Source organism: Prinia subflava, chromosome 9 (genome assembly GCF_021018805.1).
Source record: "Prinia subflava isolate CZ2003 ecotype Zambia chromosome 9, Cam_Psub_1.2, whole genome shotgun sequence".
In the NCBI taxonomy this organism is placed as follows: Eukaryota; Metazoa; Chordata; class Aves; order Passeriformes; family Cisticolidae; genus Prinia; species Prinia subflava.
The window spans coordinates 10,033,803-10,104,594 of NC_086255.1; the positions used below are offsets into that span (position 1 = coordinate 10,033,803).

The 70,792-nt window shown below is 46.1% G+C and overlaps 1 protein-coding gene across 7 annotated transcripts; it reads left to right on the forward strand.

Annotated features, from left to right (window-relative positions):
- Window positions 1–9,290: 9,290 nt before the first annotated feature.
- Window positions 9,291–39,821, forward strand: XPNPEP1 (X-prolyl aminopeptidase 1). 7 transcript variants are annotated; one of them, XM_063405350.1, is made up of 21 exons: window positions 9,291–9,353; window positions 10,948–11,043; window positions 13,399–13,529; window positions 19,049–19,112; window positions 20,789–20,893; window positions 21,164–21,256; window positions 21,946–22,089; window positions 22,452–22,547; window positions 24,774–24,855; window positions 25,796–26,006; window positions 28,689–28,778; window positions 30,070–30,120; window positions 31,214–31,272; window positions 31,949–32,026; window positions 32,539–32,610; window positions 34,229–34,289; window positions 35,127–35,196; window positions 36,357–36,530; window positions 37,377–37,453; window positions 38,138–38,236; window positions 39,274–39,821. In XM_063405350.1, the coding sequence occupies exons 3-21, from the start codon at window positions 13,413–13,415 to the stop codon at window positions 39,400–39,402; spliced, it is 1,872 nt and encodes a 623-aa protein (XP_063261420.1). In that variant the 5' UTR covers window positions 9,291–9,353; window positions 10,948–11,043; window positions 13,399–13,412; the 3' UTR covers window positions 39,403–39,821. The 7 variants fall into 7 exon arrangements, with proteins under 7 accessions (XP_063261420.1, XP_063261416.1, XP_063261422.1 ...); XM_063405346.1 differs by having other exon boundaries at window positions 9,293–9,353; window positions 13,405–13,529; XM_063405349.1 differs by lacking the exon at window positions 9,291–9,353 and adding an exon at window positions 9,361–9,383 and having other exon boundaries at window positions 13,405–13,529.
- Window positions 39,822–70,792: the final 30,971 nt, after the last annotated feature.

Sequence of the window (70,792 nt, forward strand, 5' to 3'; positions counted from 1 at the left end):
CATCAGCACAAAGTGTTTTCTCCCATCCTTGCAAATGCTCAGCTGGCAGTACTGATGAGAATATAGGAGCAGTGTATGTGGAGAGATGGGCAAGGGACCAATGACTGTCATAAGATCATATAATATCTCTAGCTGGAAAGGACCCATGAGGATCATTGAGTCCAATTCTCTGCTCCTCACAGTACTACCTACAAATAAACCATATGACTGAGAGCATCCTCTGGATGCTCCTTGAACTCTGGCAGAGTTGGTGCAATGACCATTTCCCCAGGGAGTCTGTTCCAGACATCAACACCCTCTCAGTGAAGAACCTTTTCCTCATGTCCAATCTGAACCTTTTCCCCTTACAGAGCTTCATTCTATATTCTCCTATCCTGTCACTGAGAGAGATCAGCACCTGCCCATCTCCTGCCTGCTGTGAAGAGGCTGGAGCCTGCAATGAAGGCACCCTTCACTCTGCTCTTCTCCAAGCTGAACAAACCAAGATATCTCAGCCGCTCCTTTCAGTCTTGCCCTTGAGGCCTTTCACCATCTTAGCTGAACTGTTCTGAACACACTCTTACAGTTTGATGTCCTTCTTGTATTGAGGAGCCCCAAACTGCACAGAGTACCCTACAGCAGTGCAGAATGGGACAATCTCCTCCCCTGACAAGCTGGTGATGCTGTGCCTGACACCTGCTGCTTTTGACTGACAGGAACTGTTGACTCATATTTAATTTGCCATCGACCCAAAGCCCCAGATCCCATCCTGTGAGGCTGCTCCTCAGCCTCTCCTTCCCAAGCATGTGCATATAACCAGATCTGCTCAATCCCAGGTGATGTTTGTACTGAGGTACGTGTGCCCTGATCAGCATGGGTTGTCATGACACAAATGTTACAAATTAAGTCTGAATCACTGGTGCTAGGTATTTAAAGAAACCTTTTAGCAGCGACAAGACTTTAGTGCCAAAGGAACCCTTTATGAGGAATGTTTTCAGTCAATGAAAATGCAGGTTGAGGATGCAAATTGAGCCAGTGCAGAATCAGGAACCGTGGAAATTTCTCAGCAGCTCAGCCAGTGCCCTGTCACACCTCCTTCCTGTGGTTCCATTCATGAGGACAGAGCAAAGCACTCATCCTTTTCCTGTATGTCACATCCATGAGTATCTCGTGCAGACTCAACACCATTCTCACTTTTCCATGATATGGCTCATATTTCTTCAAAGGGACAGAATTCATGACCCACAATGCAAACAATGGGAAGGCTTGTACAAGAATAACTCAGGATACAGCTCATTTCAAGCGTGGTGAGGGATGCAAACAGGAACACAAAAGAAGCAGCAGATCTTTCCTCCTTTATGAGTGAAGCTCAGGTTCTGCAGCCAGAAAGCACTGCCTGTGATACAGCAATTGGGATGTGGGAGGAGGCAAAGGTCTGTTTGTTTAAACAGATTTTATAATGTAAAAATGGCTCTTGTTATTTTCCACAGTTGCCAGCTGAAGGATGGTGGTTGCAGGTGACAGGAGCTGCTGGAGACCTGGTCACACTGCTGTGCACTGAATTCCTTTCTGCAGGGCCAAAGGCTGAAATCACTCAAGAGCAGAGCACAGCCTAGACCCACAGCTCTTTTAGAAATGACCCCAAGCACGACCCATGTGGGTAATGCTGATGATAAAAGAATCAGTGCAGGGCACAAAACTTGCAGGCAAGGAGCATCCCTGGATATGCATGATCTTTCTTCAGAGGTCCTTTTCATTACCTCCTTTGCTTTCTCTGGCTCCTGCTTTCTCTTCTCCTACAGAGTTTTGAGTAAACATTCCCTGTATGGAATTGCTAAGAGTCAAGCAGCCAATCTGACAGAGATGCCCCAGCCCCCAGGCCTCTCTGGAGTGCCTCATATTTCATGTTTCATTTGGGGAAAAAGAAAAAAAATCAGCCCAGGTTTTCTCACTCCTAATCTAAAGTTTTGGGTTAACAGACAAAATCAACTAATCAAATATAATGAGCCTTTATTTTAAGGAAAACAGCTAATTTGAAAAGCCCAGTTCTGCAGTTAGATCTCAGGACAGCAGTGTCTAAAGAATTGAAACATCATAGATGGGGCCTCAGATGGTCCCAAATCTCTCACAGATATTGGCTACAGATCACTGTCCCTTGGGCGTGAGAGTTCAGGAAAGTGGGCAGACACCAAAGGAAAGCACCTAAGCCTCCCAGTTTGGTGTAATGCACAGGGCATGGCCAGAACCCAGGCATGTGCCCAGGTGCTGATTGCAGCTTGGGAATGCCCCATGGCAACTGCTCCCACAAGGCCAGGCACAGAACCTGGCCTGCATTTTTAAGGTTTAAAGTTTCTACGCTGAACACATGTGGAATGTTTAATCCCAACTTTTCTCTGCTTTGTGCTGTTATCTGAGACAGACAGTAACCCAATACTTTGTGTCTGGACTCCTGCACTCACTGGAATAAACATCTGTTTCTTGTACTGTGATTCATTTAATATATTATACAGCTTGGGACACCAAATTATTTCAACACATTCAGGCTCAAGGGATTTTTCAGCAGGTGAGTGGGCCTCGCTCACAAAGGCAGTGACTTTGGGTGGGAATTGGGGCTTGTAAAATGTGGCCCTTTTATACATTTGTAAAACTAAATGTCTATTACCCTGCAAATATTAATTAGAAATAAAATCCACTGGCAATCTCAGATGCTAAACTGGGGTTAACACTGGGAGAAGTTCCACCATCCCAAGCCATGGCAGGAACTCACAGGAGGGCTCTCATTTGCCTCCCAAGCAGACAGGATCTAGCAGACACCTGGCTTCATTAGTTTTATTGCTGGAGCAGATAAGGAAACCTTGTGTAACAAAAGTATTTCCCAGGTGTCAGGCCAAAACACAGGCAGGTCACTGCCTCTGTTAATGTTTGTGTTAGTGAGGACTTTGAGGAAGAATGGCATTACAGGAACTGGATAAAGTCTCTGTTGTGCAATAGGCATGATTTTAAAATTTTAATATGGAATATATCCTTAAATATATGCAATTCATCAGGATATACTTCCTAAGCAGAATGGAGTTTTATGCAGGCTGAGCAAATGATCAAGCATGTAACAGCAGTGCTGCACCAGTGACCACTGTGGTCTCTTCTGCATACATTAGGCCTAGATTTTCCCATCTCTTTTCCTGCTAAAATGGAGGAGGGAAAACTAAGGAGTGCTGGAAATAGCCACAAGGCTCAAATCTGGGCCATTTTCAGAGGCAAGTGCAGGTGACGGGGGATGTGTGTGCACTGTTTGGTGTTGGGATGCAGCCAGGCACAGAACGCAGCAAACATTTCGTTTTCACCCGTGTCGTTAAGGGTTTACAGGCAAAGCCTGAACATCTGGTATTTAACTTAAAAGAGCAGATGTGGAAGTGCTCAGCTATCTACCTGGCCTACTGCTGCCTCCCTTTCCTTTCCAAATGCGGCTGCTGGGAACCACCCAACCATGATCAACTTCCAGTGCTGGCCAGATAAATTATCCTCCCAAGAAAAACGAAGATAAGATCTCTAGATAGGCTTGTTTCTTCTCTCCCTGCTATCTTTTCCCCCAAACACAACATTTGTTGTTGCAGTTTCTAGTTTCACTGTTTCCAAACATACAAAATTTATTTTAAACATGATCCAAGAAGACTCATGTCACATGTTTGAAACCTTCACTTAACTGAGAGCTGAGAGCTGAAAATACAAACAACTTTTTGCTGTTCTCAAGCCCTTCCTTGTTTTGGCACATTACAGAACTGCTGTTATACGCTACCAAAACACCAGCATTAATTGTTGTTACATAATTTTCTGGTGGAAATAGGAAGGAAACTGGACTTACAATATTTGCTGTCTCCCACATGGACACAGGTGTGCCCCTGAGCTGGGAGGATGTGACCCTACCCAGCCAGCACTGAGATGTGAGCATGGCCAAACTCACTTGGGTTGTTGTGAGTAAAACAACTTTCACGTGACAATTTGCAGGACAGTCCCTGGAAACACAAACACAAGAGGCTGGGTTATTGTCCAGGCAATCCCAGCAGTCACACACAGACGGGAGGGACTGCTCAGTCATGTGTGCAACCTTGTAAAAATGTGTTTTGGACCTGTGTTGGCAGGGAGGAAGTGATCCCACGCTTCACATCCTAGCCCCTGTGTGTCTCCTGCTGTTTCCCAGCTTGGAAACAGTGCTGAGGCTGTGGAACTGTGGGGCCAAGGCAAAGGAAGAGCCCAGTGGTGCTGGTGGCACCAGCCTCTGTGTCAGGGAAAAGGGGCTGAGAGCACCCTTTCATCTCTTCAGTGGCCAGGAGATGTCCCAAGCCACTGGCAGACACTACTGGCATCCCCTGTCCTTGGTGAGAGCTGTGTAGATGCTCAGCCCCCTGCTACAAATCCCCAGTTTCTACTGCTCTTTCCCACAACAATCTGCATTACTTTGAGGGGGAAAAAATGTCCCAGTTACAGACTGGTTGCTGGGTCACCTTCTGACACCACAATCTCACCAAGGTGCCAAGCAGCATCTGCCATTTTGCTGTGGGATGCTCGAGATGGGCAGGGGTCATTTTTGGTGATTAAATTGCAAAGCAGGAGTCTAAATTTCACAGGTGGCCAAAAGAAGAAGGTGAAGGAAATGAAAGTTACAACCACAATAAAGGTATTGTGATATAGGAGGGTTGATAAGATAAAGCAAGTTCTTTTATGGCTTATTTCCTGGCCTTGATCACATGATACAGACCAAGATTGCAACACTTAATGGCTCTGTCATTTGGTGAGGTTGGTGTCTGGGAATTTTGGTTGCTACTCCTCAGGTCTTTCTCCCTCACCCCTCTCTTTTGTTATCTGATGCAAAAGCAGCATTATAAGGACATAAAAGTGGCCCAATTAGGAAAATATAACCCAAAGTAAGGTAGATTGAAGTGCTTCCATAAAACATCTTTGCATCAGAATTTTCACCCTTTTATTTGAGGTCAAACAATACCTTAGAAATGACAGTTTCATATCTTTAAACATTTCAGAACAAATATCATAGACAGCTCTGCCTGATACATTAATTATTAAAGATTTTACATTATCTACATTGGCAAGTTCATTAGGACCACTTCAAAGCTTCCCCGAGACCCAAAATGCACAGGAAGCAAGCATCAAACATTTTGCCTTAACCGGAAGGTTCACTCTGCTTTCTCTTATTTAACTTATTAGTCATATATTATTCAAATGAAATAAATAGTGCTGCCTCCTCTGCTCAGCCAGGCAGAGCCTTCAGCAGCAATCCACTGGCTCATTCAGCCCGGGCATGCACCAAGCCCCCGTGCAATCCAGACCCCCTCAGGCTCATCCAGGGGTTTAACCCTGCTCCTGCTGGCTCAGGTGATGCTGGATGCTTGCAGTGTTCAGCTCCCTGCACACAGGCAGGACAGCAGCTCACATGGCACAGTCACACCTCCACCTGGGACATGGCTGTTCAGAGGAACTTGTCACCGGCACAGGCAGGAGAGCTCTGCAAAATGCTTTCTGATTTGAAAATTTCTTTTCTCACAAGATCATGACTCTTCTGGAATGAGGTTCCTATGCAGCATACCCATCAGTTTGTCATTATTAATTCTATCATGAAGGAAAGCAAATTAATCTAAATTTTAGTGCTCAATGAGTCAGAACCAGTTAGAAGTCACCTCTGGGCACAGAAAGCTTAACAATGTGGCTCTGCAATACCAGGCACTCAGTAACAACCTAGAAGCTCTTCCAGACATCAATATTTTCTCTTCTGTTTTCTGCTTCCTTTAGCACATTTTTGGGAGATGGGAATGCAGACTTTTTTTACCTTTATTAAATAAAAAACTTGATGAGGAAGACAGAATGGGGGCACATTTTAGCCACCAGACAATTCAGTAAGGTGTTTTTGAGTGGTGGCTTAATTAATTTTAAATTACATAGAGACATCAATATCACATTGATAGTCTGTCCACAGTGATGCTTGTTATTTCTGTGCTGAGCTGGGTCCAAAGTAGAGAAAGTGAATCCAATTCAATCCTCCTGGCTTGTTCTCATCCCATGCTGGGGTTGTAGGATAGCTAAAGGAGGGAGGACAGACCTGCTTTCACACTGTAGTTGTTTTCCTTGGACTGGCTGTGGACAGGCAGAATGGCATCTCTAGACCTGGAGCAACTGGGGGAAGGTCTGTGAAAATGCTGAACTTTCCCCTTCCCTGTCCTCCCCCTGGTACACTGGGATCTGCCAGCAGCTTGGTTATTTCATACTGTGCACGCTCCCCAAGTCACACTCCCACATAGGAGAACTGTTTTCTTTCCTCCCTGTATTTGATTGCCACTGCTCCCACGGTCCATCAGCTAGCCCAAAGTGATAAAATAATAATTTGCTGGCAAAAAATAATCAAACAATTTCACTGGCACAGGCTGATTACCTTGTGTTTAGCCACTGTCCTAAATTCAAACAAACGGAAAATGCTGCAGAATAGGAGAGGACAAGGCATCCCCACTTGGGGAGCTGGAAAGGCACACGACAAACATTTGAAATGTTTCAGACTGATCCTTCTCCCTTCCCTGGGCTGGTGCACAGCTCCAGCAGGTGCAGCTCTCCACAACCCTCTAATAAGAGCCCCTGCCAAACTCAAATCTAACCCCAAATTATTATTATTACTGTTATTGTGAGTCAGAGGAGGCTGAAAGGACCATTTCACAACCCTGATTGGATTCAGCTGCAGAGTTCACCATTGGCAAGTGATCTCCGTGATCATCGTGCCAATGTTGCAGTGCTTTTAGAATGTCCTGACACGTGCTTTAGTGTGAGCATCGCTGGATTCTGGCTGGTTTCCAAGAAATGAATCTCCTCAGCAAATATTCTGCAGGGTGAGCATAATGTGGTCTGTAACACAAATGCAAAACAAGGCTGTAGTTTACCCCGAGGGGGACACTGATGTGTGATGAACTAAATGGGCCTTTTTGGCCCAGACTGCCAGGATTATACGAGTCCCTTGTGGGCAAGACTGGAAGATAAGGTGAGAATAATCGGGAAATAGCAATTAGCTTCACCCAAGGCGGTTAATGAGGAAAGAAATTTTCCTGTTATAACAGGAGTGCTGGTCACCAGGCTCTCCCTCTCCTCTCTCCTGTCCCTCCTCAGGGACAGTCTGCAATCCCAGCCCCATCCAATGACCCTTCCCAATGCTGGTTGCAGGGCAGACCTTTTATTCTCTTCTGTTGCATTACAAGATTTGCTGTGCTGTGTTGTACCCTACATTGTATTCCAGGGATCTGCAGTGTGGAGAACACCACAGTTGGTGGCCAAGCCTGACTGCAGGGGAGCTGGAATCGCTGAGCCTGGAGAACAGCCTGAGAGAAAAAGGAGCCAGACCCTTTCCAGATGTGCACAGCAAAAGGTCACAGGGCAAGCTGCAATGAGGAAAGGCTGCTTGGGTATCAGAAATAAACCTTTTTGCCCCAAGGTGGTCAGCACTAGCACCAGCTGCCCAGGGTGGCTGTGCTTCTCCTTTCTTGTAGATACTCAAAAGCCAGCAGGACAGTCCCTACACAACCTGCTCTGGCTTTGAAGCTGGCCTGGTTTTAGCAGAGGGTTGGACTGGAGACCTCCAAAAGCCCAGTGCTGCAGGCAAACCCCTCTTGCCTGGACACAGTCACAAAGCAGAGCTTTTCTTTTGTTGTAGCCTATCTTGGTGGTGATCTTCTCATGTCTGCATTTCTGTAACATGTTGCCTTCTGTTTCTGTCAGTAGGGTTCACTTATAGCCCACCTACGAAAATCTGCCAGGGCAGAGCAGGGCAATGGAAGGTATTTCCATTAGGAAACACACATGGCAAATGACCAGATTTTCACAGAACCGTAGAATAGTTAGGGTTGGAAGGGATCTTAAAGATCATCTACTGTCAACCACGGGCACTGGACCAGGTTGCTCAAAGTCCCATCCAGCCTGGCCTCGAGTATTTCCAAGGCTGGAGCATCCACAACTTCTCTGGGCAACCTGTTTCAGTGCCCCACCACCTCCACAGCACAGAACTAGTTCATAATATGTGATTTCAACCTGTCCACCGCTGTGGTGCTGGGGGAGCAGGTGTGAGCGCCCAGCCCGTCCTGCCCCGGCCCCTTCTCCGCCCGCCCTCGGGGCTCGCACACTCCGCGGCCCGGAGCTCGCCGGGCGGCCTCAGCCGCTCCTCCACGAGGGAGTTTCGGAAGTTCAAGAGCGAAGCGGATCGCGGAGGCGAGCGCAGGCCGAGGCGTGGGACAGGCGCCTCGCTCCGCTCCGGTCCCTCCCCGCCGGCTGCAGCGCACTCCGGTGCCCCGGGCTCCACAGCGCCTTCCCCTCACCGGGACACGGCTGCGGACACCGCCGGCGGGACAGCGCCGGGCGGGACGGGACGGGCAGGACATGCAGGGCTCAGCCGGGCAACCACGCCGGGCAGCGCGGCGGCGGCGGTGCCGAGCCCGATGGCAGTGCCGATCCGGGTGGCAGTGCCGATCCGGGTGGCAGTGCCGATACCGGTGGCAGTGCCGATACCGGTGGCAGTGCCGATACCGGTGGCAGTGCCGATCCGGGTGGCAGTGCCGATCCGGGTGGCAGTGCCGATACCGGTGGCAGTGCCGATCCCGGTGGCAGTGCCGATACCGGTGGCAGTGCCGATCCCGGTGGCAGTGCCGATACCGGTGGCAGTGCCGATCCCGGTGGCAGTGCCGATACCGGTGGCAGTGCCGATCCCGGTAGCGGTGCCGATCCCGGTAGCGGTGCCGATCCCGGTGGTAGTGCCGATACCGGCGGCGGTGCCGATCCCGATAGCAGTGCCGATACCGGTGGCAGTGCCGATCCGGGTGGCAGTGCCGATCCCGGTGGCAGTGCCGATCCCGGTGGTAGTGCCGATACCGGTGGCAGTGCCGATACCGGTGGTAGTGCCGATACCGGCGGCAGTGCCGATCCCGGTGGCAGTGCCGATACCGGCGGCAGTGCCGATACCGGTGGCAGTGCCGATACCGGTGGCAGTGCCGATACCGGCGGCAGTGCCGATCCCGGTGGCAGTGCCGATACCGGCGGCAGTGCCGATACCGGCGGCAGTGCCGATACCGGCGGCGGTGCCGATCCGGGTGGCGGTGCCGATCCGGGTGGCGGTGCCGATCCGGGTGGCGGTGCCGATCCGGGTGGCAGTGCCGATCCCGGTGGTAGTGCCGATACCGCCGGCGGTGCCGATACCGCCGGCGGTGCCTATACCGGCGGCAGTGCCGATCCCGGTAGCGCTACCGCCCGCGCGCCCCGTGACGTCAGCAGTGACACCATGGGGGCGGCCCCGGCGGCCCACGTGGGCGCTGACGTCACGGCGGCGGGCGGGCCGGCGGCAGGTGAGGCGCGGCGAGCGCGGGCAGCCGCGGGTGGGTGCCCCGGGCTGATGGCACAGAGCGGGGTCTGTGCCCGGGGCCCGGCCCGGCCCGGCCCGGGCTCGGCTTTGCCCTGCAGCCGGTCCCCGGCGGGTCTCCGGGCCCAGCCCGGACGCCCAGGCCCTGCAGGGGATCCAGCACTGACAGCCGGGCCCAGCCGGGGTGGCCAGGCCCAGGCGGCTCCGGCAGTCCTGTGGAGGGCTGGGGGAGGCTTTTAGCCCAGGTGGGCAGGAACATCTCACTTACGAGGAGATACGGTGGGAGCTGGGCCTGTTCTGTCTGAGAGAACAGAGAGGACTGAGAGGGGATCTCATCGATGCATGTAAATGGTTTAAAGGATGGTGCCAGGCCCTTAGAGGTGGTGCCAGCGACAGGACGAGGAACAATGGCCATAAACTAAAACACAAGAAGTTCCACTTCAGCATGGAAGAACTTCTTTACATTGAGGGTAGCAGAGCACTGAACAGGCTGCCCACGGATGCCTTGGTGTCTCCTTCCCTGGAGATACTCAAAACCTACCTGGATGTGTTCCTGTGTTACCTGCCTCAGGTGACCCTGCCTTGGCAGGGGTGTTGGACAGGACCAGGGGTCCTTTTCAACCCTAACAATTCCATTCTCTTTGGTGAGTTAGAGGTGCTGCAGGTACTGTGGAGAGGGGACAAGCCTGTGCCTCAGTGGATGGCTGCCTGGGCAGTGGGTGCTTGGGCTGCCCTGTGTGCAGCCAGCCCAGGCCAGAGAAGCCTGGCTTTGAGGTGATGCTGCTGCCTCCCGACTATTCAAGCCAATGCGCTTATTTTGAACAAGACTATTCATAAAGGAGAAAGCGGAGAGGAAATTATCACAAGGATGAGCATATCTGAAGAAAACATGACATAAACACTCAGGGTGGTCTAACCCAGCAGCCACAGGCAGACCCAGCTGCAGCCAGGCCTGGCCTTGCCTCCCTTCCCCACCGTGGCACTGGCACACACCCTGACACCGTGGGCCTGGTGGCCCTGGCCATTGGGGCACTGAGGCTTGCAGCAGCCCGTTGCTGTTGGGAGGCAGGAGGATGTGTCTGGTTCCTCTGGCAGCATTTTCGTGGTTGCTCTTTTCCCGTGTGTCTGATAGAGATGCTGTCCAGGCAGGATCTGGTCTGGGCTCTTGGAGAACTGCCTCCTGCAGTCTGGGTGAGGTGTAGATAATGTATGTCTAGACGGTGACAGATTTTAGGATCCAACTCTGACTTTTGTCATGCTACAGTGGTAGTTTGCATGTTACTTCTGCTCTGCCTTAATTTCCTCATATGTATTATGGGGAGTGGCCCCTGACAGAGTGACTGAGAAAACAAATTGGCATAAACCAGCACACACTTGCAAGATTTAATCATAAATCTTGACAAGCAAATGCCTGACCCTTGATGTTCCCTGTTCCCTCATGGTTCACCCTCAGTGCATCTCTAATCTTACCACCAAGAACGTAGTGTTAATGCATTTTCAGCTCATTGCTGGGGGATGAGAATGTTTTATGGGAGGGCAAAGTTTGTTAGCTGCTTCAGTTTTGCCCTTTGCTTTCTCAGGCACAGTGGAGCTTATGAAGGCTGAGCAAAGAGCTGGATGGTATTTTGTGTGAGCAGAGACAAGTGGCATCCAGACGTGGGGAACTGCACAGACAGGTAACAAGGGAGCCTGATACCTTTGAAAAAGGGCAGGAAATGGAACTGGTTCTTGCTCTGCTACAGCCACTACCTCAGTTTCAGCTGTGTTTTGTTTTAATCACTGGACTGATTAAATAACAATATAAATAATGATACAGAAGCTGTTTTAACTTTGTAGAGGCTTGTAATTATGGCCAAGGGAGAGAAGTCACCTGTTAAGACTTACAGGGGTGACCAGAGTAAATGGCTACCAACTATCTCTGAGAAAACAGCTTCTATTTCTCTGGAAACTGAAGACAGTTTTTACTGTAAAGTCTGTGGAGGATATTTTGAAAGCCATTTCTTATAATGTGGGGGTTATCCAAAATAGAAGTCCTTCTTAATATGGGTTTTGTTGCTAATCTACCTTAGTTGTGTTTTTAATATCACAAGCAAATCTTTCAACAGTGAGAGTACTTTTTAAAGGGTTTTTTTTTTTTTGTCCTTGAGAGAATCTCATCTTGCTAAGAAAACCATGGCTTGTCAGCAAGGAGCTTTATTAAAAGGCAAAGCCTTGTCATGCCTTGCCTATTTATATGAGACTTCTAGACTCCTGGAGACAAAACACAGGCCAAGAAAGGAAGCTGTGTCCTTATGAGTTTGTAGAAGGAGATTCTTTTCTGCTGGCTAGTCGCTGTGTTGTTGCTCTCTCCTCTGTGTTTCACTATCTGAACATAAATCAGCAGCAATGTTATAGAGTGTTACAGCAGCTCGCTGTGGAGGACAAACAGAAACAATCACAGTATTATAAAGTTCAGTGTAGCTTGCAAACACTGTGTAAAACAATGAAATTTGTCCTGGAAATAAATCTGAGGTGCAAAGGGACAAGAGACCAGTTTGAGGATGTAGTGTATGCTGCCTTTTGAGCTTGATTTGCTTATGTGGTCTGGATTTTAAAATACAGTGTACGTTAGGGCAGAGTCAGTCTCACACAAATCTGGTGTGCTGTAAATCTCCTGTGATGAGACGTGTGAGGGGTGGTCTTGGGTTTTCTTTACACCTGAGTGTAAGATCTTGGTTCAGTTTGTGATTTGGTCACAGTGCTGCTGTGTGACCTTGGTCAAATCAAACCTTGTGAAAGGGAGGTAGCTTTCCTGCCCTCCTGTTTAGATGGCAAGCATCACAGGGCAGGGACTGTGCCTTATTGTGTTTTGCCATAAGTCTGTAATGTCATCTGGGACTCCTGGTAGCTACTGAAGTGTAAATAGAATAAGTGCCTGGATAAGCAAAAAATGTTTGAGACTTGCATGCTGTTTGCTTCTCCCTGTTTGTAGACATGGCTGTGAAATGAGCTGTGAAATTAACTGGTCAGAATAAAATACTTTATAGCATAGCCTTCAAGCAGCACATAACCCTCCTTGCCCTGGAAAGTGACAGCATTAAACTTGTAAGAGTTCTTAAAAATGTGAAAGGAGCGGGGAGAAAACTGGGAAAGGGATTATCTCACTTTGGAAGTGCATGAGGAGTGAAGAAAAAGGTGGAGAACCTCTGAAAAAGTTCAGGCTCCTTGATTTCCGTAGTTTTTCTGGCCAGTCATCCTCTGCAGCCATCCCTGGTGCCAGCCAGCAGCAGGGCCTGACGCATCGCTGTGCCGGCTGCGCACAGCGGGCGCTGGCGGGTGAGGGTTTTGGGGGAGCATTGAGAGGCTGGTGTTCACTGCAGTGCCAAAGGGACAGCCACTGCAAAAACAGCCAGGGAGGGTGACTGGCCTGTGCCCTTGTTTCTCCCTCTCTGCTGTGTGCCATCCAGGCTGTGTTCCACCCCTGCCTGACACCAGCTGAGATCTGCAGAGCATTTGCCAAAGGTCTTTAGAGAACATTCCCTAAGCATCCTTAGTTGTCCTCTGGCAGTCACTTGTGAGAGCTCAGTGGGTTCTTCCTCCTGTTACAGTTGTGTTCTTGCTAGGTGAATGTATGCAGTCCTGAGGCCAGTGTGGCCAGTGAATGCTGGTTCTGATCTATGGGTACTTGGCTTCCATGCCAAGGCCTTTCCTGGCTGTCATAGGGTGTGTCTGAGGTACTTTGGTCGTGGTGCTGTCCACATGCAAGAAGGGGTTGACCAGTGCATTAAATTGACGTGTATCACCACAGGACATGCCATCCTTCACCAGGTGAGAAAGATCCTTTCCAGGACAGACCAGCTTGGACTCTCTGGCTTAACCTGATTCCTTGTTCTCAAGGAACATGAATGAAGGTGAAATTCTGGTCTGAGAGGGGTGATGTTGGCACGGTTGTCCTCAAGGAGAGTTTCCAGTGGAGGCAGCTTCCTCCCGTCTGTGCATGTGGGTGACCTGGGATAGCTGGAGAAACACTGAAGTTTCATGCTTTGTTTTAGTTGCAGGTAGGAAGATGAGTCCGAAAATTACGACAGAGCTGCTGAAGCAACTGCGGCAGGTGATGAAGAGTCCCAGATATGTACAGGAGCCTGTCCAAGCCTACATAGTGCCCTCTGGAGATGCCCACCAGGTATGGATGGATGCATTATGGGAATGGTTGTACTTTCCTTCCCTGCAAAAAGTAAAAACCAGGCATAACTAAAATCATCCTTTGTTCACTCGCTTTAATGGTTCTAGCGTAAAAGTCTGGGACACCTGAGAAATATTGTGTTGGAAAATGTTTCTGGGGTCTGTTCAAGAGATTGAGGTTTTTATGTTCTTGTAACAAATCAGAGTGGATGTTCCACCAATAGCTTTTCATCAGATTGTCTTCAGGGAGCTCACACTGCAGAAAAGGGAGCTTGCCAGGGCACTCACTTTGCCCATCCTGGCTGTTGGGAAGAACGGGTTTACTGGGGGAGAAACAGGCCTTACCTGGGCTTTACTTTCCCCAGTAGCACTTCTTGATCAATACATACTTTCAAGCAAGGTAGCAAAGGTTTAGTTGCAGAATTTTCTCTTTGCTAGATCCAGTTCTTGGTGGAATTTGTTGCCTTATGCTAGAGCCCTTCAGATCCCACATGGAGGGGCCTTAGGAGAGGCAGGGAAGGAACAGGCCACATTGACACTTCTCTTTCCATGCTGCTCTGCATCATGTTCTGTGCACTAAAGACAGGAGGCACCCTGGGCCCAGGGTGGTAACCCATGGCAGTAACTGTTGGGTGCTACTTCTACTGTTAAGAATTTTGTAGTCCGTGACATAAATTTTAAATTGCTGAGCTGCTTTTTACCTCTGCTACTTGCTCAAGTACAAGTTTCACTCTTCTGCTTGCTCTGTTAGGAGACCCAAGAGCTGCTGAGGGTTTTTCCCTCCTCAGCCATTTTCAAGAAACAAAAGACCTGAAGTTTTACTGGCTCACACCCAAAGCTCCCTTTTACCCCAGGGTGCACAAGAGCAAAATGCAACTGAATCAGAACCTTTGCCCTTGACTTGGCACTGGGGTGAGCTGGGTCCAGGCTTGCCTGTGCCCTGGGACCATATGTGCAGCATTGTGTTTCCTCCTAGGGAGATCCAAACTTGGGCAGGTAGGGGGAAGGCGTTTTCTGCAGCTGCTATTGTCTGCTGCATTCCTGCCTCAAGCTGCCTCTGTCCATATATAACTCTGGTTTCATTTCACTAGACATTAAATGCTGTCATGTGAGTTGAAGAATGTGACCCTCAGGACTTCTGGGTTTTTCTGTTGCTTTCTTTTCCTTCACAGAGTGCAGTTAAGCAGAGAACCCCATGTTGCTATTTCCTGCCAGGCGAGTTGGTCAGGTTTCTCTGCAGAGGGAATCTATCTGAATAGAAACGATTACCAAAAACTGCTGATTCTGGTGCCTCCTGAATAGCTGGTGCAGGGTTTTTTTCTGGGTTGGAAATTGATGCAGTTTTTGCCAGTGACAGAGACCTGTTGACCCCAGAACAGCCTTACTGATTCCAGGTAAATTGTGATGACCTGTGATTTGAAACTTGGCCATGTTCCAAGCAAGGGTTTGTTTCCTGTGTGCAAACAAGAACTTTACAGCCTTGCAATCAGATTTTGCTCTTAGGCAGCTCCCTCCATGACTCAGAATAATGGGGTTTAATGATATCCAAGTGTTTGGTGGCCTAAGCCATTTCCCACCCACAGCCCAAACAAGCTAAATATTGCTGTCCTTGCCTCTCTCAGCTATTCCTGAGGCTGTCCTGGCATTTGCATCACAGAACTTGTCAACAAATAGAGCTTTCCTTCCTGTGGTGTTGCCACAGGGTTTAAATTGGGGGAAACTTTACTCCCTTCTGGGTTGCAAAGGAACCCCTGGATTGGACTGATGCTGATACGCCTTGATGCTGCAACTTGCTGACTAATTTCTTTTTGTAACACTGGGAATGTTAATGAGCTCTGAGTTCTGTGATGCTTTTAATATTGGTTTTCCTGCGAGGCTAGGTGGCTTAGATTATCATACTGCCAGGGGTCTTGCTACCTGTTGTATCCTTTGTTTTCCATATTTGGTTGTATAAGGAACCAAAAGACTTGCAGAGCTTCTCAAACACAGCTGGCTCTGACTCAGGCTTAACCAAGGCTGCCTTGGGTTTGTGACTCTTGCGCTCAGCCCTGGATGTTGGCTGGCTGCTTTAATTTTTGAAAACTTTGATGCTGGTGATAAGAAGTCGGAGAAACAGACTCTTTCCTTGGAGACTTGGGTGGTCCAGAGGCTGATGAGAAAGGAAGACAGTCCCAGCTAAAAGTGGAATGAAGCCCAAAGAGTCCCACTTCTTTTCATGTGTGCTGGGTGGCTACAGGTGCCCAAGGATCATGAAGGGATGAAAAGCTATGCTTTTAGGAATGAGGCACCTAAACCCTTTGGGTTTGGTTAAAAATGTTGGAGCTTTTGGGACGTTGCAGTGGTAAAAGCAGGATCCATTTTTATGTTGAGTCAATGTGTGTTTACATTAAATCTGGAGTTTGCCCATATGGGACTATTCAGATATTGGAAGAGCTGCTTCTTAATAGGAGGGAATGATGTTTGGATTAGAGCTTGGGTTTGGAGCCAGTCAGAGCTTAACTGCAGCTGGCTTTACCCTCCAGGCCTTGACTCAAAACAAATTTGGTCAGATTTGGCTGGTTGTCTCCATAAAGGAAGCACCTGCCCAGCTTAGGGTGTTTGGGTTGGCAGAGGTGCTGTCTTCTCTCAGGGCTGGCTCCTCTGACACACACTTGTGCTGAGCTGGGGAATCAGCCGAGTTATAAAGCAGGAGATGGCTTGTGCACAGGTTGCTCTGACGTGTTCCACATCTCACCAGTGCAGTTAGGTTTTTGGCACTGAATACCTCCCACCCTCCAGGTACACTGTCATGTTTGTTCTTTAATTTAGACACCAGTGTTGTGGCTCTAAGGGTAGCCAAATGGGCTTTGCATTGCTGATCTTGGTTGACATTAGACTAGAATGAGCTTCACAATGTTTACAGCACAGCCATGCAGGCTCTGGGGATAAGCAGCACTGATGTTTGGGGTTCTTCCTGGCTTAGATGAGGGTTTTTGTGATGTAGCCTCCACCTGTGTGACTGACAGGTGTGGTGAGAAGCAGATGCAAAAGGACTGAGGAGGGCCAGGTTGAAGGCCATCAGAGCTGCAAGAAAAACCCTAGGGAAGTACCTTGCTCTCACTGTGCTGTGGTCTGTGCTCTGTGTGGCATACACAGGTGTTCCCCATGTAATTTTAGCTTGTGCAAAACATGGGCTCATCTTTGCACAGCAGGGGTTGCTGCATGGAACAGAACAGGTGGGTGTGCAAGAATTCAGACTGACAGATGAGTGAACTGTCTTTCCCTGCAGATCCCTGATACTCCCTTTTGAAGCCCTTCTGCTTCATTGTAAACTCTCAAAACACTCCATGGATTTGTCTGTGAATGGGGTAGCATGAGACATGTCCATGCAGTCAAGGTCTTTACTTATTTGGGTCAGCTTTTACCAGATCTAAAACTCATGTACTTCTTTTTCTTTTGTATTTTTTAAAATTGTTTTCATCCATGTCATTGTTCTGTGGTGTTAACCCATGCTATGAATGTGAAGTTGCTTGTCTTCACAAGCAAACCAGCCTGTAGTCTCTCCTGTATTGGTCAAGAGAAATGGAAAAGAAATCACTGCTCTCGTTTGTAGTTAAGTACATCATTTGGGATGTACTTAAGTGATGTGATCCATGATGGGAAATTTCCAGTATCTCCTCTTGGCTTTGGATCCTGGGAGATGATGCCCTACCTTTGAGCTGGGAAGTGTAGGAGAGGGGAGTCATAGCACTCAAGAGGCTGAATAGTCTCTAGGGAGGGTTGAAATGAAGAATCCTCAGGGCCTGCATCACTCTGCCTTCACATTCTGTCCTGTTGCTCTGAGGCAGGCAGTGGAGAGACACTTGATTCTTTTTCCTCATCAGCTTTGTCCACTGCTGATGCCTTTGCCGTTATTTTAAAGGGGCTCAGTGGTGGTAATGTGCTGTGTGGGGCTGAGGGATCCACCCCATCAGCTGGAGCTGTGCTGAGGGCAGTCATTCTTTCCCAAGGAGGATATCCTGACCTCCCTTCTCCCCACAGCTGCTGAACATGTCACAGCCCTGTGGGGCTGGACAGGAAAAAGCACAGGAAACTAACTGGGTCAGAGAGGAGGGCACGCATGGTCTCCATATCTCCCTCCTTTCTGCCAATTTTGGACTAAGTGGAGGATTTCTTTGGAGCATATACCAGGAATCTTCCCTGGCAAGTGGAAGCAAAAGTCACTCAACAAGATCCTCTTTTGGACCATGAGATTTGCTGTCCCAAGGTTCGGTTTCAAAATGTTAGTGGTGAATGGTTTGTTGGCTTCTCCCAGGAAGGGAGAGACATGGCTGTTGTGGAAGGGGTTTGATCATGATGTGATTTGGAGCAGAACTAAAGAGTTGGTCCCAGTTGCTGTGATTTGTACAGCTTGCTCGCTCACTCCTGTGCTTTGAACCCTCTGTGTTCCTTAGAACACTGAGGAGTAACAGATTTGAAGGGAGTATTTTTTAACAATCAGGTGATTTTATCACAGTAGGGACTAAAAGCACCTGAGAATTGGGCTGTGATTTCTTAGCTCGGTTCCCAAGATGTTTCTTTTGCCCCAGCACAGCTGGGGGCAGAGAAACAGGCTTGGATTTCAGACCATTTGTAAGGTACAAATCCAGGGGTTTTGCAGCTCAAACGTCAGTGCTGTCAGGCTGGATTAAGCTGATTTGCTGATTTGCACTAGTTCATTAACAGGCCTACTCAGCAGTTCTGACCTACAAACTTGTCAGAATGGAATCCCATTAAAAAGTCATGTGGGCTATGTGAAATTTCAGTTCTTTTAATTTTGGCAATTCCTGTTAATATCAGGAGTCTGTGCATTCTCGGGCTCTTCTACAACACTCTGAAAAGGTGTGTCCAGAAGCACTGGTTGTGACAGGTTTAGGATGGAGATGGACTAACAGCCTTTGATTCCCTCTCATCCATCAAACCATGGTGGTTTTGGCTGTAGTCTGATTTTGAGTAGGCAAGGAAGAAGTGAAAGGATCAGTATCTATTTATGAAGGGTTCCAAGGGTTAAATTTTTTACAGTCTTAACACCTTGATGATTTTCTTTCAATGTGACTATTGCAGGAAAAAAGTCTCAAAGGAATTTTTACAAATGTCAGTGAGGGAACTTTAGTGGAGATAGTGAATTTTACAGAGTTTATTTGCTGATTACCTCAAGATCGAGGGGTGCTTCTGGTTTCCCTTGCCTTCACATTGCAGCTTCAAAGGCATGATTTTTTTGTTGCCCAAAGGGGAGGCTGAGTGTGAAATAAACGTCTGCAAACTCTGAAGCACTTCAGTGTTTACAGATGTTTGTGGGAGAAAAGTGCTGCAGCTTAAAAAAACCAACCAGTTGAACATAAATACAGTATAATCACAGTGGAGTAGAGCCCAGGATTTTTTAACTCATTTTGTTCTCTCTGTGGTGTCCTTTAGGAGAAAAAGCTTATCAAAGTATTTGTCATCAGCTGATTGGTTTTTTCCCTGCTGCTATAAATAACTGCTGCCTCTTTTGTTTTCTAGAGCGAGTACATTGCACCCTGTGACTGCAGAAGGGCGTTCATCTCTGGATTTGATGGCTCTGCAGGTACCTTTCCAGAACTTGGGTTCTTGCATAATTCTCCTCTAAAGAAATAGTTCCTTTCATGGCGTAGAGGCAGCATGGAAAAGAAAATCTATGCTGCTTGTTTGGACTGTTTTATTCCCATTTCAGCATCTGCAGAATGATATCTTGGCTACCCGCTGGAATTATGTAATATCAGCGGAATAACAAGTTTTCAGAAAATGTTTGACCCCTAAATGAACCTCTCATAAAGTAAAATCCTGTTAACTCTTTCGTGTGGTGCCTGTAACCTGCAGTCATTTCTTTTGATGTGCAGCCAGTATGAACAGGTTTTTACGTTGCCCGTTCGGGCTGCGTGACTAGTGGATGGACTTTAGCTGGCCTTTCTGTTTAAACAGAGCCAGGGCCAGAAACTCTGCATTTGGAAACTGAGCACTGTGGAAAAGTTTGCTTATCTTGCCGAGACAGGATGTTTTCTTGGCTGTAGGATAGGTCTGTGTTTCAAGAGACCTAGTTTTTACCCTAGCTGTACCCTAAGCCTTGCAAATTGCTCTGTGGTTGTTGAAAAGTCACTTTAGTCTACTGAAGTTTTTTTCCCCCCTCTAATTGTATTATCAGTTTAATAATACTGGTACCTATGTTTGGAAGGTCTATTCATCAGTTCCTATGAGCTCTGGGATCTTATTCAGAAGGTGATAAATCCAGGGCTGTGGGCTGCTGTTAATGGCTAACATGAATCCTGTATTAATTTTGCCCCTTCTGCGTGACCTCTTCATAACCTTCCTCTCTAATTTGTGCCCTTGTTATGTACTTGGAAGGTCTGTTCCCAGCCTAATGTGCAGCAGATCAGTGAGGTTTTACACAGGGGATCACTTTGTGTTTCTTGCTTCATCTTTTCAGGCTGAAGAAACTTAAAATGGGGTTTGTGGTAGGGAAATTTGGTAGAAGAAAATGAGTTAATAATTGGAAACTCTGCTCTGCTAATCTGAGCATCAGTTTTTTGTGACAGAGAGTATGGTCAAGATGCAGACTCCAAAGACATGGATTCAGTTTCAGTTTGTGCCATGGTTTGTTTTGTTTTATATTGTCAAGGGCAAGGCAGCTTGAGTGCCTTGCTGGGATGTCACTGCCCCTCAGCTGTCTGCTTGCATCCCTCCATCTGGAGCCAGTGGAATGGGACAGACAATGAAGCCAACAGAAGTTCATGTTTCCTGTTCAGCAATCTCTGCTAAAGCTGTAACATTTGGGAAGGAGGTGCAGCTGACAGCTGGGAGTGATACCCATGTCTGCAGACCTGATATCAGCTGTGTTTTGTGGGTGGCCAGAGCCCAGGCTCCCTCCCCAAAAGAGGATGGGATAGAGTTCAGGGGTGTACAGTATATATTACTGTGACAACAGCCAAGGGTAGACCATGGTCTCTGTTACAGAAGGTTTGGAAGGCCCTGCTTACCCAGTTCCACTGGCTGCCTGAGATTTGCTTGAGTTCATCTGAGGCAATTCGTTAAGGTCCATGCTTGTGGCTACTGTCTCCAGTAGGATTTGGAAGGTCACAGTGCAGGGGAAACAGTGAATATCACTACCAAAACACGAATAACCTTTGAACAGTGCAGAGGTGCCTTTTAGGGAATTAGGGTGAGTTTCAAACACTGTCCCTGCTGTCTGTGCTGTGCCCATCCTGAATCCCCTCTCTGCCTCCTCAGGTACTGTCATAGTCACCGAGCAGCACGCAGCCATGTGGACTGATGGACGCTACTTCCTGCAAGCTGCACAGCAAATGGACAGCAACTGGACCCTCATGAAGATGGGTATGCAGGGGCCTGGGACACTGCTCCACTCACCAGTGGAGAACAGTCACTTCACACAAGCAGCTTGAGCTGTAGGGATGTCCCATCATGCACGGACTTAGGGACATATTGGATACAGGCTTCTGCTTTAGTGTCCTATGACAACTCTTGTCTGTGGGTCTGGACATTCATTAGCAGACATATCTAATGCATTAGCTTGGACTTTTTGCATAGTGTGGGAATGTTTCAGTGTCACTGCTGCTTTGAACTTTTCTTTTTTCATCCTTGAAGGTCTGAAAGATACACCAACTCAGGAGGACTGGCTAGTGAGTGTCCTCCCAGAGGGCTCGAAGGTGGGGGTGGACCCTTTCATTATTCCAGCAGGTTGGTTTTACTTTATAACTCTAGGTTGGGATACTGGATTTTACTTTCTTGCTTTTCTGGCTGAGCTGTTGTGTGATGGTGTGCAACTAGCCACGTTTCAGATTCAGTGGTGGTTAAACTGTTATGCAAAACAAGTTGGATTTAGGTTTAGCCGTGTATCACAAGAGTTCCACAGCAGTTCATTGACTCCAAAGAACAAGGGATGAGAACTGCTTTCTATTCACGCTTCAAAACATGAGGCACAATGCAAAGGTCACTGGAGGCAAGGGGAGATACTTGCTTGTTCAGATGGATTAAGTACCTGTCTCATGGCTGTGTGGAAGTGACTCTCATCTTGTCTAGCTTAGATATAGCATGGTTCTGCACTGGGGAGAGGACACCCATAAGGCAGCTTCTCCTGTGGCTTCTTCCAGAGACTTCTGTCTCCCAGCTGGAGCAGTTCTTCTTCAGCTCAAGCACAAGGCTTCAGGACTGTGAGGTTCTGTACCTGCCATTGGCTACTGTGGCGTGTTTGTGGAATTGTAACTGGAGTAGATTTTGCTGTCTTTCTTAATGGAACGGGAAGAAGGAGAGGCTGGAAGGAGAGGAGAAGACTCTGATTCTTGAGTTGGAGCTTTGTGAACAGAGCTGTTGTTGAATGTATGTGTGTTCCTTAAAGCCACCACTCTTTACTTTCTTCTCTTTGGCAGACCAGTGGAAGAGAATGTCCAAAGCCTTGAGAAGTGCTGGCCATGACCTAGTGCCTGTCAAAGAAAACCTGATTGATACAATCTGGACAGATTGTCCTCAACGCCCCTGCAAGCCTCTCATCACACTTGACCTGAGTTACACAGGTGAGAAGCTTAGCTCCCAGTAGACATGGGTTGTTCCTATCGTCCTATCCCCCTGTTGCTTTTCTCCTACAAAGGAGAGAGAAAAACGGTACCTCAGCACAATGTGGTCACTGTAAATAGGTTAACAAGGTGATCAAACCTTAGCTAATGACCTCTCTGTCCTCAAAACTTCAAATAACCATTTTCTAGAAGTTGGGTGACTTTAAAACAAATCCATGGGCATCTATAGGGCAGCTCATTTGAGATGGTTCATATCAGTTATTAGAAAGGAGTGAGAAGCACAAGCATGATATGTTGGTCTGTGTTTACATCATCATCCTCAGCAAAATTAGGGACTGTAGCTTTTCTATTGTGTTTTGCAGGGGTCAGCTGGAGAGACAAAATTGTAGCACTCCGTTCAAAAATGGCTGAGAGGAAAGTCATGTGGTTTGTGGTAACAGCCTTGGATGAAGTTGCATGTAAGTCTTTGCATCTCCTTCCTCAGTTCTTTCTACAAAATAAATGTTCTTCCTGCCTTGGAAGGGAAGAACCATGCCAGGGTGAGAGCTCTTATGACAGCATGTTCGTTAGACATCAATTAACTTCTTATCAATTGCAGTGGTGATAACAGGTCACAGACAGCAAGCCTGTGTTTCTGCACAGTGCCTCATTACACCAGTGCTGCTCCTGAGTACATTTTTTGGCCCAGGAAATGCAGCAAATCACCACCTTTGAAAAACAGCCCAGGCAAAGGGAGAGGAAGGTCATGTATAAAGCCTGAAGCGGTGTCATGGAAAAAAAAAGACCTGTGAGATTTTCTGGCTGTCAAATATCCTGATGCTGCCTCACCCATTGGAAAGATGGAGACTGTTTTTACTGTGGAGTCTGGCCTACAAACAAAGCAGTGCAACATGTGGCTTTGTATACATAAAGCAAGGGTGGGGTACACTGCATTCACAGTAATCTTCCTAATTGTCACAACTTCTGAAGTCAGTCTCTACCTCTCCAGTGTTCAGCCAATGCTTTGGTTAAAACGAGTATATCAGGGCTCAACTTGTTTTTCCAGATCCTTTCAACCCAGGGTGTCACTAGAGTCCCCTCTGTGTTTGGGGCCCCAGGATGGCTGGGTCTCCACACCCTGGCTCCCAGCCCAGTGTGGAGGAAGGGAGAATGGCCAGAAACAGCAGTGGTTTCCCCAGGACTGCAGTTCCTAGTACTGCATGTCTTTTTTGCAGAAATCATCAGTGCACACGTTAGTGAAGGGGGAATGTAACACTGGCAGGGTGTGAGTGCTGCTAATCCTGTGCCCCATGTCTGATCTGGAAAGGCAGAAATGCAGGTGGTGTTTTCCTCACTCCAGCACTGCCAGCACAATGTCTCTGGCACTGGGTGAAGCCAACTTGATGAAGTCTGTGGGCTGTTCTGGATCTGGGACACTGAGCAAAGAGCTTTTTTTGTGAAAGAAGTACTTCAGAGAATGGTGAATATGACTCCTCCCTGGGGAGGCCTGCATGAGCAGAGACTGTACATCTCACCTTTTCAGGCGCATCTCCAATTAAATTAATGATAAATTGGTGCCCTGAGGTGGTTTCAGATTAAATGTCTACAGCAAAGTGAAGCTTGGTTATGAATCAAGAGTGTTAAGATGAACCAGAGAAGGTCATGAGAGAAACTCATTTTCAGGTGCCTAGTTGATTTCTTATCCTAAAGGGGGAAGGGGAGAAGTTGTTTTAATTTTATCTAATTCAATTAACTGTATTAAACTCCAGACAAGTTTCTGGGAACAGAAGAAGAGCCACAAAGGAAACTGTTGCCTGCTTACTGCATTGGGAATTGGCTGAGTGAGGAAGTTTGTACCAGTGCAGTAAAAAGTTCTTTGTGGCTCTTCCCTGCATTCAAGTGACCTACTGCTTCCCTGGGGAGAATTAAGCTCTATTTTTACTTTCATGGCAGAATTTGCACAGTTCGATGAATACAGTGCTGGGTTGTAATTTAGGACATGTTGGTTCTTTTCCCAGCTGTCCTGCTGGCTGGCCTTATTGGCTTGAGTAACTCATTTCAGCTAATTGGATACCCTGGAGTTTTTATTTGACCCTAAAATCAGGATTTTAGAGATACTGAACATCTACTTCCCCTCTTGACTTTGTCTGGAATTGTATGGGCACAAATGTATTTGTGAAAAATAGCTAAGACTGTGCAGTCTGAATGTGAGATATTGGAGGAGCCCAAATGAGAGCCCTTTTGGGGGTACTGTAGTCTTGCCTATTGTGTCTTCCTCTTACCTCGAATGTCAGAAGGATCAGAATGAAATGATAGTTTGTAACTTGGAAGTTTTCTGGCTGTTAAGAAGTGAGCTTTTTTTGCATTGCACAGACCAGAAAGGGCGGGTCCTACTTCTTGTACATGTGTCTGTACCTTTCTTTCGCTGTACCTGCTTTTTTCCAAGCCAGCCCTCCTTTAGAAGTTAAACACAAGTTTAAACACCCGGGAGTGTGCATACTGTGGCTCTGATGCCATCTCCTGGCAAAAACTTAGGATTGCCAGGAGTGCAGCAGGCTGTGGGACAGCTGAGTGGGAGCTGGACTCACAGCCTGCACCCATGACATCTCATTGCTTGCCTGTGTTTTTGTGAAATTATTTTTGGCTTTCTCTAATGTTGCAGAAGATGAACCAGGACTGTGATTCTTGGTGTTCTTATTTTTCAGGGCTTTTCAACCTTCGAGGCTCTGATGTTGAGTACAATCCTGTGTTTTTTGCATACGCCGTCATAGGAATGAACACAATCAGGTGCTTGTATTCCCTTCCTCTGTTCCCCAAGATGTATTTTTCTGGGGGAGATCTGCTCCAGCCAAGTATTTGTCTATGCTTGGGTACTCTAGTGTCCTCTTTGAGCTCTTTTGTCTCCAACATTAGTTACTCTCCTCCCCTGGTCAGAGCTAGAGAGGCAGCCAAGAGCTCTGCTGCACTCCTCAGCATCTTGGCTGGCATGCTGGGTGACCTTGGGCACGATGGCTGAGCCCTCTGTCTGCACCCTGAGATAATGTGCAGGGCCCTTGGAGCTCTGGGTGAAATGTGGGTAAGAGCCAAGGCTGGCCTGGACATTACAAACTTCAGGGAAAAGTCTAATTACTGAGTCACTTCAAAACTGCAGGGACTGTGCAGGAAAGTTTCAGGGCTGCCTTATAACCAAAGGCTTCTTTCCTGTGACTGCCCCATATACTGAGCCTCAGCAAGCACAGTTGTTTTGGAGGCATCTGTAAGCTGCTGAGGTAAAACCTGGCTGGGTGAGTGAGTACAGGTTGTGTGTGAAGGTTGAGCTGAACTTTTCAACTCAGTGAAAGCGAGAGCAATGTGATACTTAGAACCACAGTAGCTTTTCTCTTTCCAGATGTTGCTCTTAAAAGTTAGAGAGTGGCTGTTATTTGCCTTGGTTACTTTTCTGTTTCAAGCAGAGTGATCTGTTTCAAGCAGATGTAGCCATTTTGACTGTGTCATACAAATAGAAATACGTTCAGTTCTTTCCTCTCAGTGGAGTGACACATCTTAATTTCTGTGATTTAAACTTTGTGAAAGCTGGTGGTTAAAATGACATAAGACAAAGTAGAGTGCATAATTCCTGATCTCCTTTCTTGCTGAAATGTTGCCAGAATGGTTTTTCCTTCCCTCCTTTACCCCAGCCACTGTCAGATGTGATCTCACCTATTTGATCTCTCTAATTGTTTCTCAGGCTCTTCATTGATGGTGACCGGATGATGGACCCGGCTGTGAGGGAGCACTTACAGCTTGACTCCACCCTGGAGCCTGAGTTCAGGATCCAGGTGATGCCCTATGGCTCTATCCTGTCGGAGCTGCAGGCTGTTGGTGCAGGCCTCTCACCCAAGGAGAGAGTGTGGCTCAGTGACAAAGCCAGCTATGCTCTGACTGAGGCCATTCCTAAGGTCAGTGGCCCTAGCAAGGGAAAATGCTTTTCTCTTCTCTGCTCATTGTGGTTTGGAAGGGTGTTAATGAGGGCAGCTGGCCTCAGTTTCCCCTCTGCAAAGCCCGATGCAGGCTGGAGCTTGTGCAGAAGGGCTCCAGCCATGCTGAGGTATCAAGGGCTTGTTAATCCTGGGGTTGCTCCTGCTGGAGCTGCCCTTCCAACTCGCTAAGCCGATTTATCCAAAGAATTGTCAGCTTAAGATAAGACAAGTACAGTGAGAGAGGGGAGGGAAGAGGCAGCAGGGTGAACTCAGGTCATTCTGCCCACGGGTGGAGCATCAGCCTCATGTGGACGAGCAGCAAGAACTGGAAACTTGCAGAAATTGAAGCAGGAAAGTTGAGCAGGACTTCTGGGAAGGTGCGTTTGGCTTGATCTGAGTGTCTGAGAGTGGTTGCCCTTATTTAGTTCAGTGGCTTGAGGATATCAGGCAATATGTGATGTCCTTTACTGAAGACAGGAGGGAGAAGATGACAGAGTTGTTGTAGCAGGGAACCTTGTGAGGACATAGATAATTTGCAGGCCCTGGTTGTCCACGCACTTAGTGCATCTGCCAAGGGACAGCTGTAGCATCAGAATAATTTCTGTACAGCCACACATGCTATATCTTGCTATCCTTTTGAACTTTGTCTGGAACTCCCACTGTCCACCTAATATTCTAATAGCCATGAAAGATACCTGGGGAAGGACACAGCAACTGTGCACAAATAAGCTGCTTTCCATGCATCTTGTGTACATCTCTTGTTTGCTGGAGTTCACATTCTCTGGAATACCATCCAGTTTAGTATCTAACAGATACTGTGAGTAAATGTACAGGTTTTTATCCCTGTCCAGGGTTCAATCTTCAGACACCATCAATCTATTTCTAGGCCTCCTAATACAGAATACTGACAGCATAGTATCTATGGAACATTCAGGATAAATTGTTGTTCTTTTGACTTCAGAGTGGAAAGTCCCTTGCTGTAGCTGTAGTCAGTGGTCTGTCCTCACTTTGGTTGAGCTGCTGTAGTTGATTTATTTAGAGTATCCGTATGGAGAAATACAGAAGGTCTGACCTAGAGAAAGGACCATAATGAATTGGAGTGACATTATTTACCCCGTGAGCACTGGAAGTTTTGGCTGATACTGAGTCATTACAGTGCTGCATGCCCTCTGTGTGCAATGGGGAGAGTCCCTGCCTCGAGGAGCTCTGTGCAATAGAAAGCAGGCAAGGAGGACTGAAAGGTCTTGATTAAAAGCCACTTAGAGAGTCACTGAAAGAGCCAGAGTTTTTCTAGTTCCTCCCTGTCTCTCCACCACTTCAAAGCACTCCAGGCCAGTTGCTCAGCTGGTGTGAAGAGCACCAGTGCTGGAAGTGCATCTACTGTCTGTCTCCATCAGAGCCAAATATTGACACTGGCAAAAATCCATTGCATTATTAAACACAGATCTGCAAACCCTTTATAGATTTGTTTACAGCTGCATGTAAATATACTTTTCACAGAAGATTAATAGTACTTACCAGTATTTATAAAGAACAAGATGGCCTAAGAATCTGACTATTGATCCTGACTGATAAAAGGACTTTTCTGACTTCATTGTGGCTTCTTCTGTAATTTAGTTTCTGCATTATGTAGTGCAATTGTTTTGCTGTTTTTAAGAATTTGGAAACTGTAAGCCTGTAGGATTTATGTGAGTTTAGTCTTTGCAGAGGGCCTGCTGGGCCTTTCCTCGAATTTGAGTGATACTTATTTGTATGCTGATGCATTTAAAGTAGGAAACAACATGTTACTTGGGCTGTGCTTCTGTAGGTGCCCATCCCATCTGCTGATATATAATGGGTAGAGCAGAGAACTGGACAAAAAGCTTGGTTCTTCTTCCTTCTTCAGATGCCAAGTGTGATGAGATATGGTCAAGTGACCTCAGCTGGTGAATTTCTGAAGATGTGCTGAAACCAGCCAAGCATTCTTGCTAATCTAAGGACAGCTGGTGTTTGAGGAAGTGTGCAGTAGCAAGGGATCAGTTACTAGTTCTTCATGCAGGGTCACCCCATCCAAGCACAGGAAAGCTTTGTCTCAAACCACCGATGTAAGCTCCTTTCAGAACTGGCAGCGTGTAAAGCTGAGCTTTGCAAGGCTTTTCGTGTTTCCTTGGGCCTTGATGTGTTTGGGGATCATTAACAGTGGTGATGCTCAGTTGGTACCTGGGCTGGGTGTCCTTTGCTCCCTGCTGGTTGAGGGTCATTGTCAGGTAACAAGTCAAGGTGGCTTTTAGGTCTGTTTCCACAGCCTAAGTTCTACCATAGCATCAGGGGTTAGTGTTCTCATTGGTCTCTGTGCCTTCAGTGTCCATCAGCAACAGGAATCTATGGCTCAGACACTGGTATAGATATAAGGTATTTAGGATATCCAGGTCTTCACCCTGCTTCATGACAAGCTGCTGTTTCCTTCTTTGGATTTCCCTATGGCTGTTCTTCCTTCAGTCAGGGCCTGTTTCTCCTTTCTGTTCCCCAGTGCACTTAGCTGACTGTTGGCAACCAGCATCTCACGGTGCTGAAGGTTGAGAGAGGCTGCCAATGTACAAATTGTGGCCAGGCTGAGTTATTAAATCTGTAGGATTATGTAGTCTGACTAATCCACAAGTAATCCCTGTCCTTCTGCTGCAGGCTTACCGATACCTCACCCCATATACCCCCATCTGCATTGCAAAAGCTGTGAAGAACGCAGCAGAAACAGAAGGCATGAGAAGAGCACACGTAAGTGAAGCCCTGAATGTCTCCTTGCACATGGCAACAGGTTTGCTCTACCTGTAGGGAAAGAAATAACATTTTCCTTTCAGTTTTAATGTTTTGGATAAAAAACAGATAAGAATTTGCATGGCAGGATAAAAAAGGTTTTGTCAGACATCAACTGCTCTTGAAGCAGGTTTCTTGCTTGTTTTGCATTACCTTGAAGAACAACATTTGCAATAGTGCGAGGAAACAGCCTTGCTCTGTGGGAAGAGCATGTAGACTTGAGAAATGTTATTTGCAGTGTGGGCTCTTAAAGGGATGTTCTTTCCCCTTTGCTGGTTCTGTCGTCCTTGTCAGTGGAGTTTTCATATTGTTATCACTTGAACAAACACAGCCTAAAGAACACAGAAAAATTCTTCGACACATGGTGCAAAGCGCAGGCCAAGATGTTCAGAAGCAGCCAGTGTCCTCAAAGCACTCTTCTAGTCTGGTCATCATGACACTGGAAATGAGGCTGATTTCCCAGGAAGCTTCATATTTTCAGGCAAAGAGGCTGCCTGTGAAACAGGTTCATAGTGGGGCCGAACTTCTATTTATTTCCTGTTAGTTTTCAAGCAGCAGTTTTCACAATAAGAGAAGTGTGTCAATTGAAGCAGAGCTGGCAGTTTTGGGCTTGTCCCATGTTTTCTGCAGCTTCTTGGCAACCAGTACTTTCTATTTCAGTGCTTTTCTTTCCCTGTTAGTTAAGGAGCAAAAAGAGTTGTACTGAGGAGAGGCACTTTGTCACCTGCCACCTGAGAACAAAATTGTGCCTTGTTCTTATACACATCTCCTGCTTCTTGCCCCTACATGCTGCAGACATGTAGGGGAAAAAAAGGAACAAAAAAGGGGGTCATAAGGCAATAGAGCCAGAAGCTGTGTGACAGAGACTGTGTGGTGGCCAAGTGCCCAAAGGACATGTTCCCCTGTCACATCACCAGATGTGTTGTGTGATTGCCTTCTGTGATCTGAGATGCAAGATCTTGGCTGTTAAAGCAAAATAGCCTTGAAAGTGATGTGTGGTGTAAAGCCAGACTTCACACAGTCAGATATGTCCCAGCAGTAATTATTAACATTCATTTAACTCTCTAGATACATTTCCAGTGTTTCTATTAATTACAGCATGCAAAACCTGAAAATACCTCTTGGATCATCACTTAGTTTGTGTGTCTGAAACTTACAGTTTGGATTATTTTGCATTAAAACCTGTTTATACTGAGGCTTGATAAATCTTTCACCTTCTCAATTCCCTTTTCTTGTGCCTATTTTAACACAGATTAAAGATGCTGTTGCCCTGTGTGAGCTCTTTAACTGGCTGGAAAAGGAGGTATTGTATAATTTTTTTTAACTTGGAGGTTCTATTGCTGTGTAAAATTCTTCATTGGCATAAACTTTTTGCTAGTCTTATAGTGCCTTTACTAAAAGCAAGGAAACAGTTGGGGGTTTATCTGCTGGTTTGGGTTTTTTTTTGCAAGGATTCCAAATATGTTTTTATCCAAGGCTGAATTAATTTTTTTGAAAAATTCTCCCATTGCTTTTACACAAACCAAAGCTCAAACAAGTGAGAAATGACCTGAACAGGCTTAGTGTAGTGTTAATGCTGTCTTGTGCTGGTTTGGTAGTGTAAATCATGAAATAATATTCAGCTTCATATGATAATTTGGAATTAATTTCATGATAATCAGCCAGTGTGAACAAATTTGGCATTTATGCATGGGATGTGCAGTGAAAATGGGATAAAAACAAATTACTTGTCTATTTACTGTGTTAGAAGTACACAGTGGATGTGCAGAGTGCCAAGTGTTACGCAGCAAGCGTAACCTAAGCCATACCACTGCATGTCTGAGTCTATTAACTTTATTTATGGAGAAGGCTTGATGACTTCCAGAAGGTGCATTTTTACATGTCTGAGTACCTCAAGAAGTCAGCCTCAGGGGTTGTGAAACCTAGCTCTTGCCCTGCTTTGCTTGTTTTCCAGTCCAGGGAAAGTTGTGTCACAGTTTTGAATTTATCAAATGCGTAGAGTAAAATTTAACACACTTTTATTTTTTCTGCAACTGCTTCCATTCCTGATTTAAAAGCATAAAATTTCTAACAGCATGAGCTATTAAAGAGAACTATTTAAGCTTAGTGTCACCTAACTGAAGAGATGTTGCCTCTGCACATCTCAGTGAAGTTAGAGCTGCACTAGCTGCTCCCTAGTCATGGTTCAGTGATTTGCTGTGACTGTCTGCATTCTTCTCAGATGCCCTGCACAATATTGCTGGGTTTGTTTGTCATTACTGAGGAATGAGGACAGAAAACCTGGAAAGAAGCCACTTCCAGGGTTTCATAAGGCACAGACAAGAGCCAGTGTTTAAGTATATAGCGTTTTCTTTGCTTGTTGTTGCACTAATCCAACCCATGTCCTTGTCCACCAGGTTCCAAAGGGAACAGTAACAGAAATAGTTGCTGCAGACAAAGCAGAGGAGTTCCGCAGGTAAAAAGTAAATCTGAAGAGATTTTCTGGATGGCATTTTTTATCCGTTGTTTTTATTTTATTCTTTAGAAATGCATCTCACTTACAGATATATTTTACCTGAGGACAAATCTTTACTAATGGATTTCTTTGAAAGAGTTGGGAAGAAATGTATCTCTTGAGAGATACAAGTCCCAGCCCTCTGGATCCTGTCCACTTTCCTTTTGAGACAGTAATGAGGAGTGCTGCAGGCTAGAACACTTAAATACAAGACAGTTGCTTCCTTACCACAGAGAAATGTATGTAAAAGTTAGACTTCCTCCTCTTCTGATAGAGAAGGAACACCATTTATATTGATAGTTACACCCATGTGTACACCAGCAGGACCTCTAAAATGCCTTTGAGTAAATAAGTAACAAAGTGAGAATTGTTCAGCTCGTCTCTTCCTGGGTGATTTGGGTAGTGAATTTTCTTCTTTAAGGAAAGAGTAGATCTGGAGAATAGGTTTCCACATGACTGGGAGAAGAGGGCTTCAAATGGTACATTTCTTCTACCTAAATTTGCTTGTCCAGGTAGCTTTCAAGGCCAAGGGGAAGGCTGAGGTGATGTGAAATTGGGGATGGGGCACTCCAGGTGCCCTAGGTGCTTGGTGTGCTCCTCTCACTTGTGCTGTAGTGATCACAATCTTTTCTTTCAGTCAGCAGAAAGACTTTGTTGAGTTGAGTTTTGCTACCATATCGAGCACAGGTCCAAATGGAGCCATCATTCACTACAAGTAAGAGAAACACAGCTTCTCCTTTCATCCTTCAGCAAACATAGTTGGAATGAGCTGTCTTGCCACTTCATGGAGTCACAACAGAGTACTCCAGGGAGATGTTGCTTGCTGTCTTTCTTTACTCCACGCGTACTAAATAAAGATCTTTGCATGCTGGCAGCATGCATGTATTATGATGCTGATCTGCTCAGGGCCATAGAAAAGGGCTATTTGGGGGTTGGAAGTCTGGGGAGGATGAGTATGAAGTGCCACAACTGTTCTGAAATACATCCAGAGACAGATGTGGAGGGTTTTGCTGGAAGCAGCAAAGCTCTGTACTGTAGTGTTATTTGCCATATACAAATCCTCTCCTTGGTATGATCCCTGGCTCAGCATGGATGGGATTTCCATCACTGCCACAGGAAATCAGAGCTGACACATCCAAGCTTGCACTTGTTATGGTTTCTGGACTGCAGGCATGGGGTGGAGACCTTAAAATAGAGCAACAAAACCCTTTGTGTTTAACTGAACAGGCCAGTTCCTGAGACCAACAGAACGCTGTCAGTGAACGAGATCTACCTCCTGGACTCAGGAGCACAGTACAAGTGAGTGGAAGAATGGTGCTAAACTGCCCTGTGTGCTTGTCCCCATGACCCCTGCAGGGTCAGCTCACATTTGCCTTGGCAAGCAAGGCAGTGTGGAGTTTTGAGTAGACAGCAGGTCAGTACTGCTGACAGGCCTTGCTGGGGTCAGGGACAAGATGTCAAAGTACAGTTCCCATCTGAGTCTCACCATCCCCAGTGTGATGGGAGCTGTCTAGCTGGTAGTTTTGATGTAAAGTTGCAGGAACAGGGAGCAGACCTGACTGCCCTGGCTTAGCCTTGGGCTGCCTACTCATCAGCCTGCACAGCTGGGTGAGGCACCTGCCCTGCCAGGATCTGCCCTGTGAGCAGATTTGACTGATCTTGAGGTCAGAACAAGGTGGGGTGAAGAAGCAGGACAGCACTGCCTTGTGGTGCTCTCTGCCTTTTCAGAGAGACTCAGAGTCAGGGTTCCTCATCCCAGTAGCTGCTTGGGTCTTGGTTATGTTTTTGGGAAGGCATAATGTCTGAAAACTCACTCAGTGCTGTTTTGACAGTGCCATTCAGTGGCCTCAGTTCCTTTACTGTGGAACTCTTGACTCCATGGAAAATAAAAGAAGGGATGTTTTTAACCAGTGTAAATAGATGAGAAGTGGCTTGTTCAGGAAGGCACAAGACAGGCCTGGCTGCTCCTTTGAGATGAGCTTTGTCTTTAGAGCTATGCCTTTTTGTTATGTCAGTCAGGAAGAGCTTTGAAAAAGAACCATACAGACATCCTTTGATAAGATTTTTACAAGGAGATCTTTTTTCCTCCCCTCTGATGGCCTAATTAACGATTTCCTTAGTGCCACTATGAAAAGCAGCCCTTTGGATACAATGTAAGCTGGACATCAATGGCACTTACCACAGCATTGTGACAGGGATGCTTTGCTTGTCCCTGCTGAGAAGTTAAACCGTGAGTTCTTTGTGACCACGGCCTGTGTGTGCTGGGGAAGAGCACAGGGACAGGAGTGAGCATTTCAAAGGGAACTCGTTATTTCAAGAGCCATTGTGTTTTTGACAGCAGGCTCAAAATGCTATTTGCAGAAAGAACTTAGAGCCAGTTTCTGATGTATTGGATTAAGCCCTATCAACATGCAGGATGATTTATAGAAATCTTAGCACAAGACATCCTGAAGATGAAAGGGATACTATCCCCCCTTACACTTCCCTTTTCTGAGCTGGTAGCTGTCATTTTTGCAAAAGTGTGTGTTTTAAAGCTGTTAATGAATCTACTACCATACAAATTGGCTAAATTTGGCCTATTCTCAATGGACAGGTACCAGTTGCTAAACCTCAAATTAGCATCGTTTTTCTGAGCAGTTTAGATTCTAATTTGGGAAGAGCTTTGGGATGCTTATGGATGAAAGATAACGGTTTGAATTATACATCATTATTGCTACATCTGGGTCATTGTGTTCACGAATTTTTGAGATTAGGAGTGGTTACATCATCAGTCTTGTGTAGCACAGAGCAGATGACTTTATCCATTTATGAGCTTGCTTGGTTTGCTGCACTTCGACTGGGTTTTCTGTGCATTCTCACTTTGGTCTTTCTTTTTCCTCCATCCCTTTGGTTCCTGCATCTTTGTTTGCCTCTGAAGAGATGGTACAACAGATGTGACCAGGACGATGCATTTTGGCACACCATCAGCCTATGAAAAGGTAAGCTGGGATTACAGTGTGATTTGTGATCTGACCCTTTTTATTAGAGATACTTAAATGAGTAATGTGCCCTATTGCTATGCCAAGTTCTCTATTGAGTTACCATTTATTTACCAGTATGTGGCAGCATTTGGATAAGGACTGGAAAAGGAGACTATCGTACTTCAGACTTCAAAATATAAACTGTTTTAGAGAATTTACACCTTTCTATCTTAAAATGCACAGCTCTTGTCTGCAAAATGACATGTTTCCTCTAAGAAATAAGAAAATCAGCAGACTGAGGATAAACATTACTGGTTTGTCCAATAAAGGAGCCAGGGGAGTGCAAAGCTCAGTGTCTGCTGCAAGGCTCCAGTCAGATTGTGCCTAGTGTACAATATAAAAAATCAGTGTCAGACTTACCTGAAAAGGTCTGTGTTGGAAATTTAACAATGCAGTTTTTTTATTTTAAATTGCTTCTTTAACATTTTATTAGTGTTAACTAAAACTAATTTCATTATTATAGTTCACTTAGTGACAAAAATATGCTGGTGGGTATGCCCAGGAAGTAAAAGTACAGCCACAAAGAAAATCAGTCATGCAGATCAGGTGAATGCTGCTGCTAAACCTGCAGTCTGAGTTTGTGATAGTCTCTGTAATTACTGGAGAGGGATCTTCAGAGTGATTTAAACTCCCTCTGCTCATGGTTTGCTTTGGCATTACCAGCTGCAGGAGAGCATGACCAAGATTTTCCATACCCTCCACAATTTGCTGCAAGATGGATCCTTTCTTTCCCTTCTTGGGGAATACAAAGCTTTTCCTTTCCCTCTTTACTTACAGCACACATTTCTTTGACAGGAGTGCTTCACATATGTCCTGAAGGGACACATAGCTGTGAGTGCAGCCATCTTCCCAAATGGAACCAAAGGTGGGTTGGTGAGTTGGAGTGTTCTGATCTCTGAAGAACTATTAAGTGGTCTGAGAATGTTATGATTGACAGGTCCTGGCAGATTAGGCAGATGTTGATGTAAATGTTTCCATCACAGCAGTTTGGATTCTGGATTGCTGATGCCTTCTCTCTCAGCATCAACCGGTGCTGAAAGTTCTGAGGGGGCCAGTCTGAAGGAGGTTGGAAGTGCTCTGGCTCTAGGGTGATAGTGACTTTCATCAGTCAGTGGCACTCTAACACATGTGCTTGGAGATTGTCTTTATTCTTTATTAATGCCCCTATCAAAGCAAGAGGTCACTTTCCAGCTTCATAAGGACTGGCTAAGTCTGTTCCAATTACTGTGGAATCTCTTGTATCAGTGGGAAAATACATGGGAAAATGACACACAAAGGAGCTGTTTTTGTTTTGTGCAGGAGAAGTTGTGACTTATCATCCACCTCTGGTGAATTTGTAGCAGTTGTTTTCTCCCTAGTCACACATTATACAAAACCAGCTCTTTTTAGAGATTTCTTCAGGTTGCACTCTTGGGTAGGCAAGTTAAAAGCAACTGCACAGTGCTGTGAGAAACCCAAACTGAAATTGAAGGGTATCTGAAGTTGGGTACGTGGGCTTGGTGTTCACATGCAGGCAGCAGAAATTCTGTGCCATTTGGCTGAAACTGTGAAATGAGTGGCCTTCCAGGCAAGAAGCCTGGCTGATTAGTCCACCAAATACAATTGGCAGGTCTCCTATTTACAGTTCAGTAAGTGCAGCTCCTTTTAAGACTGAATAGGTACTGAATTCTCCATGGGACTTTTAACCATTAGATTCTTTCCTGAAAATGTCAGTAGAACAAGCAGCAGTGCAATGTTTCTGTTACAACCATCTGTTGAAGACCTGTGTAATGGAAGAGAGAAGGGCTCTTTAGCTGAGAAAGGGATTGAATGTCAGCATTGCCAAATCTGCCTTGTAACTTCTAGCCATCCAATGACTTGCTTTCTTTGTGGGTGATGAGGCTTTTTGAGGGGGTGGTGGTGATTTTTTTGTTTGGGATTTTTTTTTTTTTTTGCATGTTTTCCAGGTTTGAACCTTCAGTGTGATTATCAGTGTCTCTGAGGGACCTGGACCTGATTGAATTCTTACTCCCTGTCTGTCTGCAGGTCACCTTCTAGACTCCTTTGCCCGCTCTGCCTTGTGGGACTGTGGCTTGGATTACCTGCACGGGACAGGACATGGAGTTGGCTCTTTCCTAAATGTACATGAGGGTCCTTGCGGCATTAGCTACAAAACCTTTGCAGACGAGCCCTTGGAGGCTGGCATGATTGTCTCTGATGGTATTTAGCACTCTCTGGTCACTGGGGAGGGACCAAGCTCATAAAGATGCAGAGGGAATAAATGTGACAGTGACGTAAAGGAAAGGCTGCATCAAAAGCTCTGGGCCTGCCTCCTCAGCTTGCTGTTTTAGTTATCATTTTAACTCTCTAGGTAAAGATCCTCACATTAGCTTTGCACCTTCCATGAAGCACCTTTGCAGTGGGGTGCTGCAGGACTGCTTCCTGCTCTCTACAGCACAGGCCTCAGAAGAGCTGTGCTGACCAGCTGGCTCTGGCATCCTGTGGAAGAACTGGCTGCAGTACAAGGTGGACACCAAGCTTTCAGGAGCTAATCCTGTCTTTGCTGTGGGCTATTTGAGGCAGCTGTTAAATCTTCGCATGCCTTATTCTTCCAGCAGTAAATTAACAGCCTGCTGGGGTTTGCTGAGAAACTTACTTTTCTTCAGGGCTGCAAAGTCCTCTCAGGAAGTCAGGGGAACAGTCTCTAAAAGCGTTTTGAGGAAGGGGTTACCCGCCTGCCTTTCACGAAGACATTAATATTTTCAGAGTTTCTGGTATTGGAACACAAGTATTCTGTGCACTCTCTTGAATTCCAAGGAGATTCTGAAGCTTGAGGGCTGTCTGTCTTGTTTCTTCTCTCTTTGAGAACTTCTGCTGTCACCTTGCTCGGGGCTTCTGTGCAGATTTAGTAGCGTCAGGAATTTGTTTGCCTCTGTGGTTGCCTGATGTCAAGATTGCTTAGTGACTTCAGTGGACTAAAGGCACGGAGGGGAAGTTTGGCCATAGGGAATAAATACTTGCAGAGTGCAGCAATGTGGCTTAGTTAATTACTGTCTGTTTCTGCAGAGCCTGGCTATTATGAAGATGGGTCCTTTGGGATCCGAATAGAAAACGTGGTCCTTGTGATCCCTGCTGAAACCAAGGTGAGTGACCTGCTCAAGATGCACCTTTCTCCATGACTTGCTGGTTATAAAACTGGAAGTACTGGAACTTGAGGTGGGACCATGCTGCAGACAGTTAAATCCTACTCAAGATTCCTGGTCTCCAGAACCCCTTATTGATGAACAGTGGTTCTAAATCTCCCTTGATAATGGGAGCACAGAAGACAGTTTTGCTTCTGCAGAATTTCCATGGGTTAAAATGAGAGTTGTTTTAAATTGTTTGCTGTCTGTGTGTTGAAGCAATTTTATTCAGCCCCTTGGAGTCATTGCTGCAGAACTGGTTGATCTCAAGTTGGGATTTTCCTCTCTGGTAGAGAACCCTCAGTGGCAGGCAGTAGAAACAGAACTGCAGACAGTTTTTGACATTATAGTTACCAGTCTGGCTGGGTTATGCTTTTAGAAATGCCAGACTGAAAATGATCATATAGTCATCAAGCTGAAGTCCTGTACAATGGTGACCTTTAGAAAGGGACCACTGAAAGAAGTAACAAAGTTTATATCGAGAGTCTTTGCTTGAGCTGTAAGAAAAATGTTACTGGGAGTTGCTACCCTCTCATCTGAATGTTACCTTGGTTATTCTGCGGTGAGGACATAACCAAGGAGTTAAGTGTGATCTGGGTGGAGCTATTTCTAAATTTGAACAATCTCTTTGTCTTTCTGCTGCAGTACAATTTCAAAAACAGGGGGAGCCTGACCTTTGAACCCTTAACCCTGGTTCCAATCCAGACAAAAATGATCGATGTTAATTTGCTGACAGAAAAGGAGGTAAGTAAAACAGGTTTGCATTGCCTTCTCTGCACTAGAACCAGCTTGTTCTGTTCTGTTTACAAGAACCACTGGCCTTTGTTCCTTTTCATAGATCCAGAGAGCAATCCTGAGCACTCTGACTTATTTTTAAGCCTGACCCACTTTGAGGTGAGGGGGTGAGCTAAACAAGCTTTTCAGATGTCTTTCCTATCTACATGAAGACAGTGAGGATCCCACCAATTATGTTGTTTTGGTAGTTCCCTTAATATGATACTTGCTGCTGTCATCTCTTTTCCTACTCCTGCCTTCATTTGGTTCTGGGAAGTGTCTGTCTTACCATGCTGTCTCCCCAAGGACTAGAGTGATGACTGTCCTGTCTTCTTGTCTGCATCTGCTTGTGACCAGTCCCCCTCAGGCACACCCCATTGCTCAGTACACTGGAACTCTGAGCAGACTTCTCTGATACCTGCTCAGCAGCATTTATTTCCTGAACACCTTCATACTCTGTTTAAGTCTCCCACTACCTTCTCCGTGGCGTATTTCATCCTGTTTTTCTACTATACTTCTTATTTTACCTCAGCACATCCTCTGTTTTGGAACGATAACCCTGTTTTGCATTTCCATTTGCTGAGTAGTGTTGTGGAGGATACCAAGATCTGCCCTAGGGTTACCTGTTCAGATCAATAGGGCAGCTTGTGCCTCAGGAGTGCATTGTGCAGTTACAATTTTGCAAAGCTATTTATTAAACTGTGCCAAGGTAACTATTCATATTTGCTGGAGGCAGTGATTTGCAGAGACTTTACTTGTCAGCTGAATTGACCCTTGGCTCCTCTGAAAACCCAGGACAAATTGCTTCAGTTCCTACCCTCACCAAATTTACAAGTCACTTCCATGTAATAGAGGTCTGTCTCTTCAGGACAGGATTGCAGCCCAGCCTAACAGCTCAAACCCAGAGAGCACAAGGACCTACGAATGTTTTTGGCTGTACATAACTTGTAAGGTCACGAACTCTGTTCTGTGTTTATGCTGAATGTCCCACCCCTCCCTCTCTGCAGTGTAACTGGGTGAACGAGTACCATCAGAAGTGCAGGGAGGTGGTTGGAGCAGAGCTGGAGAGGCAAGGCCGGCACGAAGCTCTCCGGTGGCTCCTGCGGGAGACGGAGCCTCTGGCCCGGGTTCAGTAGCGCCACCGCTGGCTGCGGTGTGCAGAGATCGGGACAGCTCCGCGTTCCGAGCCTCCGCGTCTTCCTGGAGCACCGCTGGAGGGGGTGTTCCAACAAGCGTTTGGAAATCAGGAGGGGATTTCATGTAGTGTTTCTTGCCCCACAGCACGGGCGGGTAATGTGGGGCTGAGGAGGGTTACTGTCTGAATAAGTGTTTAGGGGGGAGGGGCTGAGCATAGAAAACAAACAAAATAAATAAGCGCGTTGCCTTTGAAACAGGGGTCTTATTTCAATAATGGTTCTAAGAGGCAATACTGGAATATTTTATACTGTCTGGTTTTTCACTGTGAAAACTCAGTATTTTTGCATTCTCGGGTTCCAGTTGCTAAGATGTTACCCACACAGCAGGACTGATTACTGAATAAAAGATTCCAATCCGCTGTTGCCTCCATCTGTCTTCTCTTGCAGTCAGTGATGTGTTGGGTTTGGCAGCTTGAAGAAGGACAGGAACCTCATCCTTCCACCCTTATGTGTACATCTAACTTAGGGAACAAGTATGTTTAGGACTGCCTGGAGCCAGGCACTGGGCTGAGGTTATGGAGAGAGCTGGCAGGAGCAGTCAGTTCTGAATTGAGACAGGCCCTGGAAGGATACAGAAACTCTCAGAGGTTTGTGTGTGCAGAGTGCCCGGGCCAGTACTTCTGTCTATTGTTATGTCTCACTGAGTGCTTGTATAGCCCATGGCAGTGCAGGATGCGTGGGCACTATCATGGAATCGCAGCTCTTCCTGGACACAAAGCAATTAGTATGTTAAAATAAATAAATATGCCCACAATGGACAAAGGACGAGCTGCGCGGCCGGGCAGGGCAGGGACACCTGGTGGCCGAGCGAGGTAGTGCGGGCTGAGCGCTTTCACTGCCAGGGACCAAAGCTCAGCAGGTATTAAAGGAGCAATCGGTAACACCAAATCCTGATATTTCAAAGAAATTGTCTGAGCAAACGGAAATGTTTGTGTAGATAGTTTTCTTACCCAATTCCCCCGCCCCCAGAATTTCTAAGCGAAATACTAATCTCTGTTAAATGGCATGAAATTTGTATTTCTCTCATGTCCTGGAAATCGGAATCAGTATCATGCAGCCAAATGAAAAAGGCCTGGGCAGAGGAACAAAGTTCCTGGCCTCCTAGCTGTTTCTTCCTAGGAGGTGATAAAACATTTTAAAGCAATAAGTGCTTTAAAAGGTCATTTTCACCCTCTGGCCACTGCAGACAGGTCCATGTATTTAAATATTCCAGTGGTTTCTCACCACCTACTGGAAGCATCAGCTTTCACTCAGCTGTGTTTGCAGAAACCCAGCTCACACCTCAACCTCTCCCAAGTGTCTCATGAGAATGTGCTGCCCCAGGAGCCTGTTGCCCTGCGGGTACAGGATCAAAGGACAAGTGAGGAATCTCTGTGCAGGTCTCTCTTCAAATGCAAGGGCAGGTGTTTCCCACAGGAAGGTGGGTGAGGAGTATTTCTACCAAAAAGAAACACAGAAGCAAGGGATCCTTTTGTCCCTGCAACCTAAAGTCAGTGTGGCTGACTTGGACGCTGGTGTGAAGGGGGAGAACAACACCAAAAGCAATTTTCTGGGTTTGGATACCCTTATTAGAACTTTTCCCCACTTTAATACCTTCCTTACAGCCAGATGCCAGCCTGGGACCATTCCCACACAGGTCACAGAAACTCATGGCTCATGCCCATCCCAAAGTCTCCTCCACTGCACAGTGCCAGAGGTGAGGCAACCCATACTTGCCTTCTCTAGGCACCACTCCTGGGAGTCTGAGGAGATCCCTCCCTCCATTCACTCTCCAGCTCATCCTCCATGCCACACAACTCTCTGGGGTTTCCTTGCAGGGAATCTGACACCAGCTCTTGGTCACAGGTTGTAGATCTTTGCCCCTTTTTGGGATTTGGCACCTCAGCAGGGGGACACGGTGTTTTGTAGGGCAGGGCTGCTGACACACATTCCTGACTAAGGCATTTATCTCTCTCCCTAGTCACTCCCTGAAATCACAACTACGTTTTGTGTCCTGTCCTGTCTGAGCTTTAGGTTTCCAATGGAAATTAAACTTGGATTCTTTTTTTTCCCCTTTTTTCAGGTTTTGATTCATTCCATTAGTGCCTGCTTTCCCTGAGTGGTCTCTTCCTTCCCCTCTCCTGGTGGAAGGAAAAAGTTAAGGAAGAGAAGAGCAAGGAAAAAATTGAATGGAAACCAATGCCAGGCTTAGGCTTTATTTTTGTATGAACCATCCACAGAAATAGCCACAAAATTATGTTCTTCAAGTGAAAAAAATTATTTAATTCTGGAAAAAAAATATTCCATAGAGGCTTTTGTTGTTGTGGGAAAGCAGGAAGGAAGGAAGGAAGGAAGGGACATTTTCAATAACCAAATACATAATGGTCTATTTTCAAACCATTTTGTTTTGCAGTACTTTTAACCTAGTGGGCATCTTGTAGCTTTAGATCAAGCTGCAAAGCACATTTCTGTGCTGTGAGATAGCATCTCTTACAGGAGTGCTTGTGGCTTCAGCCCATCCAGTCCTATCCCTGCACCAACACAGGAGCTTGGTGGTTGTACCTCACCACCACCATGTGTTCCTGTTTCTACCCTTGGGACATGACTTCAGCAAATGCAAACCATACTCAAGGTCCATGTGGCCACCCTGCTTTATGTCACCAGAGCACTTCCCTCTCCGTCCCCTGCCCAGCTGTTTGTTAATGTTTGTGCTAGAAATCTCCAACGACACTACTGCTGTGTTTAGGGGCTCTGGAAGTCTTTGTTCCCTTGGACTAAAAATTTTACAGCAGGAGACAGTCCTTTTCTTATTTGCCAGTGAAGGAAATGCCACCTCAGCTTCACAGTTCCATCACAAATCATGATGCACACATTGGCAGTGTGCCTGCTGGTATACAAGGCTTTTGAGACAAATAAACCATTTCTCCTTGAGCTTAGGGATTAATATTCATTCATCACCAGGAACATGTGCTCCTTCCCTCCACAGACCAGGTGCCTGCTTGGTTTTTCCAGTCACCCCTTCTTCCTCTGTGTGTATTAACTAAAGTGTGCTTGGTAGCAGTAAAATTCAGTTGTTTAACTTTTTGTTTAACTTCAATGGCTTGTAACTCACCTATAATGGAAACCTCACCATTGTTTGCATGACTGTTAAACTGGTCACTTCCCACACCAGCTGGTGGAACAAGGTTTGATTTACTCCAGCCCAGCATTAGAAAGAAGAAAACTTTTGAGAACACGGTCGCTGAGGGCCTCGTCAGCAAATCCATCAAAGCAGCCTGATGTGCAGGCTGCACACAGGGAAATAGCTGCCAAAAAACACTGAAGGACTGGGGTGTGTTGTGGGGCATTGCTGCTTTTCCCTGTGCCTCCTTCAGTAGGCGACAGTGAGAACAGACAAATATCAAAAGTCTCCCGGGGATCTGGAGATGTTGTCTCTTTACTCTGCCACTTCTCCTCCTCAAGAGTCTCCTTTGGGTGGTGTGAGGCAGGGACAGCATGGAGCATTTTGAAAGATGTTCACGGTATGCTGAGTAAGGCTCCTTGGTTATTCAGGCAGTGGATAAAACCCCCACCTGCTCGTTGTCACTCGATGCCTGCACAGGACCTGTCTTTGCCCAACACCATCCCCTTTTGGCACTCAGTGGGGTGACTTGGCTGCTGGTGCTAAGGATTGTTGACATTTATTTTTGCTGACTTGTAGCAATTCACACCTTGTTCCTGGAGTCCTCTGGCTTGTTTCTGGAGAAGAAACTGCAGGCCTGGACATCTGGCAATGGTGTCTGGAGATCAGAAGTTAAATAACTTGCATGGTGTCACTGCCCTCAGCTTGTTTTACATGATTAGGACAAAACTCCCCATGGCTTTGGATGTAATAAGAAAAAAAAATGAAACAAAAGCCTCTGGAGGGTAGAAATATGAACTGTGTTAGTGCTTAATTAAGTTGCCTATTAACAGTTGTGTAGTGGCCTGGAAGAATTTTAATGTACCAATTAAAGCAAGGAGCTCTCTCCTCAGCTTTCCACCACCTCTGGGGACACTGTCAAGAGCCGGGAGCTTGCAGATCAAGTGTTGTTTATTTTGTTGCTTCCAGCTCGTTAAAAATTGTTCTAAATTTGGGAAGTGGCGGATGCCCATGGATGTGTTTGCTTCCACGAGGCAGCAGAGTGATGTCTGTCTGATGGGGATTCATCTGCTAAAGAAGCAGGGCTGTAATGCTGTCTGACCCCATAAACCCTGTCCTGTTTCTTAGGGCTCTGAGTTGCTGCAGGAGGAGGAGGGGGCTGGCAGCCTTGGGGCAGCTCCACACTGACAGAGGGGTGTGCTGGTTTGGCACATCCAGCCTGGACATCTGGGTGTGCCAAGTTATCCTGCAGTTCCCTGGCTGTCCCACCACTGTGTCACACCACCTTCCAGGAGTTTCCCCCTGGTTTAAGCCACAGGGATGGGAGTTCCCCCTCCAGTCTGGTGTGAGGTGGTCAGAGCGTGGCTGCTCTGATGCCTAAGATAGCTCTGATTTACAGCCAGAAGGTGCTTAGGGCTATTTTAGTGCCAGCAGACATCAGCCAAAGACATATCAACTGACAGAGAGGAACGTGGTTTTTAAATTTTAATTTAAATTGCTTGTATTTTACTGGCCTGAGGGCTTGTGAAGATTGCAGGGGAATTGGTTCATCAGGGCTGGCCACTGCCATTGGCTGCTGAAGGACAGTTTCCCTGCTCCCACGGGACACCACGTGCACAGCAACCTCCATGCTCAGAAGGCATTTGAATTAAAAAAACCCATTTCTGTCCATTTCTTGTGTTCAGGGCTGGGTTTTGCCCACAGACCCTGGAGGTGGGTGGCCTCCCATGCCTGTGCTTGGCTGTGAGCCCTTTCTTGCAGCACTCAGAACCCGTAACTATCCCACACAAATCTGCATTGGGCTGATTCTGTATAGACCCCAGGCTGGGGCAGCATGTTGTAAACATCTCCCCAAACAGAGCATCTCCCAGCTGAAGGATGCCTACTGTGTGCGTGTGATATCCCCCTGTCACTCCAGCATCACCTCAGGCTTCCCTGGCTGGGCATCTCTGGAGCTGGAGGTGGTCCCCACCCACTGCAGGCTGTCCCTCTGTGCATCCTCTCTCCTGCACAAATGCTGCTCTCCCCCTGTGGGAACAGCCAGTGTCCTTTGCTTCCATCTGCTTCTGGAACACATCTTCTAATAAACACTACCACATTCCTCTTGAGGTCTGAATACAAAATGAGCTGGGGAGTTTCAGACAAAGGTAGCATTAGTTTGGAGCACCATGGTCTTCCAGGAGGGGATTTAAGGAGCTTAGAGTGCTTGTGAGAATATCTGTGCTTCAAATCCAAACAGGCAGCTCGGTAAGTGCAAAGTTGAGGAATGTGTCCTCTTCTCCTTGTATTCTATTAATATTTAGGACTGGGCTTCAATTATTCATTCCTTCAGGGTGTGCTTTTATCATCTCAGTTCTACAGCATTAGCTTGTGCACTGTCTCTGGGCACTCAGAAAAGACCTTTCCATAATATTTGTGAAATTTCATATCTGAGAGGCCTTTTACAAGCAAAATGTATGCCATGCCATTAGTCAGGAAAAGCAAATCTTCCTCATCCCCACCCCGGGCCCTTTTAAACCCACACAGAGCTCGGCCTAAGTTCATATACAGGAGACGGCCCTGGCTGGTGATGGGCTAATCCAGCACTTGTTGGTTAGAGATTACTTCTTTTTTTGTACAAAATCAAAGATATATGTAATGATATTAGCTGGACCCAGACCAGTTCCACACCCATGGCCGGCAGCTCGTTTGTCTGAGCTGAGGACAAATTGAAGTGTGCTGTGATTAAATACTCCAAATTGTTGACATCTGTGCTGTAAATACCTGTCTTGTTAACAGCCCATCTTCCTGCTGGGGCACAAAACCTGACAGTCAGTTTGCTCAAATGAGGATAATCAGATCACACTTTTCTGAGTGCAGCTTGATTAGGGCAGGGTCTGGGAAGAATTCTGCCTTATTTGCACAATATTTGGGCAAGAATATTTTTATTTCATTAGGCAAAGCCAACCTTGAAATTAGCATTCCCTTTCTTCCTTTGGGAGGCTAGTGCCTATGGGAACTCAACACTGCAGCAATTTCAGAGTTGGTCAAAACAAGGGACAAACAGAAAATCTTTACTTTTTTCTGCCTTTTGAAAATATTTTCTAGGTCTATTCTGTTCTGGGATGAGAGGATAAGATCATTAAAAATTTTGCTTACATAAAAACATGGAAAAACTACTGAGCTGAAAGAGTCACATCAATTAAATATTTTAATTTTTATTATTATAAAGATGCTTGGGCTATTCTAATGAAATTTATATAGTATATAGTATATAGTATATAGTATATAGTATATAGTATATAGTATATAGTATATAGTATATAGTATATAGCATATATAATACTGGCTAGTTTGACTAAACTGAAAAAATTTGATTAGTTGTCAAAGTAATAGAAAAAATATTGTTAGAGTTTTTCCTTTTAGACTTTGTTGGAACAAGGTAGTCTGACATATTTTGAAACAGTTTTAAAATATTTTCTGACATAAACCTGATGAAACCTGGCCCTAAACTCCTGTGCCGGCTGAATTCTTAAGAACTTGAACTTTTCAGATAAGAAACACAAAAGCATAAAAAAAATCCCCTGAAGTAAACATTTTGCTGAAAACCTGCTGGAGTGATTGCACTGCTTCTGCAAAGAGTATGAGCTGAGACATCCAGGTGTGGGTCCATCCTGTCGGGGCTATGACCTTGTGTTTGCACAGGGTGCAGCTGGGCAGCTGAGCTGCCCCCTGCTTGTGACCAGCAGCTGTTTGGGCATCCCTGCTGGTGCTGAGCTGCTGTGGAACCTGTGGGCAGCCAGCAGCCTGTGCCAGCACAGACCTGTGAGCAAACTGCATCCCAGATCCGCAGCCCACAGCTGAGCTGTGGCAGCTCGTGTCTAGTCCAACCTCTTGCCTGGATTATGGCAAATCATTTGAAAGGGCTCCCCAGCTGGGGCAGAGGCAGCAGGTGCTTTGGGTTTTGCACAGGGGAGTAAGGCCAGGTTTCTGCTTGGCAGCACAAGTAACCCTGGGCATTGGTGGTTCTGCATTTCCCTCGCTGAGGGCCGTGGGTACTGCACACCTCGCAGTGCAGGGTGGGTTGGAGCTGTCTCGTGCAGTTTGCCTTGCTTCTGCTGCAGAATGGAGGGGACAGGAGGCAGAGTGGTGCTTACAGAATAGCCCCTCTTCACAAGTGCACCCTTTCAAGGAAAGGGCACTGGTTTTATTATTACCACAGGAGCAAAATTGTGCCTTTCTGTACCACCATGAGGGGTGAACTTGTGTTTGCCCCACAATAAGCAGAGAGTCAGCAACACAAACCTCTTCCTGGGCAGGAAGCAACAGGTGAGACTGTGGCTATTTTGGGGCAACTAGCCCCTTAGGTAGCCAGGCTGAAACACAACATCTGCAAAAACTCCTCTGAAAGCACTGTGGTAATGACAGCAGCCTGATGGAGAGACACCCAGCTCCCTCACCTTTGCTCACAGGGTCTTTCCACCAAAAGTTGCAAACCCATTTTATAGTAAAGGTTCTGCATAGCTACAAGGAGGCTCAGTGGCACTCAATTTTTCTTTGTGAAATATTAGCAGAGGCAGCTTTTCTGCATACTCTCTCCTGCTCCTGCAGCAATGGCTATAATTTCTTATCAGCTCTGGATTCTGCAAGCAGCCCCAGCTGAGCACCAGGGAGGTGCCAGCATTAAAGAGGGGGCAGTGTCGGCCCCAGCACCAGGGTGGAGAGCAGGAATGGCAACTGGCAGCAAAAGCTGACAACCATAAATTAATGTTGCTTTAAGTGTCAGCTCTCAATAAAAATAAACCTTGAATCCTACCAGGCATAGCTGTAAAATTGCATGGATCTCCCTTTAATCTCCAGCTGAGCACCCTGAGCTCTCTGCTGCTGTCTCAGAGAGGATGGCACAGTGCCCACCTATCTCATTTAACAAAAAGTGGAGATAATGTGAATTCAACACTTTAGGAAAGTGTGTTGGCACTGTCCAAACGTGGGCAGTCCCAAGGGAAGAGCCCTGAGCACTAGCATTCCCAGATGTATCAAGGTGGCCTGCTATGTCCTGCCACTCCTGTTCTGGGATGGAAGACAGGCTCCAGAGCAGGGCTCATCCATCCTCTCCTGCCTGTGTTCTTCCTCCTGAGCAAGCCATCTTAACAATGGTTGGGACACCAATCTTTTCCTTGAGCCTGAATATATATGAAATTAATCATGCAATGTGTGTGATCACAGGCTGTTGGGCAAGATCTGGATGAATGCGAAAGCTCCTGAAAAAGTAGGAGGCTTTTCTTCAAGACAGAAGTACAAATACTAGGACAGAGAAGGTTATCAAAAGGTATTCCAGCTCCATTTATCCAGTTCTCTGTGTGCAGAGGGACATCACTCGATCACAGCTCAGATATTCTTTGTAGGGTGAAACATCAGGGACACAGTTTACCTGCAGCAGGAGAAAAGAGTTCCCAACATGGGGTGGGAAAACTGTAAAAATTCAGAAAAATTCCAGCTGCTGAATCAAGAGGAGACATGCAATGGCACCAAATTAGCAGCAGAGTCACAACATACCTGGTAATGACCCTGAGTAGAGCAGGTTTGCTTTACCTCTAAAGAACAAAACAAGGGAATGTTCTGCTGCTACAGCCAAGCACTTAAAAGTGCATTTCATAAACATAGAATTTTTAATACAAGCCATCCCACCATTAATAACAGTCTGCCAGCATTACAAATTGCACAGCAGATACATGGTTTTGCCAGTTTTGAAACATCAGCTAATTTAGTTTTAATCTGCTGTAGAGCCAGAAATAGTCCCTGTAAGGATGACACTATTTTGCATTCAGTACGTTTATTGAGATGAGAAAACCAGCAAGCATTAATTTAAAGTGATTAATTCAGTAACATGCAAATGTGAAGGCTGTGTGGAAGCAAGAAATCACGTGCTGCAGAACCAGAGTTCGGCTCCTTGGCTCCCCTGGGTTCACCACCCCAGAGCAAACCTCCTGCACACAGGACAGAGCACAGTCTGAGGGGAAAGTGCTGATACCAAGGGGGGATCCAGGAAGGGTTTGGGTTGGGGTCAGGGTGGCAGAAACCCATCCAGGAGGGTGCTGGGCAGTGAGCTGGGTGTAAGCCTGGCCAGGTGGGACACTGTGGTCCAGAGACTTCAGGTACAAGGGGCCTGAAGCAAATCCTATCCAAAGAGAGTGCAGGGAATGTCCTTGCAGGAGGAAGGCAGAGTGACCTAGCCCTGCTGTGTACATTGCATATTGAGCATGACTCTCAGCTGCCTGTGGTATCTTCACACAACAGTGCCAAAGTGCTCTTAAATGAGAGGCAACAGCCCAAGGAGAGGAACCTTTCCATAGCCCTCATAATTTGCTGGAGAGTGGTCAAGGGACCTGTGTGAGCTGTGCCCTGGTGAATGGGGCAGCAGTAGATTCAAGCCCAGCACAAATTGGTCTCAGTTACTGCTTGCTCCTCAGGCTCAGGATGACTTCTGGGCAGGTAACAGCCACAAGTCTCCTCCATCCCATTGGGGACCCCCTCCACCCTGGGTGTAGTGAAGAAACCACTGCAGTGATTTGCTCTCCAGTTCTGAGGACCAAACCTTGGCTTGGTCTGTATCACACACATTCCAGCTGGCAAAGACAAACTGGGTCATTAAGAAAATAAAAACAGCGAACGTGTAGAGAAACATGAAAAAATGACCCTGGGATGCATTCACATTTTATGCATTTGCTGGGATGAAACCTTGAGTCTATAATATTAAATCAGAATGTCAAAGAGATAGCTTATGCTAATTTAATTAAAGGCAGCATCCTGGGTAAGGAGCTGAATTAATATTGTGCACCACCCACTAATTTTGCCTGCCATGGGTGTGCTGAGGCTGGGTTGTCCTGATGTGCTCTTGGCTTTGTTTTTTCTGGACAGGATGAGTATATCCCTGCACAACACAGTCTACCAAAATTAGGCAGAGTCAAATTTAACACTTTAAAGTCCCAAAGCTCACAAAATCTGTGATAATTGCAGCTTTAGGCACCTGGGCACTAATTTATCCACCTATGCTAGACAAGTTGGAGATCTTGCCTGCCCTCACTTCCTGTCAGGGGGAAAATAGAGGGTTTTCTTAAGTAAGCCTGAAGTTAAATACTGTGAACTCCCACCCCCTGTCCCTTCCCTAAGTATGAAACAGGATTGAACCCTTCTGGAACATAAATCAACTTGTTAATGGAATTTGAGACGTCATAAAGGTACCATAAACCTTCAGCTTCACATTTCACATGTCTATATCCTAATTTTGCTTTGGGCATGTTCTCTTCCTTCATCTGTGTGGAAAAATCATCCTTCAAGAGGCACAGCAGGGATGATTTTGGAAAGTTTGACTTTTACCTAGGTGCCAAAATAGAGCTTCATTAGCTGGTTGGTAGGGCCAGAGGATGAGCACTGTCTGCCATTTGGGTGGAGGGATGCTTCCAGCCACTGCTCTCCCGCCTTCCAGCCCCATCCTGCCACTTCTGGCAGTTAAAAATTACAGGCATGGATGTCCCTGTTATTTATATAACAGACACATCTTAAATCCACAGAGCAGGAACAAATACCTCACATGCTCACAAAAGCTAGGTGACTCTTTAGGAAATAGACTCTGGGTGCAACTCAAACCTCATCCAAGCTAATGGAAAGTTTTGGTGGACCTCAAAGGGATCAAATGGATCCTTGTCTCAGGGTTGGACACAGAAAAGAGCTTATGGCTTCTTTGTGCAATGCACTGCAATGTGCTGAACTTGCAGAACATCTTGAAAGTCCCTCAAAGGTTCTTGGTAGCACCAAAGCTGACAGACATCTTCTGAACTGCCAGGTCCTCACTGCTTCTTCTTTGGCATGGTACTGCTTGTGACACAAACCTATTTTCTTTCCCAGCCTGGGTTGTGAAAAGGGACAACAGGCAAATAAAGTGTTGTGTAAAACCCGATATCGATCCATAATACTGATTTCACATTTGGAACTTCAAATCTTTTTGCAAGGAGCTTATTGAATGCTTTTTCCCTCTGCAGATCAGGCAAAGAGCTTGAGTCCATTGCAGATGGAGCTACTTGGGGCTGAACCTGTGGACTAATTTGAGGCCATCAGAGTCAGAAGCAGTGTGTTTGTCAGTTCCCTTTGGCAGGGCACAGGCACTCCTCCAGAGTGCTTGGTGGTTAAGGGTGCCAGGAAAGTGGAGTTTCATTACTACCTGTGAGAATTGCAGAGGGAAGTGCATCTCTGAGGGTATGAGGATTGCCTTGCTGGGTAATAAGACTGTCATTATAAGCTGGACTGGGAGCAGTTTTGATGAGAAGAAAGTAAAATAGGAATAAATGGCAGTATAAAGTTTCCTCTTAGTGCTCTTTTTCCAGGCAGAGGAAGCACTAAGCATGAGTGCACTGTAAGACTGCAGTAATACCTTCTGCTGATAAGCAATAAGAAGAGCAAAGCATTCTCAGGATGGCACCTGTAACTCCTCTCTGTTAGGCTAAAAATGGCTTAGGGATGTGTAAGTGCCTTAGCAAAGGAAACTGCTTGTGTGCAGAGCTGTCTGTGCTCTGCAGCAGACTTGGTGACAAGGCCAGCTCTGCCCATTAGCTGTGAACATACTGAAAAGAGCTGTGGTGGAGCAAAGTGCCCAGTCCCACAGGAGGGGCTCACACTCAGCTCTTAGATGGTCCTGCTGCCAGTGGGAATGAGAGGTCATTGCCACCATCAGGGATATTAAAGTGGGACCTTTCTGGAGCGTGTCACTGCTGGAACACTGCAGCTCCATTTGTGTGGTCTGTAGAAGAGATGCCTCAGAGTTTTCTCAGCTGCCATCCTCCCTGGTTCATAGAACACCTTACTGCTGCCTCATAGCACTGTCAGGAAGCAGGCACACTGCCCCTAGAAAAGGTGCAGCTGCAAACATTTGTATTCAGCAAACACGAGGACTTTTATTGGTCCATCACAGCTGAGCTACACAGGTGACAAACACCTGTTATGAGAGTTGGAAAAAGCTAATATGGCAAACCAGGAATGAAATCTGAAATTCTTGGGACCTGGATTTGAACTTAGTTCTGCTTCCCACTAAAGAGTGTGAATGAAGCAACTTAGTAACTTCCTTGTCTGAGAAGTATGTAATGTCAGACCCCCAGAGGAGTTGGAAGGACTCCTCTCACCCCTCAAAATGTCTTGCTGGCTACCAGGCACTCTTTTATAATCACACTTTAAAGTGAAAACACTACATTATTCTCTCTGAACTGTATTGCAGAACACGACTTGGGAATGACCTGAAAAGGAAGGTCTGACAGATTGCTTTTTCTAAAGGCTCTTCAGGGAAAAAAGCAGACATGACCCTCTGCTAAATTATACCTGTGTTAAAGCTGTGCATTGCCACTGTTATTGACAGCTTTGCACCTGGCTAAATTAGTGTGAAAGAAGGATTGGGACCAGCATCAAATTATTTTCTACTTAGCAGGATTGGTATGGTCTCCACTAAGCCCAGGGGAGTTTAGAAAAACCTCCTTGCTTCTGACCTCCTTCCCCCAGGTTTGACAGGTCATTAGAGATGGTGAATCATCCATATCTTCAATACAGTGATTTGGGGCACTTAGAATGTAAATAGTGTTCTAAATAACATTTCATTATTTTGGACTACATCAGTGGGAATGTGCTGTAGATGATTTGTGAGAAAAGTATCTGAAGACAATTTGTTGGGTATGAGCAGCTGAACTCATGAAAATTGCTGTTGGTCCATCCTCTGCCCACTGCACTAAGATCACTCATCTTTTCCCCATTCTGCCTTTTCTTCTTGTGTGGAAATTTGGGATTTGTGTTTGTGTCCCTGTTGAGGAAGGACTTATAGATTCATTTCCCTAAAGCTGGGGAGGAATAGAGTTTTCCATTCATGAAAGTTGAGATTATTTGGCAGCTTGAAAGCCTGGGTGCAGGCAGTGCCTTGTTTTGTGTTTGGGTTGTAACCTGCTGATCCCCTCCCTGCTCTGAGGTGGAGGAGAGGACGCTGTGGGGCCACACTGCCACCTGCACTGCTGTAGGAGCAAGAAATCCTGTGGCCTGGACATGGGGAGTATCTGTACTGTCTTGGTACCTTGCTGCCTGCCCCAGTGGGCTGTGCACCCCCATGGGATCAGATCCCACACAGCCATGGATGAAAACCCCAGCTTAAAATCACAGAGTCATAAAACTGTTTAGGTTCAAGAAAACCTCTGAGATCACTGAGTCCAACCATTTACCCATCACTGCCAAAAAAACCATGGTCACTAAACCATGACGCTAATCATGGGCTCATGAGTACCCCCAGCTCCCTCAGCCCCTCCTCGTTCGATGTGTGCTCTAGACCCTTCCCCACCACTGTCCTTCTCTGCACACACTCCGTACCCCAGTGCTCTTCTAGTACTGAAAACAAGTACAAAACCAAAAGTAGAAAAACTGAGTCCAGTGTTGCTGGGCTGGACCGGGGTGTCCGAGCGCACCCCGGGCACGGTGCGGGGCACCCGGGGCTGTGTGTCCGGGAGTCAGCGCACCCCGGGCACGGTGCGGGGCACCCGGGGCTGTGTGTCCCGGAGCCAGCGCACCCCGGGCTGGCCGGGCAGCTGTGGGCAGGGAAAGCGCAGGGCCATCCCCGCTCCGCTGGGCTCCGCTGCCATCGGCAGAGGGACCCCTCGCACCGGCCATGGGGAGCTGCGGCCGGGACACAGCATCTGTACCCTGCGGGAGAGCCAGCGTGGGGAACACCTGTGGGCCAGGGAAAACAGATGAGGCGGAAAGGAAACAGCGAATAACCAAGTTTTTCCGGTCAGCTGCTGTTTTTTTTTCAGCTGTTTTCGTTGACAAAGTGTTTGAAATTATTAAGGTAAGGTAGTCTTGACAAAACTAAGGCATTTTGCTATCAAGCTTATTCTGTAAGTCCTATTCATGATTTAGTGTAAGACACAAGTAGAGAGTGGCTATGCTTTTAGGTGGATGCAAAGTGCAGGTCTCATTGCTTGGAGAGCAACTTTGCCTCTGCTATGCTGGTGTCTCAGAGAGTGTCATACCTGACTCCATCCTCTCACTCCAAAAAAAAAAAAAAAAAAAAAAAAAAAAAAAAAAAAGAAATGTCCCATCAATGTCCTGGAAATAATAAATAGATCATAGAATCATTAAGGCTAGAAATGATCTCTAAGATTTTTGAGTCCAACCATTATCCTAAATTAGCAATAGGAAAAAAAGCAGAGCAATCAAAGGGCATCTGCTGCATCCTAAGAAACTGCTGGGCTTCACTATGCTAAAAGCTGCAATTATTAATGTAAAAGATAATGGGATTTGATTTGAAACCTTTAGTGAAGTCAGCTGTAGCATTTCTTTTCACCCCATCAAGGCTAAAATATGAGTTATGCACTTGCAGAGAACAGTTTTTCTTCGAGGGAGTGCAGCTCCTGGTTTTGAAGGAGAACACAAACTCCCCAGCTTCAGCTCTCTCTGAGAATGGCCCTTTGGAGAGGAGTTTGCTGTGCAGCCTGAGGGCCGTGTGCTCGGGCTGCTCCAAGAGCTCCCTGGGTACCCCTCTGAATTCTGCTTCTGAAAATGCTTCAGAAAGTTCTTGTCTTTCTACTGTCCTTCAGAAACTGCCAGCTGGAGGGGGAAGAATTTTGAGCACATTGATCAAGATCTTTTCAGGAAGCCGAACACTTTTTTGTCACTCTTTCTTTTTGTGTAGGATTTCCTTTCTTTCATAATTACCAGCTGCAGTGTTGTAGATGTGCCAAATACAGGTAGACAGACCTGAAGCCTGAAGCTTTATACCCAGCTGAGGTGGAAGGACGGGTCCCTGCCCTGGCTGCTGGAGTCATCTGTATTCATCTGTGCTGCAATGATCCTTCCTGCACAGCCAGCCATATGCCCTCGTACAGCTGCGTGACTAATCCTTAAGTAATCGTTTATTTGGGGAATGTCACCTCTGGGTGTGCAATTTATTGGTCCATAACAGTACACTTTGGAGGGAGCAGGTTGAAATAATCTAATTAGCATTTCCTGGAGGGGGACAGGACCCCTTCTGCTCCTCTCCTTGTCCCCAGCAGAGTACAAGGAGTACATGGTGTGCATGTGAAGAGATGGGAATCTGAGTTTCAAGGAGATGAGGGGTGTCTGGAGGATGGCTGCAGTGTGAAGGACAGACTTGGGAGGAAACACAGGGAAACACAATGTAGGAAAAGCTGCTGGAGCTGCCAGCTGTGCAGCAGTGGAGGCCCAGGGTGCTTTTTGAAGGTGTGGTGGGAGCCGTAACGCTGTGCCTTGCTGTGGGGTGCTCTGTGGCTGGAGAACACCTGGGCTTCTCTGTCTGAGGCCACATCATGAGCTGTATGCAGCACAAACATTTCCAGTACTCCTGAAGTGTCCAGGTCATTATCTCCAGGTGGAGATTTCTCTGGTGCTGGTTGCTCAAGAGCTTTGGTGGGCTGGAGGAGTGTAGCTGGGTCTGGATGTGTCTCTCCTGTTACAAGCTGGTATGTTGGGAAGCTCAGAGCACAGTCAGCCAGTTTTTAAGTGTGCTAGGAAGTCTAACAGCTAGGAAGGATGCTGTACCTGGAGCCAAATCCCATCCCAGCAACCCCCATGGAGTAGAGAACTTGTCTTCTCAAAGGCTGGATCCTGAACATAATGCTCCAAATTTCATGTACTACTTAACACCCATGGAAAGAACATTTCAGTCCAAATTCCTCCTGGTTTTTTTCTTACTTGATATCTTTTTTCTCCTCTTCTAAGACAACTTAGGAACTTACAAGCTTGAAGAGGAGGGTGGTAGTCTTCTGCTTGCAGTCCCTGGGGCTGGTTCCTTGCTCTGGCCTTGAAGCCAGAGAAATGATTTGAAATGTTGATAGAACTCAGGGAAAATCCAGCCCCTTGCAGGACTGGTTGCTATGACATTTTTAGATCACCATACCAGGAGCTATTGGTGCAAGAGTAACCTACATTCTGCTTTGTGTCTGATTAAAGCCTTTTTGACAGGAACTCTGTGTGTTTGACATGAATATGGATGATTTGGGCTTCACAAACCTCTAGAAAAATCTTAATTTACCCAGTGGTGGTAAAGTATAACTCCTGTGGGACAGCTTTAGGTACTTATGCCTTTTAAGGGATCAGTTAAAAATAAAGCTGTTATTTATTCATCTGTTGCTTCCTTTGGCAATAATATTCATTACTTATATTTTGGCATAGTGGGGAAGAATTTCTAGGTGAGGATTTGATCTGAAAAGTCAGGGGAAATGCTTCTGCAAAAACTGATTCCTACAAAACAAAGAATGGGCTGGTTTTTTTCCTCTAGTGTAAGATAAAGAGATCAAAACTGGGCCCTTCCAGACAAGGCTGAAAGTCTGTTTCTGTCCTGCTCACTAAAACCCGGAGATGGTCAGTGGGTCATTGGTCAGATGTCCCAGGGCATTATATGTAAGACAACTTTGCTGACTTTCAGTCAACCTCCTTAACACTGCTGCATTGAAGGAAAAAATAGCTGGTTCAAATGAGGACCAAAATCTGGATGTCTGGCTCCAAGAGGACTTTTAAGGCAATGTGAATGTTTCTTAAGGCTATTTTTTTACATTCTAGTTCAAACTGTTGTCTAATCCTGTGTAGCATCTGGTGCTTCAGAGGGAAGGAAGAGAAGAATGAAATGAAACCTCCCTGTAGACCCAGAGCATTCAAGTAAACTGCAGTTTTTCTTGTCTTAAAACAAGATTTAGAAATCATTAAGAGGACAACTGACCGAAGAAGAGTGCAGGGCTGTGGTCATTTCCATGAAGTTATCAACGCATCCCTAGGCATGAAATCTTCATTTTCAGCGCCTCTCATTAAAAATCCCAGCAGGGTGGGGTCATCATGAGGTCACTGACATTACGTGCATTGGTTGCTGTTCCAGCTGATGCTGTTACCTATTTTGACTTTGCCCTTTGGCTTGCCTTTGGCACTTGAACTGTATTAACCACTGGCACTATGAATCAGCGCGCAGGACTGACAGACTCACAGCCACTCAGGCTGGCTGGAGGTGTGCCAAGCAAATAATCAAAGCTCCTAATGAGGCTGCAGAGTGCTGGGGGCTTGCAGGGAACTTTCCTGCATTGTGGCTGTGTCACTGTTATTTGAGAAGAAGAGGAAAAATATAATGTTTGTTACAGCAGAAGGAAAATCCAACTAGAATATTTTAAGTGAGGTGATGAGCAGCTATGGTGCTGTTTGGATTTTCTTGCCACATGGCTTATGATGTTTATTATTTATGATAGTACTGTTGGAGCTGCAGTGGTATGAGGACAAGAGCAGAAAGATTTTTAGAAGAAGTAAAAGGTTTTGGTTGTAAAGAAGCCATTACCTCTATCTAAACCCACTTTTTTTCATTGTTTTCACATAGATGACCACATCTGCAGAATGATTGTGCAAATTGCAAGCAGATCATCTGCTTTTTTTCTTTTTTTTTTTTTTTGCTAGAATGATTCCTCCATATAACATTTGAAAGCTATAGGCTTATCTTCTCCAGGGATTTCCATGTTTTAAAACATCAATTATCAGCTGGAACTTGTGGTAGCCTATTGACTACTGGGTTCACTGAGGAAAATGCTGCTTCTGCACTTCAGATTTACCAGGATAGTGGAAAGAAAGGAGATGCAGAGCTCACATGCAGCACTGGGAACAAATTGTAGCAATCCTCAGTAACATTCACCACTGGAGTCTGCTGCTCATTTTGTGGAGGGCCAACATGGTCAAGTCTTGCTATAACAAACTATCCCTGAGCACATCTTTCCTCATCTGGCTAATCCCTGCCTGTCCTCAGTTTTGTGCAAACTTGCTGGAAGTCATGGCCAGGGAAGGAGGAGAGAGTAGGAATCTTGTCCTTTTCTGCCCTGTGCTGTAACGTGTATTTTCAGCCTCTGGGTCTCTCTCCCTATCCAGAAATAAAGTGAAGGGGGGAAAATCTGATTTGACAGAGGTAACTGGAAGGGTTTGCCAGGTAAAAGCCTGCGGAAGAGCAGGCACATTTCATCAGTTCTCTGCAGGAACTTCTCATCACATTTTGAGTATTTCTGAGAGTCCTTTTCTCTTTACTCATCTTTCCAAATGCTAAGTTAGGAATTTTTCAGCCCATTCATGAAAAACCCCAAACAATTGTGCTGTATGGTCCCTTCTCTCTTTAATTTTGTAGAATTTTGATTCAGTCACAATGACCATGGTCCCTCCTCACCCACCCTGCTGGGAGCCTGCCAGTGCTGTGACTTCTAAATCCACCTTGGAGCCTCCATGTGCTGGGAGGGATGGGGGACACAGCACAAGGGACATCCCTGTCGCTCCCAGCCCGGGTCTCAAAGCACCTGCACACCATTTTCCCTGGCTGATCCAGGGCATGTTGCCTTTGGGAACAGCTCGCAGAGCCCAGACAAGTGAGGCAGAGCTACCAATCACTTCAAAATCCTCAGGCACCTTATCCAGAAGTCAATTAATTATGCCCCAGCCTCAAAACCATTAGTCGGCAGTGGCCATTTTTTTTTCAATTACGGGTTTTAAGGGATTACTGTGAGTCATTACCCTGAGGTGTTAATAGCTACATTGCTTCTGAAACCATTCAGGTAAGGAGGTGGTGCAGCAGCTGCACCCAGGGCAGCAGGGAGCTGGGAGCAAGACCCTTCCTTTTAGTCCCCAGGGCAGAACTGGAAGGAACACATGCCCTTGTGTTAAAAATTCAACTCATTCCACAAGCTTTTCACTTTGTCTCTCGAGGGGTCAATTAAAGCTTCACGGTCTTTCCTGCCACACTGGCAAAAAAAGATCTTCATCTCCCCTACCTTTGATTAACTGTGTTGTTATAAACAGACGATGCAGCACAAGCAAGGGAAACTAATATGCCTTCCCCCCAGCCAAGGTCCTTGGAAATGAATCTATTAATTTGAACCAGGGCACCCCTGTGCTTGAAAGGGTGCAAAGCTGACACACAGCTAAAATCCTGCTGAAGTCTGGGTGTTGTGGGGGCAAGTGGCCTCAGATATGGGAAGCCACCCCTGCACACACAGACCTCACGCATGCGCCTGGGCAGGAGCAAACCTCTGCTGGTTTGCTGCAGATCCTTCCCCCAGCTTGGCCTCTTAGTTCCACAAAAAAAAGATGCTCAGAGCAGGCATTTAAATTTTTATGAAGTGCTTGCTTTATTATCTTAATAAATCCTTGTTTGGTTTGCAGAATGCATCCCCATTGAAGTTAAGAGTTTATATGAAAATTAAAACGGCACTGTATCTTCTTAATTAGACAAATGTATAGATAAAAAGAAACAAATGTCAGCTGGCAGTGGAATTTAGCTTTGCTGGAAGGGCTATTTTATATTTCTCTCTCAAGATGCTTGCAGAGGTTAATGCTGGTCCTGCAGGCACTCAAAGGGACAGCAAAACTGCCCCTTATCAATAGGCAAAACACAGGCACCATCCATTCTGTGTTGTGAATCTCATCTGTGCTGAATGATTTACTTCCAAAAATAAGTTACTTAATTGTTATCATATAAAAATTAAGCATATTTAATTTTTCCAGGTGATCAGCCAAGGCTGAGCCCATGAAACCTTTGCTCTGGTGCATTATTTAAGGTGCACTAACTTACAGGTTTAATTGGCGAAAAATGGTGGGAGAATATTGATCAATTAATTTTTTATTCAGATTGCTTTTGGCTTTCAGAAGCAAGACATTTAAGAAGGAGGTCATAATTACTTTTTACATCTCCTAAAGGCTGCAGCTGAAAATCAAGGGGAGTCATCTGACGTTTCCTACAAGAGAGCTTTTTATTTTTTGAAAGAGACAGGAAGCAAAATTAAGCCGAATGGTGGGAATAGTTTTCTTCTACCTCAGATCTCTGCCAGGCCTGGGTGCCCCTTGCTATGATGATGAGTTCTGTCACTGCTGAGGGGTGAGCAGGGGCTGGTGACTGCTGTGCAGGACGTGCTGCTGGGCTTGGATGGGCACTGGGGAGCTCTGTGCTGTGCAGGACGTGCTGCTGGGCTTGGATGGGCACTGGGGAGCTCTGTGCTCCAGGAGCTTTTTGCAGAACAGCCCACCTGTTCAAATTTTGAAGTGTTGAGCTGTGACCCCTTGAGCTGGGGCTGGGCAAGAACTGAATGTATTTGCTGCCTGGGCTGCCCAACCTTCATCTCCCCTGGGAAAGGCAGGATAGAAGCAGCAGGTTTCCTAAGGAGAGCAGCCTTTTGGGGGAGATATCCTCTCCTGGGTGCACAGCAGCAGCCATCATTAGTTTTGTTGCCAGTGTATCTTCCAAATGGGGAGATCAATTGTGAATATTTTATGGCTTTAATTACACCACCCTGCATGTGATGCAGAGAATGGGTTATTAGGCTGCTGGATGCTAATTTCCTTCTAGGATGAGGTGGGATTTTTTTCCTCATGCTTTTCCTGCTTTAGATAGCAAAATATTGTATGCAAGGAGGCAAAAATTCATGGCTGCATTGAACTAGCAGTTAGGCTTAAAACAAGAGCTGGCAGAGCAAAAGGTCTCCACTCTTTTCCAATATGACTCAATAGCTGAGTTATCAGCAGCATATGGATTTCAAAGGGCAGGGAAGGAATTATTTATCACAAAGTCGTTCATATCTGCTGCCAGAGAGATTCCTCTGCAGTTCAAACAAAAAATCCCTGTGTCTTGATCTAAGACCCAGGACACATGGCTGGTGCTCAGGCCAGAGGGGTTGCCTGGCCCTTCCATATCTGGTTCAAAGAAAGGGACCAATTTTGCTGCTGCAAGGTGCCACCAGGCTCACTCTTAGCAAGCACAGTCAAGCCTGGCTGTTGGAGCTACATGTGGGGCTGAGCTCCTACCAGTGAGTGAAACAACAGCAGTGATGTAGCAGCTTTGGGCCTGGACTATCTCTTCAGGCTATCCCAGCTCACCTGCAGGTAGGTCAGGCTGTCTATGCAGGGTCTGCAAGCCCTTGAAAAGCCAGGTCCAAGGAAACAATCAAGACACTGTGAGCTCAAATCAGAGCTCTGATGAAGTTTGTCTTTTCCCATCTGAGCCATCTGTCTGCCCCTCCCCTGGTGTCTCTTACCAGATCTTCCAAAGCCATTTATTTTGACAATCTAGAGTGACATAATATATCAGAGGTCGTCTGCTCCAGCAAAAAATGACTTCAGATATTTTGCTTTGCATATGGGTGCAAAAGGCCATTGCCCTCAAGTTGGATATGTTGACCTATCATCACACCAAATCTCATAAATGAAACAGGGTTGAATCATAGAGTCAGCAATTGTTTAGATTGAAGAAGACCTCTAAGACAGTCATGTTGAACCACTAACCCAGCACTGCCAGGTCCACAACTAACTTGTCCCTAAGTGCCACATCTACACGTCTTTTAAATACCCCCAGGGTGCGGACTCCACCATTTCCCTTGGCAGCCTTTTCCAGTGCCTGACAACTCTTTTGGTGAAGAATTTTTTCCTAATATCCAATCTAAACCTACTCTGATAATCTTAAGGCTTTGTTCTATTGCTTGTTGCTTGGGAGAAGGGACTGAACTGCACCTCACTACCCCCTCATTTTTATGAGAGCTGTAAGGTCTCCTCTGAGTTTGCTTTTCTCCAGGCTAAACAACCCAGCTCCCTCAGCTGCTCCTCACTGGGTTTGTGCTCCAGACCCTTCACCAGCTCTGTTGCCCCTCTCTGGACCTGCTTCAGCACTTCAATGTCTTTCCTGTAGTGAGAGGCCCAAAACTGAACCCATATTCAAGGTGTTGCCTCACTGGTGCAGCATAGGGGGCCAGTCACTGCCCTGCTCCTGCTGGGAACACCATTTCTGACACAGGCCAGGAGCCACTGCTCTTCTTGGCCTCCTGGGCACACCTGGCTCGTGGTCAGCTGCTGCTGACCAGCACCTCCAGGTCCTTTTCTCCTGGGCAGATTTCCAACCACTCTGCCCCAGCCTGTAGTGCTGTGGGGTTGTGTGACCCAGGTGCAGGACCCTTCACTTGCCTTTGTTGAACCTCTCACAGTTGGCCTTGTCCCAGCCTGGCCAGATCCCTCTAGGCTGACTTCACCTTAGCATCTTCCACAGGAGTGGGTCTGGTGGTTGCAGGAACCATATAACCTCTCCTGAGATGAATTCCTGGTCCTGAACAGCCTGAGAGAGGCTGGGCAAACACATTTGTTCTGATATTTCCAGCTGTTAAAACATACCCATACACCTCTGGGCAGCCACGGGCTAGCTAGGGGATGCACCAGGGAGCATGGTACCTGCTCCTGGCCCATGTGTGAGCTGCTTTCCTCTCCACAGCAGCTTATGCTGCAGCCCTGCTCTGTTTAAAAGGCCCATGTGCTGCCCTGGCAGAGGCTGTGCTTCAGAGGACAATGCTTTCAGGATTGAAGGAACTGGTTATGGCAGGAAAATAGCTCTCCTCAGTTCCATCATTTATCAGCGACACATTGCACTTATCTTTGGGACTGGATTTATGGTCTGATAAAGTAAATGGCAGTCTCTTTGTTGACTTAAGAGGATTTTTGAGTTCATAGTTAAGACTTGATACAGTAAAAGTATACTGCCTTTACAAGTCAAGGAAAAATACCCCATATTAGACTAAATTTTACTTTCCTAAATAGTCTGCATTCTTGGTTTTTGGAACTATTTCACATAACTGCTATATTAGGATGTCTATTTTGTAATTGTGCAGAACAGCTAGTTCTTTTCTTCTACAAATAACTTTCAAATACATCTTTCAGTTGTGTTTTTTGCTCTTCATCCAGCACAGCTGAAGGCTTAATGTACATCGACCTTTAGCAGATCTGCCTTTTTAAGACCTGCTTGACTTCCTTTATGACTACTCTTTGTGGGGCCAGGAAATAACACTTTTCTTATATCACCTCCCACAGCAGGGATTTCTGTAAAGTATGGGGTTTCTTTCCATTTCCATTAAACCTGTGTGCCCTCATAGACCCCTGTGAAAACTGAGGGGGGTCTGTGTGTAAATCAGGTGTTTCTTATTCACATATTTAAAATGCTCAGTCTTTTCTTTTTCCAAATTGTATTTTTTTTTTCAGGAGGTTTTTACAGTCTTGTGTGAATTAGCTGTGCATTTGGAAGCTGAGTTAAAAAGCTTTTAGGGAGTTAAGTCTCTAACAATTTGCAGTCTGAGGTTCTAATCTTGGTTATAGTGTTGAGGGAGGGGGAATCCCGGAGTGTTAGCAGAAACCTGGGAAGTTTTCTGAGAAGGAACCTGGACCAGTCTCTTCCTCCCATCCTTCCTCATACCTCCAAAGAACTTGCTACTTTGATCCCCATGAGAATGCCATGATTATTATTTCTTACAAACAGCAAATCAAGATAATAGCGTGGTTTGGCAGCATTCCTCACTCCCAGAATCATGTAGTTTCTCTTTTTTGTCAAAAAGAAGATTGTCTCTCCCTGTAAGTCTTCTCCTCTCTTCATCGATCTCCTGTTGTGGTGCAGCCAGGGGAGAGGAACAGCTGCATTTGCATCAATACAGATCATCTTCAGATCATCTTCTCATACCTTGAAGTTGTTCCCTGGCCTGCAGAAGAGATGATTTCCATCTATGCTTATCGTTAATCCCTTTCCATTGCCTATGATTCCTTTTGCGATTTCACTAAGCGTCCCTTATGCTTATCTTGGAGAAATTTAGAAGAGCACAGAAAGATCCATGTGATGAGGAGGTGATGAGAAAGTGTGCTCTCAGAGGTACATATCAGGTAGGGAAGAAATAATGATTGCAAGATATGTGAATACTATTGCTGAGGGGGTCAGAGTTAAGGTTAATTAAATGTCTTCATTGTGCACTGTCTTCCCCTTAAGGTGTTTGAGAGCCTTCTAAGAGAACCATTAACTCTGAGCAGCCAAGGCTTTTAATGAATATTTTTATTGATTTTGCTTGCAACAGGTTTGCTCTTAACTTACCTCTATGTATTCCTCATGTATTTTGCCTTGAAACTATATTTAAATTTTCCCAATTCAATATTACTAACTGGTACATTTTAAATCAGATATGGCATGTAAATATTCTTACTTTTTTAGGAGAAAGCCATCAAAGTGCATATAGTCCTCTTTTTTTTTCAGTCTTTCTACAAACATTATATGCATAAAATATTCTGGAAATTACATGCAGAAAACTAATGTAGCTCCTACTGAAATAGGCAATTAAACCATCTCCATATGAATTGCTGGCTGATACGCAAAAGAATATGTTTTAGCATTTCCTGCATTATATAGGATTTAAGATTAAAAAGAACATTGCATCTAGATAAAGATCTGAAAATTGTTGGGTCTCTTGTTTATAACCTCCATGTTGCTGTGAGAGATTTAGGCGGATATTAAGCATGAGCATTTGTGATTCATTTCTTCTGTATGTATGAGCATTTCCTTTCAAAATGCCTGCTTCTCATTTTGCATGAAAACCACTGTTTCACTGCTGTGGAAATGAGAAATTGTGAGAATTAATGGAATGATGAATCTCCATTGATTGAAGACTTTCAATCAAGGCTGGCTGTCTTGAAGAATTATTGTTCTCAGTGTATGAGGAGCTAGAGGAGGTAGTGACCTATGTCTTTCTTTAAGGCTGTTTTCTGGCCTTAAAATGATGTGTCTGATGCAAATTTGTTCTTTTCCACTAAGTCTAGCCAGATCCCCTGGAGGTCTCAGCTCCTGCTGACAGTGCTGTGTGTGTCCTTAGGAATGCTCTTGACCTGACACTGGTTTGGTTAGAGCTCACCTAGGACAATGCTCTGGGTCTCCTCCATGATATTTTGGTTTCTCACTTTCTGCAAATCTTCGAGTGGCTGCATTCTGTGTTTAGACTGTGGGGCACATGACCTACACAGAGGTGTCCAGAGCCCTTATCACTGATTCTCCAACCCGAGGATCCAACTGGAGCACCCATGGTGCTCTGTGTGCCTGTTCAAAAGACAAGTGGGCTGGGACAGAGAGAAGGAAGTGGAATTTTAAACTTGCTAGAGGTCTTGCATGTCTTACCACTGTGTGTTACTCATCTAAAAAAAATCTCAGGTCTCTTCTGTATTTGCAAAAGGAAAAGTTCAGTTCTGCTCCTGTTCAAACAATCTATCAGCTCCGTGTTATAAAATACAACAGTACAGATCTCAGACCATTAGTTAAAGACATAAAGAATCACGCCCAAAGTTGTAAACATAAATTTCTGTGAATTATTTTTTTATTGAAGTATGTTCAAGAGATTTGCATATAGATTAAACCCTAAATATACCAAATGTCAGTCTGTTTACATCCTGATGCCTTGGTGTTGCTGCTGTGAATGGATTGCATTTGGAGCTGGAGCATTCTGCTCATTGCCTCTCTAACTAAAATACTGCAGCAGTGAGGGATACAAGGGATCCCCACAGGTCACAGACATGCTTGGGAGATCTTTGACTTGCTGGGACTTGGGTGTGAACTTGTCAGAATTTTAATGTATGTTGCCTAGAAAGCTAATGAGGCTTCACCTGGAGACTTATAACTGATTACAGGCTCAATTATTTCTCCTACCTGAACAGGTCAGTCCTGTGTTCATACTCCTATAAAAACAATAGCAGCAGCAACTCAGCGACTTCTCCTCATCAGAAGGAGATGTTTTTTGCTGAAAGCAGTTATTCCATGGACTTGTACCCCATGCAGGCAAGTGTCTTTTTATTTTTTTTCTTTGTCTTTTTCCCCCTCTAAATTTCATTTCCTGAGCGTTTAAAATGTCTCTTCCCTCAAGGTGATCTTGTAGTGGTTAGCAGTTCATCAGGATGGATGTACAGATGATATCGATATCCTTGCCCTCACAGATGGGGCAGTCTAATCTAATAGCTGAGGCACCTGAGGGGTCAGAGCAGTGGGATAATGTAGAGTGATCACTTCTAACTTAAATGTGGTAGCACTGAAGGAGAAAATAAAACCTTATGGGGCTAAAGAAGGTAAAAAGTGCATTTGAGTTGTTTGTACGATGATATAACAGCAGGAATATGCCCACAAAACCTTGGTGACAGAACCTGGCTGTCAAGGAAAAGGAGTTGAAATCTGCCTTGTAGACTCACTATTTCCCACTGCAATCCCCTTCCTCCATCTTTCTGTCTTCATCAGGAAAGGAAGCAATTATGTTATAATCTAACAAACAAAGGTGCACAGCACAGGTCTGTGTGAGGTGAGCGCTGTTTGGATCCCTGGGTCACAGGAGTGAGGTTGAGCACAGCTGACCATGGCACCCTGACTATCTAGAGCAGTTCACTGCAGGATTTGTAAACCAGAGGGAATGGAGGAAGTTCCTAAAAAAGAAAAATCTAATAACTCATTTGTGAACTTCAGTTGATGTGTCTGAGGGCTTGTTTCCATCAGTTTTTTCTTTCCTTCATCACTTTGAGGGCTTGTTTCTTACGGGCACTTTTATTTTGCAGAATCCTGATTGTAACAATTTTCTTCCTGTCTCTGTTGCTTCATTCCCATAAGCAGTAGCCAGCCTGTTCTGGTGGCCAGGATCCTCTCCAGTTCAATAGGAATAGAGCATCATCACTTCTGCAGTGAATTGGGCTGGGCCTATGTCAGCCTCTCTGCTGGATGACACCAAGATCAGCAAACCATGGCAGGCTGATAGAGTGATGGGCTGCAGTCAGCAGCTTCAGCCATCAGAAAAAGCTAGAAGGTCTGTGTCAGTGAGGGAGCAGGGTCTGCACCATGATGAGACAACAGATGCAGCCAGGTGATGATGGTGGTGATGATGATGAGGGTATTAGGATCTGTGTCCTGCTTCTTGGGAATGTAAAAGTAGCTCTTGACTTGCTGGGCACTGGGGGAAACTATTCTGTGCCAACAGTAAGTACTTTGAAAGAGATGAAAAAAAAAAAAGGTTTTCCTTGCTTGGCTAAAACATCCATCTGAGATGGCAACTACCTATGCCTGGCTCTTGCAGACAGCCAGAGAAATGTCCCCAGGTCTTCAAGGGAGCCCTGAAATGAAAACTTTCTCCTAACAGATGATACATTCCCCTTATTAGTTACAGCCCGGTGGCCACTGTCAAACACATATTAATTATTTCTCTATTTTTTTTTCCTTTTTAGCACCTGCAAGAAGCTTTTCCCTTCCATAAGCAGCTCTTTATTGACCAGCAGTTTGTTATTGATTTCTATATTCAATAAAACCCAAGGTAAATGGGGACATTAAATTACTTTAGAGCTCTCACTTTTAAAAATGCAAGAGAAAATAGGACACCACGATGTGTTACATTAACAAATGCAAGATAGAAGGAGAAACTTTGCTGGGGTGGACTGCCTGAAATTTGTCTGGTCTGGTTACAAATAGACAAAATTTTTTTGTTGCCTGTGTGAGTACACGTGAATACATGTGCACAGAGAATCGTGCACTTGATTTTCCCCCTGAGAGAACTGTAAGTTGTCTCTCATTTGAAGCCCAAGTCCATTCATTCTCATTTGGATGAAAAATAATTAGTGAAGCCAAATTATGGCCCTAATTAGGCAGAACTTTGAGAAGAGTCTCTCAGTCTGCTAGCAGACCAGTCATGAACTGTGATGTGGGGCAGGACTGGGGAGTAAATCTAGTTTAGGTTATGGCACTGGTCCCTTTCCTTCCCTGGGTAAAATGAGTCTTTTCCTCAAGTTTCCTTTCTATGTGATTCACAGTTCAAACCCCCTCTCAAGAGCATCTGGACTGTGCTTGATTTTCTGTATGATTTTATTTTCTCTACAAACATGGAGATGAAAAGTGGGTCAGGTAGTGTAAGTGCAGTTAAGCAATCTGCTCAAAGGGCAAAGTCAACTGCAGGACAGGGGTGTCACTGGGGGCCTCCCTGAATGCATACCCCTTACTTCCAGTAAGTTTAGGACTGGAAAAAGAAAAAAAAAAAACCAAAACCAACATTGCTCTACCCTCTGCTTTATTTTTTCCCTTTTAGCACTCTGACAAAGAATACACAACTCCTGATTCTCCTTCCATGCTAGTGGCAGTCAGGACAAATTGATTTTGAGCACTGTGGAATTACATGGGAATGGGGATGAGGAAACAAGATGCTTCTTTTCCTCCTGCTCTGGTCTTCTGTAATTCTTCCCAGTCACTGGATTCTTGGATATGAGTTAGGGAACCAGCTGTAGTGCCCTGGCTTTGCTGCTCCTGCCTTCTTGTCTGGAAGGGGCCAGCGTGGCTGCTCTGTGAGTGCAGAAATTGCGTGAGCTTCATACAGCAACTGACTTATCCTATTGTGGGTACAGGATTGCCAAACAGAACTCAATGGTGGCCATGATCATTCATCCCAGAGGGTCTGAGAAGCCCCAAGCACAGTGACATTGGAGTAATGACAGCAGTAGGAACCTGTCCAGTCCAATGCCTCTGAGGGGTTGGCAGTGATGAGCCTGTGGATGTCTGAGCACTTCTCTCATAGTGCTTCATTAATAGGTACCCCCACCCAAGGCTTCATGGGCACCTTTTGGCTCTAGGCAGCTGCAGTTCCACAAACCCCAGAGGTTTCTGGGTGAGAGGGCTGTGGAGCAGTTCCTGGTGCCAGTGAGAAGCAGGAGGGACCATGTTTGAAGACATCTGCTCACATTACCAGGCTCCAGTGGTGCACTGTGCCCTAGCATGGCTCTGCCCTGCAACAGCCTCTGCTGCTTGGGGTGGATTTGATGCTGTATGAGAAGGGCAGAGCAGAGTTGAGCAGGAAGAAGGTTCTCTCTCCAGGTAATTTCTCTTTCCCCAGAGATACTTTCTGCAGTTTTGGAGGTCCTCAGCTGAAGGCTTATGAATGACACTGTGTTTGCACTGTCATGTGAAGTTGGGATTTGAGCATGTTGAGACACTGACTTCCCTGTTATCCACCTCACTTACATGCTGGCTTTGGTTTTGCACCCATTCCTCAAATGAAAAGAAGTAGGGAAGGACTGGGTCAGACTGGGATGCATCTGGACCCTCTCTCTGTGGGCACTGGGATGCAGCCTGCTGAATTCCTGCCTTCCCTGGGCACTGAAAATGGAGGCACAAGAAACAAAACTAAAACCTGTCCGAAGGTCTAAAAAATTGAACTGGTCAGGCCTGAAACGGAGTAAAAACAGGACAAAAACCTGTTCCCTTATTCCTGAACAACATGATTGGATGTTGTGGTGGGCTACTAAGGGTCTACTAGGACCAAACTGTCAGCATGTGTTGAAATCTGTGTTTCCAGGGTTTGTCTTCACAGTATTTGGGCCTGGGGAAGAAGTGGAGGCAGAGGACTCCAACCCAGCTACTCCTTCCACCACCAGAAGGGTCCTCAAAAGGCCATGGCATCACCACTGCTGTGCTGTTAGTACTGCTGACCTGAGGGGAGTGTCCAGGTCCCACTGGTACATCTTCTTCTCCTGGAGGCAGAGGCGAAAGGATAAAAACAGGCCACAGCACTTGTCTCAAGAAATGCCTGTGCTGAGCCCAGCCTGCACAGAAGTGGGGATGAGGAGTGGGGTTTGTTCACTGATTGCTCCACAAGCTCTGCAGCCCCAGCACACTTTAACCCCCCTCCTGGGGCTTGCACTGCTTCTCCATCTTTCCTTGAACAGGAACCTTGAGCCTTTTGGGCCGTTTGTCATTTTTTATGAACACACCAATTCACTTGGAATTCTCCCACACTTCTTCCTCCCGGCTCTCTCTCGGTCCATTTGGTTGATTGCTGCACGCTCCCGTTAGTGCCATGTTGGGCTGCTGATGTATGTTTAGTAAGTCTCTTTAGTAGACTTGCTCTAAAAAAAAATAAAATACAGTGTTAAGAATTTCTGTCACAGTGAGCTGAAGATATGTATTTCAGGGTGAAGCCCTGCTCTTGGCCTCCTGCCCTCTCATTGACACTGCACGATGGGATTGACAATAGAAATTTTTGTTCCGTGTCCCTGCATTAAGGTGGCTTAAACAGAGTTGGGTGTTTGGCAGTTAATTATAGTTTAGCAATCGTGCTTTGTGATGATTGGAGCAGCTCTGCATATAATAGATGTGCTCAGGTAATTACCTCGTCTGTTTAAAAAGGCCTCATGGACAAATACATTTCTCTTTCTCTTTTTTTCCCCTTTTTCTGAGAGGAGGGAAGAAGGGGAATGCTGGGCACACAGTGGTGTGTTCTGACAGAGCCTGACCCTCCTGACACTCAGCCTGTCCCCCAGGCGTGCAGAGGAGCGGCTCTGGCTCTCTCCTGGTGCGGTCAGAGCAGGGATCCCCACCCTGCGGAACCTTCACGCTGCAGTTGCTCTGAGCAATAGCAAAACCTTTTAATGGGTAATGCTTGGTGCTTGCACGACAGGAGCCCGTCAGGCTCCATTTCCTTCCCACACACACCGTGCTGTTTTACAGCTTCCTCATGCCTTGGGTGAGAATAAGCTTCCCCCTGCTCTCAGCTTCGGCAGGAGAGCTGTTTTATCTCTGGCTTGTCGCTCTCCCAGGCAGAGGGGCTCGGCCGGTGTCAGAGTCTAGAACATCCCTCTGGCCACCCTGGAGGGTTTGGAGACCAGACAGGGGGGTCTGGGATCTGTCCAAGGGGGTCAACCAGCCTCACACAGAGCCCAGGAGGACACTGCCTCTGATCCCTGGCCATGGGAGTGAATGCCCACATTGTATGAAGAATCACAAGCTGAGAAAATTCAAAATAAGTAGTATTTAGTTTATCATAGACTATAAATGTAGAATCTAGGATTCTCAGTATATGGGGTTGAAGAGGCAAGATGGAGGAATTGGGGAGTGGCCCCTGTGCTCCTTGTTCTTGTTCTCGTCCCCCATTTTCTGCTGAGTTGGATCTCAAGGATTGGTTTAGAGTAGAAATGACATGTTAGCATAGGTAGTAAGTATTGGTGTGATTCTGTAAATAAAAAATATGTTTTGGACTGTGGTTGGATCAGGGGAATGGTACAAAAGGTCCAGGACCCTCTGATCCGCGCAGTCGGCCGCGTGTCCTGCTCTGCTGGGGATGCCCTGCAGAGCAGAGAAAGAACTAAGATAAGGTACCTTGCCAGGGAGGCCTGGCAGAGCTGAGAAAGAACTGAGATAATGAAGAATAAACAACCTTGGAAACATGCACTGGCGGACCCAGTTTGTCGTCTCTACCTTCGGTGTGAAACACTTAGGGCAAAGAGAAGACGAAAACCTTATTACCTCGGGGAACAGCAACCCCGAGGAGAATCTCAGGGAAAAGCAACCCTGAGAGGCCGGCAGCTCCCCGCTGGCCCTGGGGCAGCAGGGACTGCCCTGGGCTGTGACCCACTGCGGGC

What these genes read in the sequence shown, in the direction of transcription:
- XPNPEP1 (XM_063405350.1), top strand. Translation starts at nt 13,413, where the DNA reads ATGAGTCCGAAAATTACGACAGAGCTGCTGAAGCAACTGCGGCAGGTG. An exon ending in CTTCCCAAATGGAACCAAAG is followed by an intron (nt 35,197 to 36,356) that starts GTGGGTTGGTGA and finishes GTCTGTCTGCAG; the next exon opens with GTCACCTTCTAGACTCCTTT. An exon ending in ATTTGCTGACAGAAAAGGAG is followed by an intron (nt 38,237 to 39,273) that starts GTAAGTAAAACA and finishes CCCTCTCTGCAG; the next exon opens with TGTAACTGGGTGAACGAGTA.